This window comes from Hibiscus syriacus, unplaced genomic scaffold (assembly GCF_006381635.1).
Source record: "Hibiscus syriacus cultivar Baekdansim isolate YM2019G1 unplaced genomic scaffold, ASM638163v2 tig00111758_pilon, whole genome shotgun sequence".
In the NCBI taxonomy this organism is placed as follows: domain Eukaryota; kingdom Viridiplantae; phylum Streptophyta; class Magnoliopsida; order Malvales; family Malvaceae; genus Hibiscus; species Hibiscus syriacus.
The window spans coordinates 2,671,863-2,743,951 of record NW_024063170.1 but is presented as its reverse complement, the minus strand read 5'-3'; the positions used below and the strand labels follow the sequence as shown (position 1 = coordinate 2,743,951).

At 35.0% G+C, this 72,089-nt stretch overlaps 1 protein-coding gene, 2 long non-coding RNA genes, 1 other non-coding gene and 1 pseudogene across 4 annotated transcripts; 4 read left to right on the top strand and 1 right to left on the bottom strand.

Moving 5' to 3' along the window:
- The first annotated feature begins 28,994 nt into the window (after nucleotides 1-28,994).
- On the top strand, nucleotides 28,995-30,721 carry LOC120169283 (annotated as a pseudogene).
- Nucleotides 30,722-32,903: 2,182 nt separating this feature from the next.
- LOC120169284 lies at nucleotides 32,904-33,517 on the bottom strand. Its single transcript, XR_005520651.1, has 3 exons — nucleotides 33,419-33,517; nucleotides 33,141-33,190; nucleotides 32,904-33,060 (listed from the first exon to the last, which is right to left on the bottom strand). It is a non-coding gene; the product is annotated as an uncharacterized LOC120169284 (long non-coding RNA).
- A 16,106-nt stretch (nucleotides 33,518-49,623) lies between these two features.
- LOC120169273 lies at nucleotides 49,624-60,904 on the top strand. The gene is made up of 3 exons (XR_005520650.1): nucleotides 49,624-49,771; nucleotides 54,311-54,313; nucleotides 60,894-60,904. It is a non-coding gene; the product is annotated as an uncharacterized LOC120169273 (long non-coding RNA).
- On the top strand, nucleotides 50,083-50,232 carry LOC120169383. The gene has a single exon (XR_005520659.1). It is a non-coding gene; the product is annotated as a small nucleolar RNA snoR145 (small nucleolar RNA).
- Nucleotides 60,905-64,100: 3,196 nt separating the features above from the next.
- LOC120169308 (protein PHOX1-like) lies at nucleotides 64,101-66,599 on the top strand. The gene is made up of 2 exons (XM_039177488.1): nucleotides 64,101-66,224; nucleotides 66,344-66,599. Exons 1-2 carry the CDS (start codon nucleotides 64,172-64,174, stop codon nucleotides 66,490-66,492), a joined length of 2,202 nt encoding a protein of 733 aa, XP_039033419.1. The 5' UTR covers nucleotides 64,101-64,171; the 3' UTR covers nucleotides 66,493-66,599.
- The last annotated feature ends 5,490 nt before the right edge of the window (nucleotides 66,600-72,089 follow it).

Below are 72,089 nucleotides of genomic sequence, written 5' to 3'. Positions count from 1 at the left end.
TTATAGATTTGTCGTTTATTTAGATAATGTATTTATTTATTAAATTAATCCGTAAGCACCGATTCGAGTCGGTCTATTATTTGGGTTGATCGTGGAAAATAATATTATCATCATTATTTGTCGATGCATGTCTCTACTTGATGCTATATTTATTTTGATTAGTTGCTTGCTTGTTTGGTTGTTTGGAAATTTAATTTAAAGCATGTAATATCCCAAAAATTTGATTAGTGACTAAAATGTAATTTTTGAACTTTTTGTGCCCAAAGTAACAATATGGAAAAATTAAGGGACCAAAAGTAATTTTAAAAAAGTTATATATTTTGGTCCCATGGATAGTTCACCATAGAAGAAGGATTTTTGTGTTCAGATTTTTTTATTCAGAATTTGTAGAAAAAGCTATTAATCGGGAAAGTTTGATAAAATATTTGGATAATCGGATCGAATTGGAGATTTAGTAAAAATTGAAGGATGATAGAAAAATGTTAGAAATATTATTTCTATATTTTAGGATGGTGAAATTTGACATAAACCCTTGAAAATTTAATAAATTTTGTATGTTAAACCGAAATAGTTAATTATGGTGACAAGTTTATAATTTTTGAAAATTACGAGGGTAAAATGGAAAAGTATGAGATATTTGGTTCATATTTGACTTTGAAAAAGATGTAGGAAGATGATGTCATGGATGATGTCATAAGAATGGCATAGTTGAAATTATCTTATCTTTAAAGGGCAAAATAGTAATTTTGCATTAAAGGAATTTTATATTCATTAAATCATGAATAATGAGGAATTATCTAGAAATTCTTTCCCTTATATATATATATATATCCCGTGAGCTTTATGCAGAAGGTAAGTTTCTTTATCCATTTACTTTTGTTTGAATTATTAAGTAAATTTTTAATGAAGAAAAATGATTTAATTATGAACTTCATGTGTTTATTTATAACAAATAAACGTAGAGGAAGAAACAAAAATGTATAAATTGTGTTTATTTAAAAAGGAAATATTAATTGAAAGGAATTTGGAAAAAAAAAGGAAAGTTTTCTTTCACTCTTTTTTATTTCTATTCTATTTCTTTAATCATACATGGGTTTAAGCATTTGGATATTTTGTTCAACAACAGTCGTTCTGGCTGTGCATGTATAGTTGGCGTTTGTTTTGGACGGCATATTTCATTTTGTATTCATGCCTGTTTCAACACGTCAGATTTGGTGAAGGTTTTTAAGTTACTTGTGCATGCTATGTTTGATAAACATGTTTGTTTTGCTTAGGTTTGTTCTAATATTCGACTGCAAGCTGGTAATTTTAACAATATTACATTATATCACCGTGCCAACTGATTTTCTTTTCTAGTCCTATGTTTTGGTTTTCACAAGCCTTAATTGTAAACATATATTTTGATCTGAAAAACAATTGGCAACATGCGTCATATTATTGAAGTGCCAATTGTTTACATGTTTGAATCATTGGTTTGACTGTTAGATTAAATGATTAAAAGTTGGTATACCAATTTAGTATTAGTATGCTCGATTGATTCAATTTGGAAGATTTTATAAGTTTAGGGATAAATTGCAAGTTTGGAAAAGTTGAAAACCAAATCGTAATTAGGAAAAGGTTAGTGTATTAAATTCGAAAATAATGCTAGAATGGTTGAATATGGTAGTTGAACTGATTTATAGTGAAAAGTAATGGGTTAATTTGAAAGGTTCCAAAAGTATGCATGCTAGGAAAACTTAAAAATATTAGGCCCAAAGGAAAAAATGAGGAAAAAATTGAGAAAAAATTATATAAGTTTTAGAAATGATGTATAAGTGATTCTATAGGCTTAGAATGTGAAATTGGACTACTTGGCAATTTGGTAAAGTTTGGTGATTAAATCATAAATTATGAAGATAGGTAGGGACTTAAGTTAAAAATTTGTAATTATTAAGGTATTATGTTAAAAGGTTGGAAATTTTGGTTAAATTAATTGAAGTTAAATTTGTAAAATTGTTAAGATTGTTAACTAAATTATAAATTATATAAGTAGTGGGTTTTGAAATGGAAATTGATATAAGTTAATGAATAGAAATTGAACATGTCGTTGGAATATTTGAATTTGTTTTAGGATGCTTGAATTTAGGATTAAATGCTAAAAATAACTATTTTAAATAAAATAGAAAAGTTGAGAAGAAAATTTAAAAGAATTTAACTTACGATTAAAAATTATGATCATGTGAATTTATAATCGAATTTGGAATAATGTATAAGCTAAAGAAAATAAATTGTAAATATGGAGAAATTAAGGATTAAAATAGAAATTGAGTATTAGATGATGTGTAAAGTCTATATAATTTTTAGAGGGACTTGAATAGTTAAATTGAAATTTGGCTCAATGTCGGAAGTTGTATAAAATAGAGATCCATTTCGTAAGTTTTAGGAAAGTTGATGGTAAAATGATAATTAGGTAAAGTTAATGTATTAGATTTGATATAATGTGAAAATAATTGAAATGGACTTAAATTGTATACTAAGGAACTAATTTGTTTATAAACAAAATATTGAATTTATAATCGAAAGAAAATTTTTTTAGTAGTTAAATGTGAAATGTTAAAAAGTCAAGTGAATGATTGTAAAAATAATAATAATGATTATTTAATGGACTTAGAAGGATAATTTATTAGAATTAAAGTTAGTTTCGATTTGGTAAAAGAAATTAGTATCGCATATACGTTAATAATCACTACAGCAAAACTGTACATTTGCGGCGTTTTTTTTAACCTATAGCGGCGTTTTTAAGCGCCGCAAAAAATACCTACGGCTCTATGACAAACGCCGCAAAAAGCGCCGCTAAAGTTCGCGGCGTTTGGTAACAAAAAACGCTACAATAGGTAACGATATATAGCGGCGTTTGTCAACAAACGCCGCAATAGGTGTTGATATTTGGCGGTATTTTTCCAACAAACGCCGCAATAGGTGTTGAGATTTAGCGGCGTTTTTTCCACAAACGCCGCAATAGGTGTTGAGATTTAGCGGCGTTTTTTCCACAAACGCCGCAATAGGTCTTGATATTTAGCGGCGTTTTTCCCACAAACACCGCAAAATATCTGGTATATAGCGGCGTTTTTTAGAACAAACGCCGCAAAATGTCATATCTATAGCGGCGTTTTAAGATACAAACGCCGCTAATTACCTCTCTATAGCTAAAAGAAATTGATTTTGCAAATTAAAACTAATTTGTCAAATGTTGTTTTCTACTCTTTTATTACCAAAATTTAACCTGTAACATTTTCCAATAAACTTGACATCCATAACAACAAACTTAAAATCCATAACAAGAAAAATGAAATCCATAATAATAAATCAAAGTTTACATTAACGTAAAATATAATGTAGTTCAACATTATTAACTATAATAAACAATAATATCTAAGATATTTTGTTTCTAATCTTACACATTCTTTAAAACTCTTCGTCACAATGAGGCGCTTAAATTCAAAGAGATAAATCCAGTTTATATGGGAAAACAATGATGCAGAGCTAGTATCGTCCTGTCATTTCTTGCACAGATATTTTGCTTAATGAGGTCTTACTCCAATTGGCATGCCACTTGAAAAGGCCCCATCCATGGCAATGCAAACCCGATCTCTAGTTTCATATCCAAATAAATCATCAGTTTATATGAAAATCCATTATATCTTACGTTAAAAAAGTTAACAACACATTTCTGCATGGTCAGTCCCAGCAGTCAACAACTCTATGGCATGGGCAACCTTCATGATGATAAGCAAAATATAGAGATAGATCTTAATAATTGTCCAGAAACATCCAAGCTTGAATTTCATGATAACTTCTAACAGCTTATCGGACCAAACATATTTTAAATCAATAGCACCCAGAAAAAGGCTCCAAAACTGCATTCCTAACAAACAAAAAGATATAAAGATGGAAATATGACAGCTTACCAAGGACCAAATCCTTTCAAGCATTCTGCTAAAACAACCTGAGAACAGACAAAAGCACAATCTAACTTAAAGATAAGGAAGCAAAAAGAGAATTTAACGGAGATTGTAAATTAATATTTTATCCCCATTTGTCACCTCAGTATTTTCCCCAAGAATTTTAATTATAAGCCCTATCAACTTATGTGCAGAGGCCATTGGTTTCAATTGAATGCTTTTCTGTGCCAAACTGTACATGCTTTCTAACCCCTAACAGAAGAAAATAAATAAACGAGATATGTAATACAAGGAAAGTACATACCACTGTGAATGGCCTGATGTATAACAAGTGAGAAATATACAATTCTATCCAATGGCATGTTACAGAGCAGAGACTATTAGCATTACCCAACATTATTTGTAACATACTTCTCAAACCCTGATGAGTCTATTGGTGAGAACACTGAAACCAGAAAACCTTCAGAAAAGTGAATAGGTGAAAAGGTTGACAGATGGAAATGCAAAGAATATATGGAACTACTTAGTTGAAACAACCAAAAACAGAACTAGCATAATAACAACAATCGTTTCCAAGTTAAAACACATTTTAGTCAAATAACTGAACAAAGACTTGCACGAACCTCTTAATTATTAAAATGTTTCAATGAAACTATAGGTAAATAGAGCTACATCTTTTGGATGCAATGCATAATAATTAATCTCTTACCAACCTCGCGATTGCTGAGTTGATCTAATTGATAAGATCCATGCAAGCTCAACATTTTAACTTGCATGTGAAAATATAAAACTGCATCCAATCATAAAATTCCACTAAAAAAAAGAACCTAACATGCTTTCATAATTTTATTAAGCTAAAAACCACATTAGTCTGTCAGACACATACCACAATATCTAGCCAACCCACAGCAAGTGTTGATGACATAACTTCCCAGTATTTGGGATTATTCTCCACAACCTACATTCAATAAACTGATTAAATAACACCATCTTAGATGAATACAAAAGATTACAAATCAGTCAAACAACTCACAAGCATAAACTCTAGAACTGTGTTAGTACCATATAAAGAAGTTAACTTCATAAGGAAAATAGAAGGTTAATTATTTCAGGACCTGCAAGTTTACAAGTTCTTTTTGAAAATAACAAGCTTTGCGTGCACTGTTGGGTATGTTCCTAAGAAAAGGCTGTCGTATCACACTTTTTTCTAGTATTCAGAAGATGTGAAACAACTTCAGATGGTGTAATTAAGTCCCGATTTTGGAGCAACAAATTAACTGCTTGTTTACAATCTACAATCATCAACGGGACAACCTGCACCATACACATAGTATTTCTGGTATTAAAATTCATTGTTAATAAAGTAAATAAACGAAAATTTCTTTTTCAATTACCTTTTGCTCTTATTCCCCAACAATTTTATTAAATAGAAAGAGCGATTTTTTATCACTTTAATTTTGATTGAATTTTCCAATGCATCTAACATAGATAAATGTGTCAACCCAAGTAGTAAAATTTTGGAAGGAAAAAAAATCAGTTTCGGAATTTACAAGACTGGCCTCATATGAATAGGTATTGACATTAAACACAATCATAAGTACAACCTAAAAGTTCAAAGCAGAGCAACAATGTAGAGTAGTTACAGTAACCATTGCCGTGGCTTCTGTCAAGAATGGAGTCACACCATAAAGATAAATTGGTAAACTTGCAGGAACAGAACATATAATGCACTAATGATAGCACAAAAAGCCTCAAAATAGGGGGTGTACACCATGACAAGGAACTTAGCTTTTTCAGAACTGTAAAGGACGTATACCTGTCTTGAAGGTATTGTGCAACTAAATTCCTTTTCTCCATCGTCTTCACCAAGAATATAGGCTAGAACAACCAAAGAATCACCAAAAGGAGCAATTCCTGATATGTAACAGCTAGTCTGAAATGATGCCACAATATTTACTTGGTTCATGTTAGACATTGAAACATGCTTATAAGTTCCATTGGCGCCCTTGTTCAGATTTGATCTTATTGATGCAATTTTCACATAGGTTCCCCAGCCAATCACCAATAAGGCATCATCCTGAATAGGTTCAGACAACAAGCAACGGTATAAATGATCAAACAACCTATGCTTCATAAAGACTAGGGCCTAGGATTAGTAGGATAAGTGAACTCCAGAAAACGAATAACATCATATAACATTGCAGCTGTTTAGAGTTTAGACAATATAAGAAAGTTTGAAACAACTGCAGATATTTTCCATTTTAATCATTTGACTAACCTGCCACACTAAATGTGGGAGCAAGATTTCAGGATGAGGACTCCCTCTTGGTCTTTCTATAAATGTAATCGTTGATCATTTGCAGCATCATAAACTTTTACTCCCATATCATTAGCCCAAGCAATGAGACTCGTTCTCCATTTCACTGCATGGTTGGACCTTCACCTGAGTGCAAAACCTAAAAACACATTTAAATACACAACATTCAGAATTCATAAAAATATAGTTTCTCAAATATACTAAACAGTCGAGCGCCACAAACCTGATCCTTATAGCCAAGCCACTTTTTGGTATTAAGATATAAGTGGCCAGCTAAGCCACCAGTTACAAATCTCCTAGATGATTTTCTTGCATAATCAGGATCAAGTGCAATGGCCTTCATAGGACGATGATACTCAAATTTCAATTTCTAGTCAGTGAAAAGACTATGCAGTATAACAGAACCATCATCAGAGAACAAAATATTAGGTTTCAACATACAATATCAAGCGGTAAGCAGAGAACAGTAGCAGTGATGCCGGCTGCAGCACCAGCAATGAATCTCTCAGAATTTGTGGTCTCCTCATTTCCAGACAGTCTAAGCAATTGCTTCCTATACGTATCGTAAGCATAAAAATTCACAGCTTTGAATGGAGCCGTGCGAAGAACATTAATTAAGTTCCCTTTCCAAAATCCAAACAATCCTTGCGTCAAAGCAATCTTCTTAACAAGCTCAAATATATTGCTTTGTTCACCACGCACTATATATTCCAGCTTTAATCTCTCTAACGGAGCTGAAATTCCTTGTGTTCTGAAACAAGCCCATCGTTGCTGAAACTAACGGACAAAAAAATACATCTTTAACAACAACCGCCTCACGCTTTTGCCTACGAGCAACGCGAGCCATTTTCCTGGAAGAAGAAAAATCTCTAAAAGGGGAAACGAAGTCGAGAAAGGAAGAGGGAAAACAAGGGTCGACGAACAGACCACCAGCGACGATGTAGGTGGTGACGGATTCGAATGGCAACGGGGAGAATTTTTTTTCGATGAAATTAGGTTTAGAATGAGATTTGAAGGGGGAAATGCTCGCGCAGGATTTAAGTAACAATTGCGGCGTTTGTAATACAAATGCAACTAGAGTTATACTCTATTGGGGCGTTTTTTTAATAAACGCAAATAATGTCCATATATATTGCGGTGTTTGTGTCTAGAAACGCCGTAACAATTCAAATATATTACGGTTTGGTAAAAAAACGCCTCTATATAGTACACCTATTGCGGCGATTGTTATAAACGCCATTAATAAACAATTTTTGCGGCGTTTTTATTTAAAAACGCCAATAAAATACAAATATTTTACGGCGTTTGTTATAAGAACGCGACTATATAATACACCTATTGCGGCGTTTGTAAAAAAACGCCGCTATTATACTACTCATTAGCGGCATTTATATCTAAAAACGCCGCAGAATGTGTAATATATAGCGGCGTTTTTGGATACAAACATAAATACCTTTATTTATATAAGATTAACATATTTTAAATATTTCATTTCTTCTATACATAACCTAAAGTTACAACCATACATTTTAATTAAGACAGAAGTACTTATGCATAAAACTACTTAACAACAAAATACATTATAATTTAGAAAACATTAAAGTACTTATGCATAAACAGTCTTCACCATACATTATAATTTAGAAACATTAAAGTACTTATGCATAAACAGTCTTCAACATACATTATAATTTAGAACATTAAAGTACTTATGCATAAACAGTCTTCACCATATTGTTCAGTACAATTTAGTCTTCATTGCTCCTTCGTGGGGAAAGGACGTAGGAAAGCTGGTTTCCTTGTTTGACGACGCATCGTTAAGTTTTTCCTCCATGTAAATTCTATATGGAGAAACTCTTCATCCATTTCACCAAATAAATCTCCTACCTCCGGTTCACCAAGAAGACTCCTTGCGCGCTTCAGTGCTTCACTTGAAACAGATAACGACCCTCCACCTACAGTATAAAACTTGATTGGAGGTGCTTGGGAATTGAATCAAACATTAAAATATATTTAAACAGATGATATAAATGTTTACTTGGAGTAACAGTAGAGGCAACATCGTCTTCATTGAGGATCGATACTGCTTTTGCAATTGAAGATTCTTTCAATGCCACAAAGTTACCAAATTCGTTTCTAAACATAGGGTATTTATCCATTTCTCTATCATGATTCTCAATAAGCTTCGAAGATCCTACATGCGTACGATCTATGAAATTTGAGTGACCGTACAAAAAGGGAAATATAGCGGCATAAAGATTCATAGAATTTTACCTTCAAGTAGGAGATCGGCCATGGAAGGGTATGGAGCAATATGAGTTCCTGTCGAGTCATCATCGAGTTTCAACGGCGAAACCAGACCGATAGCCTCCCAGCGATAATTTGATCCATCGTCAGAGCAAAGACGCCACGTAGACATTCCGACGATAATTTCTCTTACTCAAGGCAAGACCTATTCTTTTTTCTCAAATATGTTAGTTGTTAGCTTTCTGGGTTTTCCCCATTTTCAGAATACCAACCAAAACAAAATTGAAAAAGATCATTAGTGATAAGAGGGATCAAACCGTGGAATTGTGTTATAATTCGTCGGTGAGAGGGCCGATTTGGTCGTCGGATAGACAAAAGACGACGACGCTTGGAATCGTGTGAGGGTCATTGTTGTACCAGAGAAGAAACTATGAGGGAAGAAGAGTTGAAATGATTTTAGGGTTTGGGTGGGAGAAAAGAGAGTACAATATATTTAACATTTTGCAGCGTTTTTAACAAACGCCACTATATCACATGTTTTTTATGGCGTTTATACAAAAAACGCCGCTAATTTACCACTCTATTACGGCGTTTTTGGTATAAACGCCGCTAAATGTTAAATATATTACGGTGTTTTAGCTAAAACGCCGCTACATGTCTACTATATTGCGGCATTTTTACTATAAACGCCGCTACATGTCTACTATATTGCGGCGTTTTTACTATAAATGCCGCTATTGTTTAACCTTTCTGTGGCGTTTGTCTAAAAACGACGCAAAAACTATTATTAGTTACGGCGTTTGTTGAAAAAAACGCCACTATATACCATCCTATGGCGGCGTTTTTAACAAAAACGTCGCTATATTTATACTCTATTGCAGCGTTTTCATAAAAAACGCCGCTAAAGTCTCAATTTGTGGCGTTTGGATTGAAAACGCTGCTATATGTAATACTTTTGTGGCATTTTGTCAACAAACGCGCTAAAAACGCCGCTACAGAACAGTTTTGATAGTGAATGTTTTTAGAATATTTATACGAACATGGGTTATTAAGTTAATTAAAGTATTAATATATGTTAAAATAATATATGAAGTTGATAATTATTCTATAAATGTTTTATATTAAAAATGATATAAGATATTATATTTGTTGTATGACACGACACAATTACTCATGAGACTCGTGTGCCTTAATGATATACGGAGTGGGGTAACTTAGTGTATTTTACGAGTACTACTAGTAGTAGTTTTGACTGTATATTGGGACCTCACTCATATGATTCATGTATCTTTGTGGTGCATGAGGTGGAGTGATAATTGAATATTGCACAGATCACTCATATGACTCGTGTACCTTTGTGGTGCATGAGGTGGAGTGATAATTGAATACTACACATATCACTTATATGACTCATGTGCCTTTGTGATGCATGAGGTGAAGTGATAATTGAATATTGCACAGATCACTCATATGACTCATGTGACGTTGTGTTGCATGAGGTGGAGTGATAATTAAAAACTACACAAATCACTCAAATGACTCATGTATCTTTATGGTGCATGAGGTAGAGTGATAATTAAATACTGTACAAATCACTCATATTACTCATGTACCTTTTTGGTGTATAAGGTGAAGTGATAATTAAATATTGTACAGATAACTCATATGACTCATGTATCTTTGTAGTGTATGAGGTGGAGTGATAATTGAATACGGCATAGACCACTAATATTACTCATGTATCTTTATGGTGCATAGAGTGGAATGATAATTGAATATTGTACTGATCACTCAATGAGACTTGTGTACCTTTGTGGTTCATAAGGTAGAGTGACTATACGTTACATGTTTATAAGGTATCACGGTGCAATTTTACGAGACACTTTTAAGTGAATACAAGTATACACTCAATGAGACTCGAGTATTATACATTCTCATGATTATGTATTGGGTTATAAAATGAAAATAAAGAAATAGTACAATAAATGGTATAGTATATGAAATAGTACAACATAAGATATAGAACAATATAAGAAAAATGAACAATATAGAAAAGAGAAACAATATAAGAAAAGAAACAGTAGAGGAAACAATAAACAATACCACTTTGATTACTATGTTTTGCAATGAAAGATCTACATAAAGTTCGATTTAACTTTGAATGGTTATAGACAAAAAGTTATATTATAAAATTAATTTGTATATGAAATGAGTTGGATAAATTTTAATTAAATGAACTTGCATTGTTATACGATGTTTTGTAATAATATATAAATTACATATTATCGTTATGTGATTTAATAGGTATAAGTTGAATAGGTTGAGTATGAAAGTAGATTTTATGATTAACAGTGGTTTATTTATATATGTTAAACTAGAATGAAGAAGATATAATGAATAAAATAAGGAATGTTTGTATAGTACCTTATCAAGAAGAAAGTGATAACTGTCATAGTAAGATAAATTTTATATTTCTCATAGTTATATAATGGATGCTTAATCCAAATTATGGATAATGTTATATTAAAAGATAAAATAAAAGAGACGAAACTATATAAGATGTTAATTGAACGAGTTTAATAATAATATATTATGTTATAAAGGTTAATTGATTAAAATTTTGAATTAGGCAGTTAAAATGGTGATATGAAATAGTACTAAACTACTTAGCGGCTGCACAAATCGGATATAAATTGAAAATTAAAATATATCATTACAAATTTATGAGATTAAATAGTATGATAATAAATATTAAATTAGGAGATTTTAAAAGAAACAAAATTTTACCGGTTTCAAACAGGAAATGTTATACAGAATATTTGTGACATTTTTAACTTGTATTCGGGTACTAATGCGGGTTAAGGGTGTTAGAAAGCATGTATGATTATGAAAATTGATTGTGTTATATGTAATTTGGAAAAAATAGCATGTGTTGCATGTTGATATATCATAATTAAAATGTATGTTGTGCACTCAGAAGGTGTAATTGTGTTGAATTATCGAAATCATAATATATGCTTCAGAATAATTGCTTATGTAATATGTTATATTCAGATAAAATCAAAAATAGGACATGCATGTCATTTTGAATGTCATATTGGGATGTGTTTGATAGGGGAAGTGTAGTGCATTCACTCGACATGGTGAATGTCACTTTCAGATTCTTGGCCTTTGTCTTTATGACGGACCCTACTTCAGATGATGTGATTTAAGTGTAGTTAGTTTGGTTCTGGGGAACCCACTCTTTGAATGGTGTGACAGGAGTATGAGTGCAAAAGCATTTAAATAACATTCATTATGATTATTATTGTTTGATTCGGGCTATAAATAATACTCATTGTGGCTATAAATAATACTCATTGATTCAAACTATGTTATGAACTGTGACTGTTTGCACTTTAGAGACACATTAAGCTTAATAGCTTACACCCCCGTAGTTTTGTTCTCTTTCAGATTTTCGAGTTAGGTGAACGGGTACTTGGAGATTTATGACATTATTCATATTTTATTATTTTTATAGTATGAAATTTTACTCGTACTTTATACTTCACATTTTATTAGTATTTTATTTAGGTAATATTTATTACATACAAATATTTTGGGACGTTGGACATAAATTTTATTTCGGACTTTGGACTTGAACTTTGGTTTTGATATATGTTTGTTTGACGTTTTAATTATTATTTGATTTATTTCAGTTATTGTTGGGATTTTTTTAAGCTCGAATTGAAAACCGAAAATTGCACAAGGGGATGAATTGGCAAAAATTTGTTTAGGGAGTAAAGAGAAAGAAAATATAGAAAAATATGCACAATGATTTATAGTGGTTCGACATCTCAACTAAGTCTACCTCCACTACCTTAGCTCTCACTAAGGATTTTTCAACAAATTCACTAATTTGTTCTTTCTTTTTCAAGGACAAAGAGATAACCTTTACAAGACACCTTAGCTTTTCAAAGGCTCAACTAGAACCAAAACCCCTTTACAAGAAAAAAATGTAAACAAAATAAAACCTCTAAAAAGGTAGGGTGTTTACAAGAATTTAGCTCACAAGAACAAAATATTTACAAGAGAATAGGAATAAAGAGTGAAAAGCTCTTCTCTTGCCTTTGATTACTTGGATTAGGGTTGTAACTGAGACGAAACTGATCACGAGCTACTCGAGATCAACTCAATTAAGGCTCGATAAATACTCAGATCGAATGGATTCGACTCGAGCTCTTACGAGCCGAAACGAGCTACTCGATATTCGACTCAAAAAGCTCGTGAGCAACTCGAAAATATAATATATTAAGATTTTATGTTTTTTAGAAAATAAATTATTAATAATATTAATATTTATGTATTGATTTTTTTTAAATACATTAAGATTTTTATGTATTTAAGGTTCATGTTCGAGTTTGAGTTTGAAGCTTCAATCGAGTTAAGTTTAAGATTTTTTTTTCATTTTGAGCCTTTTCGAGCTGATCACTAGCTTCAGTTCAGGATTTCGAGTTCGAGTCGAGCTTGAAAATTTTAAGCTCGCGAGTTTTTGAGTCGAGTTCTATTTCAGAGTTTTCGAGTCGAGCTCGACTCGGCTCGTTTACACCCCTAACTTGGATAGATGTTCTAACCCTTGTTCAAGTGTCTTGAACTTGTATTTATATGTTGGAATGAGTTTGTGGTCGTTTCTAGCCGTTAGGAGTGATTTGGAGTCGTTGGGGATGTTTTTCTCTGCAAAATAAAATTGCCTAGTACAGAGGGTATCGGTACTCCTATAGGGAGTATCGATACTACCTTCGTTATTTTTAAATAAAACTAGTTGTTACTAACCGTTGGGCCTGACAGTATCAATACTAAGACTATGGTATCAATATTACTATGTGAAGTAGTATCGGTACCCCTTTAGGTATCAGTACCATTTTGCATTATGGAATTTGAGCAATATTGGTAGTATCGATACTACCTAGTGAGTATTAATACTTCCTTTACCTTTGGTATTGATACCATATGAACAATATCGATAGTGTTCATGAGATATCGATATGTAAGAACAATATCGATATTTCTTATCCAGAAAAATATTTTGTTCTCAATTCCAAGTTAAATGGACTTTGAATTATTTTTGAAAATTTTGAATAAATTCAATTCAAGTCCAAAAATATTTTGCCACAAATTGTTATATCAAAATATAGTTCAAACATCACCCCCTTTTTGATATAATAAAATATTTGAAAAAAAACAATTGGCAAAACTCCTCCTTAATAAAATATTTAATGAAAATGATACCAATTGTTGGAAAAATATAAAAATGTTCAGCTCCCCCTTTTTTATTAAGAAATTAAATTTTCAAACCATACTTCTCCCTTTTTTGTTATATAAAAAATAATTTAACTTTAAAGTTCAAAAATAACATTGGAGAGTAAGTGGTAAATTTGACATTAAAACCGTTTGAAAAATAAAGGCTCTCCTAAAAAAACATTCCAAACAAAAATAAACTTTAAAAACATGACACTTAAACAAAATTGAATTTCATCCAAGAATAAAAAACATATTAGTAGTACATGAAATTCAATATATCTAAGTCTAAAATACTTTATGCAATACCAATTGTTGAAATTAAGTGCATATGCATAAAGCTTTCAAAAATGTTATGCATTTGAAAAAAAATTGATATCAATTGTTAGAGAGATATCATTTGCATTTTAAACCACATGCATAAACATTTAAATTTAGGTCAAAAATTAAAATTTGTAAAATTAAATCATTTGAAAAATTGATATCAATTGTTAGAGAGATATCATTTGTAGTTAAAATAATTTTGACCAAAAATCATTATAATGAAGTAAAAATTATGAAAAATCATTTAAGCTTTAAAGTGTTCATCATGACACATTTTTCAACATACATGAGATAGAAAACATGAAATCATTTAAAATCAAAACTCATGCAAGCCTAAACCTAAATGAGCAATCAAATAATCAAAAATAAAAGCATTAAGCTTAGAGGTTACCCATTCATTTTCAAGTGTGGCTAGAGCATTTGAATATCTTCACTTTCATCACCATTGCTCCCATACACCTACAAGAGACATTTAAATAGATTTTGGTATTCAAATTGCTTTGGATCCTTGAACATTAGTTTCAATATCCCTTGTTCCCTTAGGAACTCATATTTGTCTAATTTTAAAATATTTTATTTTCTTTATAGGACAAGCATGTTCCAAATGACCATGAAAACAACAATGTGAGCATTTTTCCATTTTTAAACATAATGAGTTATTTTTAGAAATTATTTTTTTTCTTTTGTTAAGCTCTCAAGCTTAACTTTCAAATCAAAATTTTCTTTTTCTAAATCATTTATTTTGACTTTTGAAAGCTCTAAATCATTTTTCAAAATTTCATTATGTTTTTCAAAATCAAATTTTTCTTTCAAAACTAAATCATTTTCAACCTTATGTTTTGAAATTAATTTCTTATATTTGGAATGCATGGTCTCAAATTCCAAATATAACTCATTATAAGCAACTTGTAACTCATCAAAAGAATAAGAATCTAATTCATTTGAGTTAGAAGTTACCATTGAATCTTCTTGGATGGCCAGGAGATATAGGTTGACTACTTCATCTTCATCATTGGAGTCATCTTTGTAACATCCCAAAATTAGGGCTAGTGACTAAATGAAAGTTTTGAAACTTTGAGGTTTAATTTCTAAAATTGAAAGTTTAGGGACTTAAATGAGAATTTCTTGGAACATGATTGAATAATAAAGTTTGGAAATGAAAAGGACATAATGGTCATTTGAAAATAAAATAATTAAAAATTGTATGAGGTGAGTATTATAAACACGTGGAAAGTGAAAGAAAGAGTAAGAGATATCCAGAGCCTTCTTCAGCTTTATTCTTCCTCTTCACTGTGGGTTCTTCTTGCATAAGATAACGATCGAGAACAAAGTCCGGACAAGATCAAGTAATATTTATCGAGGAAAAAGATAAGAGATCGGTATTGACTAGTGAGGCCAGGTGAGTGCATCTTATTTTGATATATGATTATATGGAAATTGGACTTGCGATAAGTCTATTTCCTATAATTATAGTGCATAAAGTCATGAATACAAGCATGTGAAAGACATGATTTTTATGTATGCATGATTATGTTGATATGTTCTTGCATGTGCTATATGATTTATGTAAATATACGATTATGTGATAATAGGAGAATATAATATAAGTTATATAATTATATGATCATAAGAGATAAGTCATGTGACAACATATATGTGATACATGAAAACATGAAAACATGATATAAGCAATATGTATATGTGATGAGTCATGTGAATATATGTCTATAAGAAGACATAAGAACAAGTTATAAGTCATATGATATGTGATATGTGAATTATATGGAAAATATTCTACGTGAAAGTGAACTACGTGTCTTTGTGAATATGTGAAATGATATAAAAGATAATGTCCGTGTTATGCGACATGAGAGCTAGAGGTATAGTTGGCATGTCAAGACTCGAGGGTTCTACGTGGTCGTCCGGGACATATATATAATCCTTTGAACATATATGTGGTACTTCGGTACACCTATTTGGTCCATTGGAATATGTATATAGTCCTTAAAGAGTGGTCCTTCGGGACATATGCGGTATATGTGGTCCTTCGGGACATCTATGTGGTCATTCGGGACATTTCTACGCGGTCCTTCGGAAAAATTCTATGTGCCCCTAGTGAGAATTTATACGAGCTGTGGTTACAGCATATGTCCACAACCTCAACGTACTCACATATATTTAGTTCTAACAAGTGTACATGGGCTATTAAAAGACATAAATTAATAAAGTGTATATGTTGTCATGTGTTTTGCTATGTGAAATGTATGATATGATATATATAAGTGTTAAATACAAGTTTAAATGATAAAAGAGATTAATGAGAATAATATATGATAATATTAAGAATGTATAAGATGATATATATGTGTGTGTATGTATTTGCCACATGAAATAGTATATGATTTTGTATGATATGATAGAATTAAATGTTATGCATGGTTAGGAATTTCAGTTACATTATATGTTTTATATGTCTCACTAAGTCAATGACTTAGCGTGTAAGTGTTTCACACGTAGGTTTCGATGAGACTGTGGAGAAAAGAGGAGCAAGACAGGTTAGATTCTTCTTTCCAAAGATCAGATCAGAAATGTATTTAAATAGTAGGTATTTTGTTATAAGAAATATAGTTGGCATGTAACTAAAAGAAAGTATTTGAATTGTATACGCTCTGATTCGTTTTGTATACTTTTAATTGAAATGGTATAAATTATGAAGTCTTATTTAAAATAAGTTAGAATTTTCTTTATTTTTGTACAAGCATATGATTTAAAATGTCAATGTGACACCTCGGACTTGTATTCGGGTCAGATACAGGTTGGGGGTGTCACAATCTTCATCACTCTAAGCTACCATAAATGCATTCTTTTTACTTGATCCATTTTTTCTTTAGGAGGGGACATTCATACTTGACATGCCCCGTTCTTTGACAATTGAAGCACACCGGGGGACTCTTCTTTTTGCTCGATTCATGCTTCACTTACTTAGAAGTCATGCATCTCTTAAATATTTTGAAGAGTTTGGCCATCTCTTCTTCTTCATCCACCTCTTCACTTGAATCTTGATTGCTCTCATTGGTGGATTTGAAGGCAATGCCTACCTCATTATTCTTCTTGTTTTACTTCTCTTCATCTTCTTTCTCTTCCTTCATCATCAACTCATGATTGAGAAGAGAGCCAATCAGCTCATCGAGAGTGAGAGACTTTAGATTCGTAGCCTCAATTATCGCTGTCTTCTTCGATTGCCAAGACTTTGGAAGAAAAAAGATCATCTTTCTCACAAGCTTTTCATTAGGGATACTTCTCCAAATTCCTTTAGACCGTTAACAATCAAGGAAAATCTATCCATCATAGCTTTGATATATTCATCCGGGTTTCATCTTGAAATTTTTTGTAGCTATGGTTAAGAAGGCTTACCTTGGTTTCCTCTCACTTCATCGGTTCCTTCATGAGTGACTTTGAGCTTATCCCATATCTCATTGGCATTGGAATAAGAGGAGACTCTTACATATTCATCTGAGCCTAATGTATAAAAGAGGATGTGCATACCCTTAGCATTGAGTTGGAACTTCTTCTTCTCTCTATCACTCCAATCATCTATCTCACCGAGTGGAGTGGAGTAACCGTTCATTATTGAATTCTAAGCTCTTATATCGTTAGCTTGAATAAAGAGCATCATCATATTATTCCAATAAGCGTAGCTTGCTCCATTGAAATACGGTGGCTTGTTGACCGGTTGAGAATCTTCAAGGTAGTAAGAGCCGGATGTAAAAGCCATTTTTTCAGTTACGTCAGGAATCGGTAGAGCTTCTTCTAGGATATTATCAAGGTGGTTAAACCTTCTAATGAGTCAAGCTCTGATACCAATTGTTGGATTTTTGAAACTCGAATTGATAACCGAAAATTGCATAAGGGGATGAATTGACAAAAAATTATTTAGGGAGTAAGGAGAAAGAAAAGATAGAAAAATAGGCATAGTGTTTTATAGTGGTTCGACTTCTCAACTAAGTCTAACTCCACTACCTTAGCTCCTCACTAAGGATTTTCCAACAAATTCACTAATTTGTTCTTTCTTTTTCAGGGCAAAGAGATAACATTTACAAGACTCCCTAGCTTTTCAAAGGCTCAGCTAGAACCAAAACCTCTTTACAAGGAAAAAGATGTAAACAAATAAAACCTCTAAAAAGGTAGGGTGTTTATAAGAATTTAGCTCACAAGAACAAAATATTTACAAGAGAATAGGAATAAAGAGCGAAAAACTCTTCTCTTATGTTTAATTACTTGGATAGGTGTTCTAACTCTTGTTCAAGTGTCTTGAACTTGTATTTATATGTTGGAATGAGTTTGTGGCCATTTCTAGCCGTTGGGAGTGATTTGGAACCGTTGGGATGTTTTTCTTTGCAAAATAAAAATGCCCAGTACAGAGAATACCAATACTCCTATAGGGAGTATCAGGTACTACCTTTGTTATTTTTAAATAAAACTAGTCGTTGGGTCTGACGGTATCGATACTAAGACTATGGTATCAATACTACTATGTGAAGTAGTATCGGTACCCCTTTGGATATCGGTACCATTTTTGCATTCTGGAATTTGAGCAATACTGGTAGTATTGATACTACCTAGTGAGTATTGATACTTTCCTTACCTTTGGTATCGATACCATATGAACAATATCGGTATGTTCATGAGGTATCGATATTGTAAGTGCAGTATCGATACTTCTTGTCTAGAAAAACATTTTGTGCTCAATTCCAAGTTAAATAGATTTTGAATTATTTTTGAAAACTTTGAATAAATTCAATTCAAGTCCAAAAACATTTTGCCATAAATTGTTAAAACATAGTTCAACCATTACTCAAAGCTTTTGAAATCAATAAATATGAAGAATAATTTTAATACATTTTAAATAACATTTGGGGAAATTTTGGAGATAAGTTAGTGGGTCTTCTGGATCCATCCTATTTCTTCTAGGTCTGGTAAAGGGGGTTACACACACCGCAACACACTACTAAAGCAATGTACCAAAACACACTAGCTATCTTTATTAAGTAAATATTAAAAGGGTAAATTACACATTTTATACTTAAATTATCACTTTTATTTCGTTTTAGTATCTAAATTTTATTTTTTAAAACCATTAATCACAATGCTTTTGTGGCATAACATGTTTTCTTTAATTTATTAATTGCCACGCCATCTTTTTCTTTATTCGTCGATTTTTTTAATTAATTTTATTTAACCAAATAGGTGATTACATGTGTCACAACCATGTCACCACCTATGGGGATAAAAAGTTAGAAATCAATCTTGCTCCTAGTATAAATTAAACTTAGATCTTTTACATGAGAAATAAATCACTCAACCAATGAGCCAAGCTAGTATTTTAGTTAAATTTCATCACATTTTGTTAGGCCTGTAAACGAACCGAACGTACACGAACGGAGGTATGTTCATATTCGTTCATTTAATAAATAAACAAACATAAACGAACAAAAAAATTTGTTCATGTTCGTTCATTAAGAAATATAGCTTGTTCATGTTCATTCATTTAAATAATAAACGAACATAAACGAACACGAACAAACGAACATAAACGAACACAATAAACGAACATAAACAAACAACACAAATACAAAAAAAAAAAACTTATTCGAACACAACAAACGAATGTAAAAAAAATTAAACAACAAGAATAACAACTTAAAATTCATTAATATAACCTGCAACTTTAGAGTTAATTTGTTCGAATACGACAAAAACATACATAAATCATAAATAAGCTATATGAACATAATAAAGTCTTAAAGTTAATTTGTTCAACAAAACAATCTTCTTGAAATCCAAACAACTTCAATAATCTTCGTAACATATTCAACTTGCCCTCTGTTCGAACATAAATGAACGAACATAAATGAATATAAATGAACGAACATAAACGAACATATAATTGAACGTTCATGAACGTAAATGAACGAACGAGCCCTTTGTTCATGTTAGTTCATTTAATTAAACGAACGCAAAATCTTGTTCATGTTTGTTCATTTAATAAATAAACGAACATAAACGAACTTCCCGCTTCACAGTTCATGAACGGTTCGCTGAACGTTCAGTTCATTCACATGCCTTTTGTATTTAACTTATATAACGGTATCACCACGAAATCAATATTTTGTTTATAAATACTTTCTTATTCATTAATTAAAAGACTAATTTTCCTTTATTTAAAAATAAAATAATAATAAAATAATTTATATATTTTTATAAAATCATATGAAATAATTATAAAAGTATATTTATGATATTATAAAATTATTTATTTAATATTAAAAATTAAAATATTTATTTATTTGAAATAATAGTATTTTTAAATTATCTATTTAATTTTAAATAATTCAAGTTTAAGGTAAATTATAAGTTTAGTATCTAATATTACTTTGGTTTCGTACAATATTATTTAATATTAAATAGATAATTTAAAAAATATTATTTCAAATAAATAATTAAAATTATTTCAAATAAATAAATAATATGATTTTAAAAATTAAATAAATATATTTAAAATAATTTCATAATATTAAAAATATATATAAATAAAATTTAATTATTATTTATTTCCAAATAAAGTGAAAAAAAATTAATTTAATAATGATATAAGGAAGTATTAAGTTTTTTTTGGTACATTAGGAGAAACATAAATTTAAAATCTCAACTCGCTCACTTCGTTCTTGTCAGTTGCCAACATCGTTTGGATTTCCGTTGGAGGAGAGTGCAAAATGGACGAATCTTCTTCTTGAATGAGCGTCAAATTCGCCAGGTTATCGGCGCATTTGTTTCCTTCCTCCATATGTGTTGAACTTCAATCACCCATCCTTCCTTTATAATATCTAAACAGTCAGTAACCAACTCAAATTCTAGAAAATCTTCCTTCCTATCTCCATTGAATAGGTCCACAATCCATTTAGCATCCATTTTTAGGACAGATTTCTTAAACCAAGAAAAACATCCTTAAAATAACGTAAAATTTTATAATCATTGGAAGATATTGATTTTGTGATGATGTTTAAAGTGTCACATATTCAAATTTTATAATTATCGGAAGATATTGATTTTTTAATGATGTTTAAAGTGTCACATATTCAAATTTTATAATTATCGGAAGAAATTGATTTTGTGATGATGCTATTATATAAGTTAAATACAAAATGACGTAAAATTAACTTAAATTACTAATTTAACTTAAAGGTTGAGTGCTATGCATTTCATGTAAGTAGCCTAGGCTCAATTCATGCTAAGAGCAATAATAATCTCTTTTATTTTATCCTCATAGTTGATGATATGTGTCACCATTTAATTGATTGAATAAAATTAATTAAAAAATATTGATGGAGAAATATATAGGTAATATATATATATATATATGTCATGCAACATCAATATTATCGTTAATAGTTTTGAAAAAAATAAAATTTTAGTTCTAAAGCGAAATAAAAATGATAATGTATGCACTAAATGTAGAATTTACTTTTTAATATTTATTTAATAAAACTAATTTAATCAATAGTGTATTTTAATACACTATTTTAATGATGTATTACGATATATGACGTGTATTGTAGACTCATCTTTTTATCGAGTGGGATATTTTAGATTTATTAATATCACTTCTCTTTTTACTTTTAACGTTTTCCCTTCCCCTTTCCTATATACATAAGATTAAAATCAGATTTAATGCAAATTCGTTTCTCATCTTTAAATCCCGATGGTTTCAAATCATTTTATTTATTACAAATTGTATTGCAACGATATTTAAATTCCCACCGAAGAACGTAAGCCATCGTCTTCCTTTTAACCTTTATGTGCCTCTGCTGGCTGACGACACGTCATTACCCCCTACAAAAGCAAACTAAATAATCTATCGGATTAGACTAATTTATTGGAGCATAAGAAATTAGTTGGAGAGTATTGTTATGCTGTTAGAGATTTGTTAGCAATTAGTTAGAGCAGTTATTTAGTGTTAATATATATATATATATATGTAATCTGTACACATTTGTACATATATGAAAATAAGAGGTATTTTTCAACATGGTATCAGCCTAATCTCGGTCCTCCATCTTTTATTTTTTTCATTTTTCTGCACCCTTTTGTTATTCCTTTTTCTTTCTACTCTTCCTCGATCAATTTCTTTTTTTCCCCAAATTCATTTCCTCTTCTTTTTCTCAAAATGCCTTCTGCCGAGGAGATCGATTTCACTCACCTGTTGTACCTTCATCCGTCCGATATGCCTGGGCTTCTTCTTGTCTCTCAGCCACTCGTCGGATTAGATAACTACAACATATGGAGTCGCTCGATGAAGATTGCATTGCTGGCAAAAAACAAGTTAGGGTTTATTGATGGTTCTTGTCAGCGTAGTGATTACATCGATGCTTTACAAGTGCAATGGGATCGGTGCAATGCAGTGGTTTTATCTTGGATTCTGAATGCCGTTAGCAAAGATTTATCAGCTGGGCTGGTGTTTTCTTCCAGTGCGGCCTCTGTTTGGAATGATTTACAAGAAAGGTTTGATAAGGTGGATGGTTCTCGCATATTTTTTTTGCATCGGGAGATTGCAACTTTGTGTCAAGGTGAATCCACTGTTTCTGGATTCTTTACTCGTTTGAAGATGCTGTGGGACGAGTACGAGTCCTTGATTCCCTTCACTGCCTGTGATTGTGCAGTTTCCCAGCAGAACTTGAAGCATCTCGTTCAGCAGAAGCTGTTTCAGTTCCTGATGGGTTTAAATGATTCCTATTCGGCAATTCGCAGTCATATTTTGTTAATGCAACCTCTGCCAACGGTGAATCAAGCCTATTCTATGCTGATTCAAGAGGAATCTCAAAGGTCTCATCTATCTGTGGTTGATGCGAATGATACAGTAGCTTTGTTTTCTAATTCCACTGCTTCTTATGAACGCAAGCATTTTTCTGGAACCTGTGACTACTGCAAAGTTAAAGGTCATAAGAAGGATCAATGTTTCGATTGATTGGTTTTCCTCCGAATTATAAGTTTACAAAAAAGAAAAGGGTTTCAAGTACTGAGGCAAATTCGAGTGTTTCTGTTGAATCCATGCCTCCTTCTAATCGCTCTATCCCTGTTCCTTCTACTCCAATATTCACCCAAGAACAATATAATTAAATTCTGCAGCTCTTGAACAAGTCTCCCTCTGCAGATTCGGCTGTCAATCTTGCAGGTATTCTTCCTAACAATCACTTGCATTCTAATGCTTCGCTTGAATGGATTATTGACACAGGGGCAACAGACCATATTTTATATGATTTTAAGAGCTTGGATTATCCCACTCCTTGTGCTTCTGCTACACGTTTCATAAATCTTCCTAATGGTAAACACGTCCCTGTTACTCACCTTGGTTCTTGTTTTCTTACTCCATACTATAAACTTGAAAATGTCCTGTTTGTTCCACAGTTTAAACACAATTTACTTTCAGTGTCTCGGCTCACTCATGATCTTGGTTGCTTCCTCACTTTTTATCCTGGTTTTTGTCTTCTACAGGATCTCTCCACTGGAAAGATGAAGGGGATTGGTAGGGAATCTAGAGGCCTATATTGTTTTGAGTCTTCTTTTGATTCTGGTTTGTCTTCTGCTTTGAATCAACTTTCTTTTACTGCTTCTTGTATGGCTTCTGCCAGATCAAATACTTGTATTTGGCATGCTAGATTAGAGCATGCTGCCTTTTCCAAGATGAATAAAATAGGTTTTTTGCAATCTGTTAAATTTCAGCAAGATTTACTTCACAAATGTTCTGTTTTTCCTTTAGCTAAACAACCTAGGTTGCCTTTCCCTATGAGTACTTCTAGGTCCTCTACTCCATTTCAGCTTATTCACATTGATTTGTGGGGTGCATATAGGGTTTCTACACATAGTGGTCATCGTTTCTTTTTAACTATTGTTGATGATCATTCTAGAATGACTTGGTTGTATCTGTTGAAGCATAAGAATGATGCTGTTTCATCCCTTAAACAATTATTTCTTTAGTTAAAACTCAATTCTCTTCTACAGTTAAAATAATTAGGAGTGACAATGGTTCTGAATTTTTTAACTCTGAGTGTTCTCCTTTTTTTCCTCTCTTGGACTTGTCCATCAAAGTTCTTGTGTTGGCACTCCTCAGCAGAATGGGGTTGTTGAAAGAAAACATAGACATATTCTAGAAGTTTCCCGTGCTTTACGTTTTCAATCTAATGTGCCCCTTAAGTTTTGGGGTGAGTGTGTACTTACTGCATGTTACATCATCAATAGACTTTTATCCTCTGTGATTCAATGGAAAACACCATTTGAAATGCTTTATCAAAACCCCCAAATCTATCTCATCTCAAAGTGTTTGGATGTTTATGTTATGCAACTAAGCCATACTATAGTGACAAGTTCTCTTCAAAAGCTATTCCTTCTGTCTTTTTTGGTTATTCTGCTACTCAAAAAGGTTACATTCTCTTTAATCTTGAATCAAAAACTTTTTTTGTTAACAGGGATGTTGTTTTTCATGAAGATGTTTTTCCTTTTAAGTTTGCATCTTCTGATCATTCTTTTTTCCCTCCTAATCATACCATTTCTGATTCTGATTTTTTACAACTTTCATTTCCTTCACAAGTTAGTCCAACTTCTTCTTCAGATTTAGTTCTACCACAACATTCTACAAAATCTTCTATTGCTCCTTTATCTCCTAGTTCAACAGATCTTCTTAATGCTTCACCAGATATAGTTCCAGACATTATTCCTCATGTTTCTATTCCTAGTACTGTTTCTACTAGGGTGTCTTCTAGAATTTCTAAACCTCCATCTTGGTTGAATGATTTTGTCCATACCTGCAAATCCACTTCTCTTCCAGGTCAGTATCCTATATCTAACCATGTTTCTTATTCTTAGTTACCACCTCATACACAAACCTTTATACTTTCTGTTTCTCATTCTCTTGAACCAAAAAAACTTTCAAGAAGCTCAAAATGACTCTCGATGGGTTAAAGCAATGCAGGAGGAAATCCATGCTCTTGAATTAAATAAAACTTGGTCTCTTGTTCCTTTGCCTCCAGGAAAAGTGTGCATTGGGTGTAAATGGGTGTTTAGAGTGAAATTCAAAGCCTCCGAAGAAGTTGAGAGATTCAAGGCAAGACTTGTGGCTAAGGGTTATAATCAGAGAGAAGGAGTTGACTTTGTAGGAAGCTTCTCCCCTGTTGCTAAACTTACAAATGTTCGCTTTGTCCTTGCTCTTGCTGCCATTTTTGATTGGCCCTTATGGCAGATGGATGTTCATAATGCTTTCCTGCAAGGGGACTTACATGAAGAAGTTTATATGGAATTGCCTCAAGGTTTTTGTAGCCAGGGGGAGAATATGGTATGTAGACTACAAAAGTCCCTTTATGGTTTAAAGCAAGCCTCAAGACAGTGGAATGCTAAACTTACAGAATCTCTACTTTTAGCAGGATATGATCAGAGTAGATATGATTATTCTTTGTTTACTAAGAAGCATGGGACTAATATTGTGGTTCTTTTAGTCTATGTTGATGATTTGATGATTACTGGTAATGATGTAAAGATGATTGCAGAATTGAAAGAGGTTTTGCATAGAAATTTCAAAATGAAAGACTTGGGTGAGTTGAAATACTTCCTTGGTCTAGAAGTTTTGAGATCAAAGGAAGGAATACTTCTAAACCAGAGGAAATATGCTCTTGAGCTTATTCAAGATACTGGAATTGGTGGTGCAAAACCTGCTGCAACACCTTTGGAGCAGAATACCAAACTCACTACAATGGACTATGATAGTTCATTTCAGCAACATCAGAATCAAGAAAAGGGTCAGCTGGCTAATAAAGGAGAATTTCAGAGGCTTATTGGAAGGTTGTTGTACTTAACACATACAAGACCAGACATAGCTTTTTCAGTTCAACATTTAAGTCAATTTATGCATCAACCTAAAAAGTGAGCACATGGAAGCAGCTCTTAGAGTGGTGAGATACATTAAGAAAAATCCTGGTTTAGGGATTATGCTGAAGGCTTCGAGCATTTGTCAGCTTATAGCAAGTTGTGACTCAGACTGGGCAACTTGTCCCATGACAAGAAAATCAGTAACAGGATTCTGTATTAAACTGGGAGAGTCATTGGTGTCATGGAAGTCAAAAAAACAGAGCACTATTGCAAGGTCATCAGCAGAAGCTGAATACAGGAGTATGGCTATGACAACTTCGGAGCTTGTTTGGCTGAAAGGGCTGTTAAAAGAGCTTGGAATCAACAATGATCAGCCAGCAAAAGTTTACAGTGACAGCAAGGCTGCATTGCAGATTGCAGCCAATCCAGTGTTTCATGAAAGAACAAAGAACATAGAGATAGATTGTCACTTTATAAGGGAAAAGATTCAAGAGGGACTGATTCAAACAGAGTTTGTTCCAACATCAGAACAGCAAGCAGATATTTTAACAAAGGCCCTTAGAGTTTCACAGCATGAATATCTTTTATCCAAGTTGGGAGTAAAAGATGTATTTTACAACCCAACTTGAGGGGGAGTGTTAAGCATAAGAAATTAGTTGGAGAGTATTGTTATGCTGTTAGAGATTTGTTAGCAATTAGTTAGGAGCAGTTACTTTAGTGTTAATAATATATATATATGTAATCTGTACACATTTGTACATATATGAAAATAAAAGGTATTTTTCAACAATTGGGATCTGTTATTTTTGCAACAGAGAAAAGTAGTAGTAACTGGGTAGGGGACCAACCTCTTTGATATAGCATAGCTGCTCTGTTTTTGTCATCAACGCGCCTTCACCTTCTTTTCCCTCCACTCCCTCCTCTTTCCTCTTTTCTTACTTTTTTTTAATAAATAATTTTAAGTTCTACTTGAATGGGCCCCACTGAACCTTTGGATCATCGACGGTTCGATTGATCTCGCTGGCGTCTGCCACTAGAAGAAACGAAGTCCGTAGTTTTTAATGATTTATTAACGTCGTTGAGAATTCCGATGGTCCCCATCGCTCCACGTGTACGTCGTCGATTCGTTTTCTCCATTGGCCGTGCGGGACCATTTTTGTGGTCCAACCACCGTTTCTGCCAGTCCCCGGGAAGACAAACGACGTCGTACGTGGTCCCCCACGACGCTGTTCTCTTCTCTTTCTCTTTGTCCTACGGACGACATCAGTCCGATGACAAAAACAAAAACTGCATTACGAATGACGAGTCACGCGATGTTGAGTGACGTGGAAAGCACGCTCTTAGGTCTGAGGATCCTACTAAGTGGTCCGAAACTGCACAATTACTCTTTCAGAACGAAAACTAAGCGTCTTCCTTTTTGCAGATACGATGATTATATGTACTTTGCTTTTGTATGCACTTTCACATGCATGCTACGCTACCTACGCAACTTTTGTTTTTCACTTTCAGTCCCCCATAAAAACGACTCTCTACTTTTGATCACTTCTTTTTATTAATTCTTTATTTGGTTTTCTAGACTAGTATGCATGTGTATTTTTAATTACATTTGGATTATTTTGTGAAAAATAATCTTTTAAGGTTGTGATTATTTTTTTTGATAATATAATTTTTAAATTTAAATATATAGTTTTTTAAAATATGAAAATTAAGTACGCTAGAAGTCTCAAATGATTTTTTTATCATTAAACTTTTAAAAACTATAAAATATTAATAATTAAGTCTATCAAATCATTATGACACGGTCATTACGATATTATAATACAAGTTCCCGACGTTTTCATAATTTTGATAATGACGTTTTCTCACGTGTATTTCTTTCAAATTTTATTATATGATGAGATATTTTTATTTACGTATTACAATTTCCTTTATAAGTTGGAATAGTTTTCAATCGGTTAAATCTACAAGATAATGTGTTGGAATTATTTATTTCACGAGATAACGTTCTCCCAAGATTAATTGCTGAAGTAGGGTGAATTGCACAGTGTTGGCCGTAGGTCGCCATGCCTTCCGGGCGACCTACGACGTGGTAGCTTCCGACGAGGGAATGATCGTGTGCATGGGACATGCACAACCCAACCCATAGGTCGCCATGCACTCCCAGCGACCTCCTAGGTCTCCATGCACTCCGGGCGACCAAGGAGGTCGCCATACCCGGCGACCAAGCTTTTAACCCTCTGCACGCCCTGCATGTCATAGCTGGGAGATTCCTGCCCGACGACCAAGCTCTAACCCTCTGCTCCCTCATGCATGCGTTGCATCCATAGAGCGGGACGTGCCGAAATATCACATGGTCATGCAAGGAGAGAAGGTCGTCGGGCGTGCATGGCGACCTCCTTGGTCGCCCGGAGTGCATGGCGACCTAGGAGGTCGCTGGGAGTGCTTGGCGACCTATGGGTTGGGTTGTGCATGGGACGTCTGAAGCTGCCACGTCGTAGGTCGCCATACAATTCGTTCTACTTCAACAATTAATCTTAAGAGAACGTTATCACGTGAAATAAATAATTCCAACACATTATCTCGTAGATTTAGCCATTTTCAATCATGTAATCACTTAACTCTGCACACGAGTTAAAATATTTATTTTTTAAAATGAAAAAGCATCTCATGGATTGTTTGAAAAAGAAGAAGGTTAATTACTGCTTAATTAAGGAGTATATAATAGTAATAAAATCGTCATCATATTTAATAATAAATTAAATAAAAATAATGGAAATGAAAATGGTCCCCCCTCCCCCGGTCTCTCTCTAACACTTAAACCTTCACCATTTTCGTTGTAAACACCCAAGATATCTTGACCTGAAAACCACTTTCACCTTCTGCTTCCCTTGAATTTCTCTCTCTTTGTTACTACAGCTCAAAGGTATCCCCTTTCTCTCTCTACACATTCAAAGAACTGCATAATCGCAGGTTTATATTTGTAAAAATTCAATCTTTTCAATCGCCCCCTTGCTTCTTTTTCCTGTCAGGAAACAATAATCATCTTGCCTATCTTTAGAATAAGCTTGGAGAAAAAGATAGAAGCAAAGGGCGTATACACATGGCGTTTCATCATAACCATCTTTCTGATCACCGAGACCTTCCTCTCCATCACTTTTCCGACCAACAGCAGCAACAACAGGCGAGTCAACTGCCGGAAACTAGCGGTCCCAATTGGTTAAAAACCGCCCTCCTCCGTTCCCAGCAGCTTCAGCCTCACTCTCAGTTTTCCTCCGACCCTAACTTTCTTAACCTTCATACTACTACTACTACAGCTGCTGCTTCTGACCCCACAACGGCTTCTCAAGCTCCTGACAAGTGGCTCTCCCGTACATCCTCTTCGCTTCTCCATCGCAACCAAAGTGACGTCATGTACGATGCTGGTGCCGACGTGGAAGCATCGAGAGGAGGCGGAGGGGAATTGATGATCTCAATGGAATCGGGTGATTTCAAGAACGACATCAACGATATCATAAACGACGAGAGCGAAGGTGTTGTATCGGAGACGGAGAGGAGAGGGGGCGGTGGAGACGGGGCAATGAATTGGCAGAATGCAAGGTACAAGGAGGAGATACTAGCTCACCCTTTGTGCGAGCAACTGTTGTCTGCACATGTGACGTGCCTAAGGATCGGCTCCCGAGGATCGACGCTCAGCTGGCTCAGTCGCAGCTTGTGGTGGCGAAGTACTCCACCCTCGGTGATGGTGCCCACGGCTTGGTCACCGATGACAAAGAGCTCGATCAGTTCTTGGTATGCTGCTACCACTACTACTACTACTACTACAAATGAGACTGGTTTTAATTGGTAACCTTTTCTTTTATTTGAATGTTGATTAGTTCAATGGAGTAGGATGATAGTTGATTACTTGATTGTTAGGAATAAAAAAGTTGGAATTTTTATGTTTACATTTCAATGGTAGCCAATTCTCACGTTTTAGACATTGATATCTCTTTCATGGCAATGCAGACACATTATGTTCTATTCTATGTTCTTTCAAAGAACAATTGCAGCAACATGCTCGAGTTCATGCAATGGAAGCAGTTATGGCTTGCTGGGAAATTGAGCAGTCCTTACAAAGCTTAACAGGTAAGTGATCTGCATTGATTTTCTCTAATATTGGAGGAGATTCAGGATGTAATCTCCGTTGGTGGGGACACATAAACAGGTGTTTCTCCGGGGGAAGGAACAGGTGCAACAATGTCGACATAAGAGAAGATTGTCGACATAAGAGAGGAAATTTTGCGAAAAGGAAGGGCCGGAAAACTGCCTGGCGACACGACACCGGTGTTAAAAGCATGGTGGCAGACACATTCAAAGTGGCCATACCCTACAGTAAGTAGTTCAAGGCTCAAGCTCACTATATGAGGTGATGAATTTGGGGTTTGGTGATCAGCTTTGTTGAAATGTTCAGGACGAAGATAAGGCGAGATTGGTTCAAGAAACTGGTTTACAGTTGAAACAGATAAACAATTGGTTCATCAATCAGAGGAAAAGGAACTGGAATACCAATCCCTCCACTTCCACCGTCTCCAAAACCAAACGGAAAAGGTGCGATGACTGGAATTTACTTAGACGACACTGAAATATGCATCTTCTTGTGCTAACTTTAGTTTCCAACCAAGTTATGCAGGTGAAAATAAGGAATGATTTTGGTTCAACAGGAGAAAAAGGGCTAAGCACAGTGTAGGAAGGGAATTTAATTCTGTTGCTTGGTTCTACCTTGCAGTGGTTCCATACCTTCCAACCAATGCAAATATTTATAGGGTAAATTACGCGTTTAGTACTTAATTTATCTGTTTTTGTATATTTTAATACTTAAACATCCAAAAAAAAATTCAAAACAAAAACTAACTTTTAGGTATAATTTTTTAAAAAATTAAAAGTTTAAATATTTAAACAAATAAAAACTTATACAACCTATATTATATGTTGCAAAATTCGAGTCCTTTTACGGATTTTGTATGGATGACGGCAATAATGGTAAATACTTGTTTTACTCGCATCTGTTTTAACTTTTAAAATTATTATTTTATTTCTTTACATTCTTTTCGTATTTTTATGATATATGGTAAATAAAGATATGCACAGATCCTTTATACTTTCACCGGTCTATAGAGGATTTTTTATCCTATAGTGGCGTTTAAAAGCGCCGCTAAAAATATTATCGACGTAAAAAAAAGGTCACAAAAAACTCTGCTAATACAAATGTCGTTACTGTTAGTGGCATTTTCTACTAATAAATGCTATTAAAAGTCAGATTATATAGAGGCGTTTGTATACTAAAATGTCGCTAAAGGTCAGGTTATATAGCGACATTTTAGTATACAAACGCCGCAACTGGTTCGCCATATAGCAACATTTTTTGGCACAAACGCCGCAATAAGTTTGATATTTATAAGCGTTTTTCTGCAACCGGTTCACTATTTAGCGGCATTTTTAGTCACAAACACCGCAATAGGTTTGTAATTTAACGATTTTTCCCTTAAAACGCCACCAAATACGCACTCTGTTAGTGGCATTTTGCTCCTAAAACACCGCTAATCGAAATTGATTTTCAACATATCTTCTTCCTGTTTTGTATTACCCAAATTTAACCTGTATCAATATCCAATAACCATCTTAAATTTAATTACGATTCGAATTAAATAATAATACATAAAAACATAAATAAATCAAAGTTTACAAACATTCAAGTTAAATATAATGTAGTTCAACATTTTTCAATAATAAAAACAAAGCATTAACCAAAGAAAACACCTAGGATGATGAATTCTTCGTTTGATTTTGTTGCATCATCTGCTTCATAGCTTCAATTTGATTTTGAAGTTCTTCATATTTTTTCTAAAATGTTGCTTCTCTCTCTGTTTCTCTAGCTGCCCTCGTTGTTCTCTCTGCTTATCTGCTCCATAGGAGAGCCATCTTTTTTGGTATGTGTCATTTCGAAGATCTTTATTCGTCCAACTCTATTGTCGGACATGATTTCCTACAATGTAGAATATAAATTGATAGTTACAAAAAAGTAATAAATAATAGAAAACAATGTTAATTACTATATGCTACCAACTTAAAATGACTATATGAATAATCATAATTAAAAAAAGAATACATGTTCATGAGCAACACGAGCAAAGCTCTTCGATCCAGTAGTGTGAGTAAACTTTTGTTGTTAATATATAATCATACATTATTTCATATTCTCAACACAAGAAGCAAAATGCTAGTATCTACTAATATAGTCAGCTTGATAACATATTTTCATGTTTGAAAGTCATCAGAAAATAGAAAATTACTAAACTGAAGATAAGCATAGATAAAGTATCAAATGGGAGCAAAAGGATTATTTTGACCAAAATGTTTGCAAATGAAGAATTGTTATTATAAGAAGCAAAACTTCTATAAATTAAGCATTTTAGGTATACCCCAAGTCACAAAGTGCTAAAGCAACTGCACAGAAGTTGGGGATTCCACTCCTCGTTACCTGATAAAATGAATGTCAAAATTGCAATGTTAATACTAATATATGACAGAATAGACTGCATCAAAATTTGATTTTAAACTTAAAAACTCAAGAAAGGTCTAGTTACATCATATGTATCTACAAGAGCAAGAAAGTTGCGGCGATGAATTTTGAATGCTCCACTGATGTTCTAAAGAGGACACAAATAATAATAATTCTCTAATGAAACAACATTGCATGGAAAACCAGTGAAATCAACTGCATAAAAACAATATGAATATGAAAGATCAAACGGTGTTGAACTCTAAAGCCAAAACAATAGCAGCTAAAAGGCCAAACATAGTGCAACAAACAGTGGTCCAAACATAGTCGATCAAAGTCACATTACTTGTTTGTGACGGTGCCAACAAACACGCGGATGTACATATTCAACATCGCCTAATATCTGAACAGCAATAACTATCTTCACTGTAATCTGTGGCTTATCCTCCTCATCTGGACCTTCAGATATCTTCCAAACAAATACCCTTCCCTCTAGACTCACACTACAGAAAAACGTATTAACATGAAGCAAAAAGCGAAATAAAAAAAAGGGTGAAATTACCAATTAAAGAAAGATAAATACCTAGCCAAAAGATGAACATCCTCAGCAAAGAAAGTCATGTATGTGATCCTCTGAGATAAAAGAAAAATATCATGTGGACAAATAAATAATCATAACCATCCAAAAGCAGTACTTATGCATCCAAAGCTTGCCATTCCAGAACTCAAAGTGCACATTTATTCTATGAACTATTCTATTACCACGAAGCTTTGAACTATTCTATTACAACATTCATTTCAATCCAATATAGAACTAAAAACTATAAAAAATGAAGAATTAATAGAGTTAAAGAGATAAACATGCATGTGCCCACGAAACAAAGACCTCAATGCAATGTTTAAATTAAGACTCCTAATACTGCCTCCTTTCAAACCATAACAAATATAAGACTTATTAACAGCAATCTGCCTTCTCAACACCAGCTGAGGATCATACCCATACTTCGTAATCGGAGTGACCTCAAGCTGAGGCTGAACCTCGTCGGACAGCCTCATATCGACATCGTAGGCCACATGAGCGTCCGATAACCGCCTTCCCCTAGGCAATTTACAACTCTGCACCCTCAAAGGCCCCACATTGGGACTCTCAGACCCCAAAATCCGAGCGTGAAGAGGTGGCTATAGCTTGGGGGGCTGCTTCTGAGGTGGGAAACCAAGGTTTTGAGGGGACGAGTTGATCAGGGCGAGAATTTGCTTGCTGGCATTGTAAGGGCTGAGAGGAGGGGAAGGGAAAGAAAGAGATTTTGCATCTTGGTAATTCGAACGCGTTGGGGACGAATGGGGCATGCAGAATTGATGATACTGTGGGTGAAAGAAAGGATGACAAGGTGTGGGATACGATGATGGGGAAGGATTTTGCGGTTGAGGGTTTGAATTCGATGGGTTCGAAACTATGGGTTTGAATAAGCTCTGCACATCAAATTGGATGGCTTGATTTGGGTTCCCTGTTGAAGCCATCACACATGGAAGATAAAAAAAACAGAATAAATCAAAGGATCTTTGGAGAGGTTATATGAATTTTTTACAAGAAAATAAGATCTGGGTATTTGTTTCCTGTGGCAGAAATGAAAGATCAAAGAATTTCTTTTGAGATAAACAGGAGCCGAAAACTTGGAGGGAAAAAATTAAAAAATGAAAAAGGGTTAAAAAGGGCGCGAGACTTAGAAACCGCAAACTTGCAAATGCCACTAAAATACGAGTCTATAACGACATTTGTATAAAAACGACACTAAAGTATGACTCTATACAAACGTCACTAAAGTATGAGTTTATAGCGACGTTTGTTCAAAAAACGCCACTATAAACCCATTTTGCTGTGGTGCTGGGATCGTGATGAGTGTGGCGGTGAAGGTCACGACGGTGTCGAACAACTCCAATGAACAACATATTTGTTGGGTCTTTGGAAACGGTGAGGAGCAGAAAATGTAAGGGAAAATAAAAGATGAGATCGAGCTGAAGGGTTAGGGAAATAAAACTTCTAAAATTTGTGATGTTTTTAAACCCAAATGCCACAAACATAACAAACTATTGCGGTGTTTGTAAAAAAAGCCGCTAAAGTACTACTCTTTTGCGACGTTTCTTGAAAAACGCCACTATAGATGACCCTATTGCGGCGTTTATATAAAAATGTCGTTAAAGTACTTTTCTATTACGGCGTTTGTTGAAAAAACGCCGTTAAAATTATCATTTTGTGGCGTTTGGAATGTAAACGACACTATATGTTTAAAGTTAATGACATTTACTCTCAAAACGCCGTTGTAGAATAATTTTGTTGTAGTGTTCACATATCATTATTTGTTTCCTAAAATCTAATAAAATATATATTTTGGTGAATTACATCATATGTCATTATATTATGATTAATTTTATAATTAGGTCATCATAATTTAAAAAGTCAAAATCATTATATTTACCAATTATAATGATTATATATTTTTCGTTGAATGTGCAAAATACATTGACCTTTTAGTTATATTTTAATCACTTAATTTTGAATAAATTTATATTTTAATTTCTTAACTATGATAAATTTACATTTAATAACTCAAATGTAAGTAAAAAGGGCGTTTGTTGAAAAAATTCGTTAAAATTATCATTTTGTGGCGTTTGGAATGTAAACGACGCTATATGTTTAAAGTTAATGACATTTACTCTCAAAACGTCGTTGTAGAATAATTTTGTTGTAGTGTTCACATATCATTATTTGTTTCCTAAAATCTAATAAAATATATATTTTGGTGAATTACATCATATGTCATTATATTATGACTAATTTTATAATTAGGTCATCATAATTTAAAAAGTCAAAATCATTATATTTACCAATTATAATGATTATATATTTTTCATTGAATGTGCAAAATACATTGACCTTTTAGTTATATTTTAATCACTTAATTTTGAATAAATTTATATTTTAATTTCTTAACTATGATAAATTTACATTTAATAACTCAAATGTAAGTAAAAAGGGCGATTTTCCCGATATATCACCGGTGATCGGTAATATTATCGATCTAACACCGGTCAGATTATATTTTCCGATCTAACACCCTTAGAAGTAAAGTGCGCCCCCTGTACCGCGCTATACGATGATTTGGCGCCACGTGGGGTATAGCGCGCCCTCTGCACCGCGCTATACGGTGAGCTGGCGCCACGTGGGTATAGCGCGGCCCCCTGCACCACGCTATACCTGTATATCTGACACGTGGGGTATAGCGCGGTGCAGGGGGCGCGCTATACCCCTAACTACCGACCCCTCCTCCCTATAAATACCCCCATTCTCAATCAATTTTATCACACCAAATTCTCTCAAATTCTCTAAATTTCTCTCAAATACTCTCTTTTTAAAGTATATTTTATAATATTTTTACTTTATTTAATATTTTACTAATATAATTCTTTTGTAGATATATAATGGAAGGTAGTCTACTTCGCTCGGATGAAAATCATATATCTCTACACTTTGCTGATACGGTAACATTTTAAATTTTTAATTTAATTTAAATTATTAGTATTATTTAGTTATTTATTTAATGCATGATTATTATATTAATAATTAAATATATCGACACTTTACCGATACGGTAACATTTTAACGTTTTAATTTAATTTAAATTATTATTAATAATTAGTTGATTCATTTAATGCATGATTATTAGATTAAGAATTAATTTTTGTAATTATTTATTTTTAGGAGAAGGACCGTGTATTAGATCCTTTTATTAGGAATCTTAAGTTAGTGATACCCAGTCGTGTCTTGCCGTATTTAGTAGAGGTTGGATTTGGTTACATAGGTAGATATCAGGGTCACTGTAAGATAGAGCCAGACTTGATTTCTGCCTTAGTAGAGCGGTGGAGGCCGGAGACCCACACATTCTATCTTCCGTGCAGAGAGTGCACGATCACGCTTGAGGATGTTTCTATGCACATGGGGCTTCCGGTGGATGGAGATGTGATATCGGGGATAGCTTCCGGTTTTTGGACTAGTTTGTGTCGGGATAGTCTAGGACGTGTCCCGAAAAATTTTATCGGAGGTAGGATACTGTTAAATTGGTTAGATGCCAATTTTCGGGAGTTGAGCGCAGACGCCTCTGAGGAAGAGGTTAAGATGTATGCACGAGCAAGCATACTGCAGCTGATAGGAGGGTTGCTGATGCTGGACAAATCGTATAACCTAGTTCACTGCATGTGGTTGCGACATCTTAGCGACTTTCGTCTCGCCGGATCATTCAGTTGGGGCTCGGCAGTTTTGGCTTTGCTGTACAGGGAGATGTGTGGAGCCACTGACTACATGCGTAATGCTATCGACGGATGTCTCCTGCTGCTACAGTCTTGGGCATGGTATCGATTGCCCTTTTTATGTCCCGTTGTGAAGAACCCATTTGTATTTCCACTACTTCTGAGGTAATTATAAAACGGATTTTGTATATTAATAATTTTATACAGCGTATAACAAATTTTTTTCCTTGAATAAGTGGTCTACTGATAGGAAAAATCATCAGGAGCTACCTGATGATTTAGAAAAGATCAGGGTGCTAATCGATCAGAAGACTGACACACAGGTATGAATTTTAATGTTAAAAAATTGATTTTAGATTATAGTTATATAATTAGATTATTATTTTGATAAAAATTATATATTATTTGTTTTAGTTTGAATGGGTGCCATATTCTACTGATGATGTGAGGGCGGTGATCCCACCTGAGTTGAGGGGTCCATTAGATGTTTGGATGGTGATGGTCCCTCTGATCTGTTATGCGACCGTCGAGTGGCACTCCACTGATCGCGTTCTCCGGCAGTTTGGTTGTTTTCAACCAATTCCGGAAGCACCTCGCAATATGGATGAGTTGCATAGCTTAGATAGACGCGGCAAGACAGATACAGATTGGCTGGTGAGGTATCATGAGTGGGTCGTGTTGTGGGAGGATCGACATCGGCGCCTTCCACGTAGAAAGCCCATTTTTACTGACTTCTTGATGTATGCTGAGGATTATTATGAGTGGTTCAACAGTAACGGGAAACCGTTTCTACTTCCCGAGGATGCACGAGGGCAGACCTTTCCACGACGTCGACAGAGATGTTCACCGACACAGCACCATCGTCCCCCGACTCGTGGATGGAGAGCAGGTGCTTCCGGTTCATTCTTAGCTGCACCAGCAGGACCTTCCTAGCAGCCACTGCAGCCATATATGATGCCGCCATCGCCTTTCCATTACCAGATGCCGTCGCCGCCGCCTTCACCCGGTTTTATGACCCCGTCACCGCCACCGTCACAGATGAGCCCTCCTGGAGGCTATTATGGGTCTATGTTTGTAGACCCGACTTGGGGTTCATATACTGGATATTTGGCGGGTTCAGCCTCATCACCCATGGCGGCAGCACAGACACCGCCTCCTGTACAGTTTTCACACTCAGCGATGTCTGGGTTTTATGACTTTTCCAGTTTTCGAAGGCCGGTGGGATAGTCAGTCATACACCTCTAGGGTCCTTATTCTACGGAGGTGCTTCATCGTCATCAGCTCCTCATGTACCTGCGCAAGATGATGACGACGACGACGGTGATGACAGCGAGGAGTCAGAACCAGTGATACGAAGAAATCCTCCTCGAGACCGACAGCCACTGCCCTGCGGAACACATTCGCGTCGCATGCATCGATAGATTTTGTTTTTTATTATATTTGTATTTACTTTATTTTGTTAAATTGTAATTTTTGTATTATTTCTCATTTAATACTTACTTTTTTTTGTTTTTAATGTAGTTTTTTTATACCATTTATATTTATTGTAATTTGGTTATCATTTACCATTTAATACTTATTGTTATTAGTTTGTTAAAATTTAATGATTGTGTTTGTTTTTTTAATCTTCATCGGTGATTATCAAATGACATTAACTTGAAGTAAATGCAAATTAAAGTAGAAGAATTATTATTGATAATAAAACATCATTTCCTCATCAATTGTTACTTGATGACAACAGAAGTGGACATGTTTTTCTAGTGTGTCCTGGGTTTCTACAATGCCCACATCTTCTGTCTTGTCTAGATCTTTCTCTAATATCCATATCGCAATGAATTCGATTGGATTTTGGACGACCACGCTCCCTCAATAAACTCGGATTTGGTACAATCGGAAGCCAATCTTGAACCTCATCAGGGTCTTTGTCATTACCTATGGGGGGAAACTCAAATTCATATACCTTAAAAACTTCAAATAGTAGGTATACGGGATCCACAAAATGGTTATAGTCTTGACGTGTATGTGAGCAAGCTGCTATCACATGAGAGCATGGATACTTCAGAGCTTGAAAAAACCCGCAGTCGCACGTTCTGTCCCTTAGATTTACTCTTAACGACACAGCTTCAATCCCTTGAAGAGGTCGCGGTAACTCTGTGACATGAAACATTTCATGCCTTCTAGAGAAGCTTGTTACAAACATTCCATTTGATGCAGTAATTTTTTTAGATCTGCAACTAATCTAGGTGATAGACATGACCGCCTTGCATCCAGGTTTGAGCTTGTCCCCCGAGTTTCGCAAAAAGCGCCCCCAAACGAAAATATGTAGTCTTTACCAAAGCCGCTACAGGTAACTGACGTGCACCCTTTAAGGTTGAATTGATTGCCTCTGCCAAGTTGGTCGTCATGTGTCCATATCGATATCCACCATCATATGCGTTCGTCCACATTTCTTTATCGATGAGGCTGATGTAATCATATCCTTCCTCATTCTTCGCCCGTAACTCTTGAAACATTGATTCAAACGTTCGAGGAAGTAGTTCGTAACCTGATCAAAAAATATATAACTTACTAACTTGCTATCTTTGTAAAATTAAAACGATCGAAAGATAACAAACTTGCTAAGTTTCACTTACCCATGCGCACAATTAATTGACGCTCATCATTATTCTTGTACCTTCAATGGTAGTTCGAGGCAATGTGTCGAAGACAATACCTATGTTGGACAAAGGTTGGTTGCCACATTGGACCCAAAGACTCCATTGCTGTTTTGATCCCAGCTCCGCGATCTGAAATGAAACAGATGTTTTCCCTCGTGATAACATGTGCACGTAAATTTCGGAGGAAAAAAGCCCAAGAAGATGTATCTTCTCATTCGACAAGAGAAAAAGCAACTGGAAGAATGTTGCGATTGCCATCTTGGACAACTGCCAATAATAAAACTTGCTTGTATTTTCCATACAAGAAAGTCCCGTCGATCTGGACCACGGGCTTACAGAATTTGACAGCATTAACACACTATGGGTAACTCCAAAAAACCCAGTAGAATTGGCATCAATCGCGAAGAACTCGATCATTATGGTATGCATAGGAGGTTTCGAAGTCCACAATTGTCCCAGGATTCAACGTTCGCACCAGCCTAAACCAACTTGGAAGTTCATTGTAAGATGCATCCCATTCGCCATGAAGTTTGACAATGGCATTTTGTTTTGCCAACCAAGCTTTTTTATAGGAGACAGTGTGCCCATACTGCGATTGTATAGCTGAAATCAACACTGCAACAGCTATATGAGAGCTTGCTTTGACCATGGGCATGATGGCTTGGCATATCACTTCAGAGTCCAAGTTGGGATGATCTTGACCCCTCCAGCACAACATGTGTGAGGACGTTGTATACTGTTAGTTCCCATGTTGTTTTTCCTCTCCTCTTCGATACGCGAACCATCCAATTGCATCCGTTTTCGCGCTGGGCACAGTAGCATACATATTTTTCGGTCGTGGAGCGGTCTACTCTGGATTGAACAGAATTACAAATATTATAATTTTTGATAGCTATCATCGCTTCTTCTTTGTGTGAAAACTCCATGCCTAAAGATAACTCACCATTATTTATTGATGAGTAATACCCATAGTCACCAAGATGAGGCATATCCATAAATTCTGGCCCGTACATTGCACCATAATCAGCTTCATACATGTGTGCAGGAGGGTCAGTTTGTGCCACATTTCCTGGAACTTCATCATCATCGGAGTTGAATTGCGGTGATTCTGGGTCAATGAACAGTCCAGTCTCAGCACCATCCGCACCAGGCTCACGAAGCGGTTCTTCTGGTGGAGATGATGGTTCCTCTATGCTCTCCACATTTAGGTAAAAGAACCTACTACTTGCACGCCTTCCCCTTGAACTGGAAGGCATATCGACATTGAGATCGAAAAAGCTCGTAGTCGAATGCCTCCCCCTAAAGCTTGAAGCCATCGCGTCAAATGGAAACTGCACAGATGGTTGCGTCGATGGCATCTCCATATTAAGGTCAAAGGGATTTGCAGATGAATGCCTTCCCCTTGAACTGGAAGCGATGTTGCATACAGATTGTTCGTCGACCTACCTTGGTACATATCGTAAGGAGTTACGGGTGAATGTCTCCCCATTATGGCATTAAAATCATTACACATTACTGTCGTCGGGCAGTCAACTTGATCAACTTATTCAGTCAGCCCATACTGGGAGCTTAATGATTGACCCCGAACAACACGCACTTGAACAAAATGTGCATACATCTCAATAGTGGCGTCTGAATAATTACTTTGAGCTTCAACCATCATTTCAACATCATCATGTTCGAAAGTTCGAACGCTGTATAAGTTAATGGCAACAATGATATTGGAAATCTATACTGCAACGACGTCACTCTTCTACTACTTCCAACATGAATCTTCCTCGAAATCTTCGTTCTAAGCTCCTCAAGAGTTATGTTTCTCTTGAATGATATTTTAACATGCTCATTTGATACGAAAACAACGCCGGTTTCATCTTCTCGAATTTCACCATCATAATAAACAATAGCTGAAAGTTGCGCCATTATTTGAGTTTAAAAGTGCGGCACTATTATATCTGGAAAAAAATAAACAAACCTGATTTAATAAATTATATGAACGAACATATAACACAATAAAATTTTACACATCAACGTAATAAATTAAATAATATAATTTAATATTATTACCTGCACCACAAACTATTTCGACGTATGCTCCGCTTTCAATTTTACAAATATAAAAATTAATTGAAAATAATTAGTATAATATTTTTTTAAATAATCATAATAAACAATAAATAAAAAAAATTATAACAAAGTTACCTTATAACGAAAAATCGCACGAATTTCTAAATAAAATATGAGAAGATTGCCAGAATTATGACTCGTGACGGAATTGTTGTATTAATTTATAAGTTGAGAGGAGAGATGTGAGAAATTAACCGGCGGAGAATGGTATTTATAGCGAGGAAAGTTATACAAAACGCGGTACCTGCCCCGCGCTATATAAAATTATTAGGAGTAAAGGTATAGCGCGGTACCTGATCCGTGCTATACCCCTACGTGGCGTATAGCGCGCTGCAGGGGCCGTGCTATACCCACGTGGCGCCTGCTCACCGTATAGCGCGGTGCAGGGGGCGCGCTATACCCCATGTGGCGCCAAATCATCGTATAGCGCAGTGCAGGGGGCGTGCTTTACTGCTAAGGGTGTTAGATCGGGAAATATAATCTGACCAGTGTTAGATCGGTAATATTACCGGTCACCGGTGATATATCGGGAAAATCGCCAGTAAAAAGTAAGTGTTTATTACACATTTAATGATAAAATAATACGATGAGTACAATTAATAAATAAAACAAATAAGCTGTGATTTTTTGAAATAGATTAACTCAATTGTAAACTTAGCCATATGAGAATAAGGCTTAATACACTTTTATGTGTCTAACTTATATTTCAATTTGACTTTTGGTGTCTAAAGAATTTTTCGTTAAAAGTAAGTACCTAACGTTGTAACGGTACACTTTTAGGTGCTTTGACCGTAACTGCCGTTAAATCCGACCATTAAGTGACACGTGTTGAGTTTATAAAATTTTAAATTTCTATTTAAATTGAAAGCTTAAAGTTATTAAAAATTTTAAAAATCCCAAAATTTAATAAAATTACAAAAAACCATGAATCCCTAAAATATCTAATTCCAAGTCGATCGGTCAAACTTTGTCCGCCAAAACTCCAGCGGATGAAACCCCTTATTTTTACCCTCAACATTGCTATCAAAATCCCTAAATCGTAATATCCAAATCCTTAAATTAAAACCTTAAATCCATAAACCAAAATCTTAAATTCTTAAAAATCAAAATTCAAATGCAAGATTCATATGTGAGGTTAGCTTCAACTGTGATGGAGGGGAGGCACGAGATTTGAGTTTTTTTAAATATTAAAAAAAAAAAAATATTGAAAAATAAAAAACATAACAGTAAATAACTAAAATTATAACGGAGAAAACGTTAGATATTTTTTTAACAAAAAAATCTTTAGACACAAAAAACCAATTTAAAATATAGTATAAGCACTTAAAAGTTATCAAACCTAGAACTAGGGATGTTAAAAAATACTCGGCCCGTCAACCCGTTAACTCGAACTAAAAAATTGGATAGCTCTCTTAAAAAAATTATATGATTGGGTCGGGTACCCGACTTGTGATTTTTCAAGGTAGTTGGGCTAGGTCTGGGCCAATTTTTGTTTTATAATTGGGTATCCGACCCGACCCGGTAATATATATATAGTTTAAATTAAATTTTTTATTTTAAGTTACTTAATATTTTTACCTTAAAAATAAATTTAAATCCCTATTTTTTTTCTTAGATTTGTATTATATACTATTAAGTTAAAATTTTACAATTTTTTAATTAATTTGTCAATGCGAGACTCAAAAAAAACACGATCAATATTAATAATTTTAATTTTTTATTTTGGAAATAAACTTTAATATATATATATATATATATATATATCCAAATATTTATCTTTAAAACTAACTTCAAATCACTAATTTTTGTGTATGGATTGTGTATAATGAACTTTTAAATTTTTATGTATTTTCTAGGTGATTTTAAAATAAATTAAACTGAAAAAAGATAAATCAGATACTCGTGACCCAAAAATACGGATACCCGGAATTTATAGGTACTAAAAAAATAATTTGATTGGGTCCGGTACCCGACTTGTGATTTTTCCTGGTATTTGGCTAGGTCTAGGTCAAATTTTTTTATAACTGCGTACCCGACCCGACCCGATAATGTTGGGAAATAACCGAGTACGAGTAATTTGCCTATAACCAGATTAGTGAGAATACGAAATAAAAGTAGAAAAAATAATACCCAAAAATTGATAACGGAGTTCAGCCAATTGTGCTTACGTCTCTGGATTGCTGCAGATCTTTTACTAAGAGAGAAAATTACAGGTGTTTACAAAACACTCACTACTCACAAGAAAACTCTCTAGTAATGGGAGAAAGAAATGATTTTTGGGATGATTTTGAAGCTAAATGAGCTAGGGTATTTATAGCTGAAACTTAAGGACTAATCTTGTAAATACCCTAAAATATACAGTAAATAAAAATGCAATTATGCCAATTATATTTTAATTAAAAATTAGCGGCACCGAATTATTGAAAACGTGCGTCCCCCTTTGTTGAAAATGTGCATAGGCGGTGCCCCCCCTCTCCTATCTTTATTGAAAATGTGTTGCCTGCGCCCCTATTTCTATGCACATCATTTTTGAATTTTCTCCAACAATCTCCCACTTGAAGACTGATTTTAATCCGTCTTCACACCTCGATCAATGCAACAACTTTTCTAGTCTTGTTACTCTAGCATGCCAACTGAAGTTGAACACAACTTCAGTTTTTCCGTGGTCACCGTCTTTGTCAACATGTCTGCGGATTTTGAGCTCACTAATCTTTTCAAGTTTCAAAAATCCCATCTTCCAGAAGAGAACGGATAAAATGAATATCAATGTATGTGCTTTGTCCTAGAATAAAAGGACGGATTCTTTGCTAGATGGATAGCACTTTGACTGTCGCAATACAAGACATTGTTTTCTTGTTTCTTGCCTAACTCTTCCAAGAAAATTTGGAGACAAACCATCTCCTTGCTAGCTTCCGTAACAGCGACATATTCTGCTTCAGTGTGGAGAGAGCAACTCTTCTGTAGTGAGAAACCCAACTCACCGCGGTTCTCCTAGAGTATAGACATACCATGTAGTGCTCTTCTGATGTCAACATTTCCGCTAAGTCAGCATCTACATAGCTGTCAGTATCGTACTCTACCTTTGAAACAAAGTGCTTTGTTTGTGGTACCCCGCAGATATCTGAGAATCCATTTGACTGCTTCCCAGTGTATTTTGCCTGGATTATTCATGTACCTGCTAACAGCTCCCACTGCATGAGCAATATATGGTTTGGTAAAAACCATGGCATACATCAGACTTCTAATTGCTGAGGCATACGGTACCTTCACCATGTGTGCACATTCTTCCTCCGTCTTTGGTGAATGTTCTTTGGAGAGTCTAAAATGAACACCTAAAGGTGTACTTACTGGTTTAGCATCTTGCATGTTGAACCTAGAGAGTACTTTGTTGATGTACTCAGCTTGTGATAACATCAAAGTCCCCAACTTTGTGTCTCTCTTAATCCTCATCCCAAGAATCTGCTTTGCTGCACCCAGATCTTTTATTGCAAACTGCTTCGACAATTTTTGCTTCAAGTTTATAATCTCTTGCATGTCTGAGCCTGCAACGAGCATGTCATCAACGTACAACAATAAAATAATAAAGCTGTTGTCGAACCTCTTGATGTAGAAACAATGATCTGCTTGGCATCTGGTAAAACCACTGCTACTCATAAAGCTATCGAACTTCTTGTACAACTGTATAGGAGCTTGTTTTAAACCATACAAGCTCTTCTTCAACCTGCATACCAGGTTTTTGTTTTCTGCCTCTATGAAGCCTTCTGGCTGCCTCATATAGATTTCTTCCTCCAAATCACCATGAAGGAAAACTGTCTTTACATCTAACTGCTCAAGATGTAAATTCTCTACAGCTATAATTTTCAACACCAGTCTGATTGTAGACAGTTTTACAACTGGAGAGAAAATTTCGTTGTAGTCAATACCTTCCTTTTGCTGAAAACCTTTGACAAGCAATCTTGCTTTATAGCGTTTTCTCCCATCGTGCTCTTCTTTGATCCTGTAGATCCACTTGTTATGGAGCGCTTTCTTGCCTGGTGGTAATTCAGCTAATTCCCACGTCTGATTTGACATAAGCAAGTCCATATCATCTTTCATGGAAGACTCCCACTTGACTGAATCCTCCACTTGCATTGCTTCATCATAGCACTCTGGTTCACCATTGTCAGTCAGCAACAAGTAGTGCAAAGAAGAAGAATACCGTTGGGTTGGTTTAGGAATCTGGAGGAGCGTCTTAGTTCCGGTGTGCCTGGTTCTTCTTGAACTGCTTCAGGACTGATCTGAACATCATTTCCAGAAATCTCCTCGAACTCAGCAAATTCCTTTGTTTCAGCTTTAGTATTTGAACTGCTTGATTCTACAGTTGACCTGTCTTTGTACATCACATTCTCATTGAAAATGACATCTCTGCTTCTGATGATCTTCCTATTTTCATAGTCCCAAAACCGGTAGCCGAACCATCACACATAACCAACAAAGACACATTTGTTGGACTTGGCATCAAGTTTACTTGTTTCAGCAGAGTTTATGTGTACATAAGAAATACAACCAAACACTCTTAAGTGTGAAAGGTTTATTTCTTTCTTGCTCCAAACTTCCTCTGGTATTCTGCCATCCAAAGGAACTGAGGGCCCACAGTTGATCAGGTAAGCTGCAGTGTTGATAGCTTCAGCCCATAGAAATTTGGGCAACCTGACATGTATCCTCATACTTCTGGAACATTCATTCAAAGTTCTGTTCATGCGCTCTGCTACGCCATTCTGTTACGGTGTCATGGGAACTGTTGTCTCCATCTTGATCCCATTGTTTGCGCAAAATTCTCTGAATCTATGATTTTATTACTCTCCTCCATTATCAGACCTCAACCGCTTGACTTTCAGACCAGTCTCATTTTCCACCATGGCCTTCCATTTTCTGAAGGTATCAAAGACTTCTGATTTCTTCTTCAGAAAATAAACCCACACCTTCCTTGTAGAATCATCGATGAAGGTGACATAATATAATGAGCCTGCAAGAGATGGAACTGGAGATGGTCCCCATACATCAGTATGAACTAACTCTAACTTTTCAGCCTTGGGTGTCTTACTATTCTTTGCAAAGCTGACTTTCTTTTGTTTGCCAAAGATACAATCCTCGCATAGTCCGACAACTACAATCTTTAAATCTGACAGCTTTCCTTTTGACAAAAGTGTCTTCATCCCTTTCTCGCTCATATGGCCAAGCCTTTGGTGCCATAGGTTTGATTTTCCATCAGCATCTGCTACTGCAATGATATTCTTTAAATTTGAGGTTATATAGAGAGTACCAGTTTTCTTACCACGAGCAATGATGAGTGCTCCTTTGGTAATCTTCCATTCACAGTATGAAAAGGTTGTGCTAAATCCTTCACCATCAAGCTATCCTACAGAAATCAAATTTCTTTTGAGGCCAGGAATATGTCTCACTCCTTTCAGCGTACAGGTGGTCTGGTTTGGCAACTTTAATCGGATGTCTCCTTTTCCGATGATCTTCAAGGTTTCATCATCGGCTAGATGAACCTTCCCAAAATCACCACTGACATAGTTCTCCATGATTTCTCGGCATGGGGTGGAGTGGAAAGATGCTCCTGAATCCAAGATCCATGATTCAATCAGACTGTTGACGCTTAGAATCATGGCATCACTTGTCTCCTCTATCACGTTGGTAGATTCCTGTGCGCCGGTATTTTTCTTCGGTGCTCGGCAATCTCTTTTAAAGTGACCCTTCTTGCCGCAGTATAACAGGTAAAATTTCTTCCCATTCTTGATTTTCCCGTTCTGGATTTGGATCTGCCACGATTTGAATTTCTTTATGAAGTTCTCCCTCTGGACTCCGTGTGCAAGGCTGAGGAGGTTGATGCTTCACCCGATTCTCTTCGTCGAATTTCTTCGCTCAGTACCAGATCCCGAACATCGTCGAATTTCAATTTACTATTTCCCGACGAGCTGCTAACTGCTGTAACAGTAGCATTTCAACTGTCTGGTAGAGATGATAAGAGAATTAAAGCTCGAACTTCATCATCGAATTCAATTTCTACGGAACTCAACTGGGTTGTGATTGTGTTGAGTTCATTTAGGTGTTGAGCCACCGATGCCCCTTCCGCCATCCACAAATTGAACAATCGTCTCATCAAATGAACTTTGTTTGAGGCTGATGGCTTCTCATACATACTGGAGAGAGCCACCATAAGACCGCCGTGGTCTTTTCCTTTGCTATGTTGAAAGCAACATTGCGGGATAACGTCAGTCGGATAACTCCGAGGGCTTGTCTATCGAGAAGAGTTCAGTCTTCATTCTTCATGCCCTCTGGTTGCTTTCCTGAGAGGGGTTGATATAGATTTTTTTAGTACAGAAAATCTTCAATCTGCATCTTCCAAAAGACAAAGTCCGCACCATCGAACTTTTCAATTTTCACCTTCCCTTCGTCTGCAGCCATCGCTCCTCGCTCCCACTCGAATCTGGATTCGTTTGGATCGTTTCTGACAATTCTTGCGAACTACCGTGTATTAGAACACCTCCTTCGACAAATTCTTATTATCGACAAAATTTTACTATTCACGAAATTTACTATTTATATGAATAGTAATTAATAGTGACCTCGCAAAAAAATTGACAAAACTTACAACCAAAAGCTCTGATACCAGTTGTTGGGAAATAACCGAGTACGAGTAATTTCCCTATAACCAGATTAGTGAGAATGCGAAATAAAAGCAGGAAAAATAATACCCGAAAATTGATAACGGAGTTCAACCAATTGTGCTTACGTCTCCGGACTGCTGCAGATATTTTATTAAGAGAGAAAATTACAGGTGTTTACAAAACACTCACTACTCACAAGAAAACTCTCTAGTAATGAGAGAAAGAAATGATTTTTGGGATGATTTTGAAGCTAAATGAGCTAGGGTATTTATAGCTGAAACTTAGGGACTAATCTTATAAATACCCTAAAATATGCAGTGACTAAAAATGTAATTATGCCAATTACATTTTAATTAAAAATTGGGGGCACTGAATTGTTGAAAACGTGCGTCCCCCTTTGTTAAAAATGTGCATAGGCGGTGCCCCCCTCTCCTATCTTTGTTGAAAATGTGTTACCTGCGCCCCCATTTCTACGCCCATCATTTTTGACTTTTCTCCAACATATAATATATATATGGTTTAAATTATATTTTTTATTTTAAGTTACTTAATATTTTTACCTTAAAAATAAATTTAAATCCCTAATTTTTTTTCTTAGATTTGTATTATGTACTTTTAAGTTTAAAATTTTACAATTTTTTTATTGATTTGTCAATGTGAGATTCAAAAAAATCACGATTGATATTAATAATTTCAATTTTTTCTTTTGGAAATAAACTTTAATATATATATATATCCAAATATTTATCCTTAAAACTAACTTCAAATCACTAATTTTTGTGTATGAATTGTGTATAATGAACTTTTAAATTTTTATGTATTTTCTAGGTGATTTAAAAAAAATTAAATTAAAAAAAAGATAAATTAGATACATGTGACCCGAAAATACATATACTCAAAATTTATAGGTACCTGACTTCCAGGTACCCAAACTTAACAGGTCAAATCACGGGCCAACATATATACTACCCGGTACTTCGAGTGTCTGGTTTTGAACACCCCTACTTAGAACAATTGTAATGTAATTTACTCTCCCTTCAAAAAAAAAAAATAATGTAATTTACTCTGTATTTTAAATGAACTAAATTGCCCCCAAACTTAACAGGTCAATCACGGGCCAACATATATACTACCCGGTACTTCGAGTGTCTGGTTTTGAACACCCCTACTTAGAACAATTGTAATGTAATTTACTCTCCCTTCAAAAAAAAAAAATAATGTAATTTACTCTTGTATTTTAAATGAACTAAATTGCCTATTGGGCCTGGACTGAATATCAATGAATGTCCAGATCCAGCTCGTTCTTTATAATGAGTCTCACGCAGTCTCCTTTGTTTCGTTTTTCTCCTGTTTTTTTCTTCTCCTTTTGATTCTTTAAAAGTTGGGATATATGCTATGAAGATAACGCCTGGAAAGGAAATTCGATTGCGCGATTTGTTTCATAACTAATCCGCGAAATGAATCCTTGATATATTCTGGTTCGTATTCACTGAGCATCGCTTCCCTCTTCCCCTTTGCTTTCGATTTATGATTTGTAGCCTGCACTGATTTGATTTCCATCAATAATTATTCTGTGTGGAGAAACGAAGGACCTATGGACGGAGTGCCAAAACGATGCACTTTAATCCAAGTTTGCCTTCGAGAATCAATGTTGAGATTGGACGACCCGGGCCGACGATCTCTTTCGGTCCGGTGTGTTAGTTGATTCTGGTTTTCTGCTCGTTAAAACAAAATGGTTATTGGTTTTTTGTATGTTCCCCTTTATTTTTGCTTTCTAGTTTGGTTGAAGTGGCGAAGGTCCCAGCAGGAAGGGTGTGAAACTCTTTGAATCGAAACCTTTCTAACAAATTAACAAATGCCTTCGCAAATCCATTTTGCGGAATCGTAGGATGCCCAATACTCCATCTTTGGAGCGTCTTGAACCTTCGGCTACATTTTCCTCAGCCTCAATATTGATTAAAATAGAGCGTCAAATACACTTGATCTCAACTATTCGGTTTGATTTACAGGTAATTCTGTCGTAAGGTCAACGAGTGATAGAAAATGAACGAATCAAAAATATTAGGAGGAAATATTTTTTATTGTCAACTGAAAAATAAATTTATAACATTTTTAATTATGTCAATTCTATATTATTTCTTAATCTCAATTTGGTATTTTAATAACTTTACCTTAAACTTGGTTTAGAAACGTTTTTTATTTTGAATTTTACTCATTGAATCAGAGTTCTCTGTGTTGAAATTATTAAAATGGTTTTCAAGTTTGGTAATCAACTTTGAAAAAATAGTTTTCAAAGTTTGGTAAATGTTTCTTTGAAAATGGTTTTCAAAGTTTGGTAAATGTTTCTTTGAAAAATAGTTTTTCAAAGTTTGGTAGATGTTTGTTGAAAAATGATAATGGGATAATCACAATTAATCCCTAGGCTTTAGGGTATTTACAAGATTAAGTCCTTAAGTTTCAACTAAATACCCTAGCTCATTTAGCTTCAAAACCATCCCAAAAATCATTTCTTTCTCCCAATACTAGAGAACTTTCTTGTGAGTAGTGAGTGTTTTGTAAACACCTGTAATTTTTCTCTCTTAGTAAAAGATCTGCAGCAGTCCGGAGACGTAAGCACAATTGGCTGAACTCTGTTATCAATTTCAGGTATTATTTTTCTGCTTTTATTTCGTATTCTCACTAATCTGACTATAGGGAAATTACTTTTACTTGGTTAATTTTCCAACAATTGGTATCAGAGCTTTTTGGTTGTGAATTTTGTCAATTTTTGTGAGGTTACTATTCACATGAATAGTGAATTTCGTGAATAGTAAAATTTTGTCGGCGATACAAATTTATCGACGGAGGTGTTCTAATACAACGGTGGTTCGCAAAAATTGTCAGAAATGATCCAAACGAAACCATATTCGAGTGGGAGCGATGGCTGCAGATGAAGGGAAGGTGAAAATTGAAAAGTTCGATGGTACGGACTTTGGCTTTTGGAAGATGCAGATTGAAGATTTTCTGTACCAGAAAAATCTATATCAACCTCTCTCAGGAAAACAACCAGAGGGCATGAAGAATGAAGACTGGGCTCTTCTCGATAGACAAGCCCTCGGAGTTATCCGACTGACGTTATCCCGCAATGTTGCTTTCAACATAGCAAAGGAAAAGACCACGGCGGGTCTTATGACGGCTCTCTCCAGTATGTATGAGAAGCCATCGGCCTCAAACAAAGTTCATTTGATGAGGCGATTATTTAATTTGCGGATGTCGGAAGGGGCATCGGTGGCACAACACCTAAATGAACTCAACACAATCACAACCAAGTTGAGTTCAGTGGAAATTGAATTTGATGATGAAGTTTGAGCTTTAATTCTCTTATCATCTTTACCAGACAGTTGGAATGCTACTGTTACAGCAGTCAGCAGTTCATCGGGAAACAACAAATTAAAATTCGACGATGTTCGAGATCTGGTACTGAGCGAAGAAATTCAACGGAGAGAATCGGGTGAAGAATCAACCTCCTCAGCCTTGCACACGGAGTCCAGAGGGAGAACTTCAGAAAGAAATTCAAATCGTGGCAGATCGAAATCCAGAAGTGGAAAATCAAGAACAGGAAATAAAGATTTTACCTGTTATAATTGCGGCAAGAAGGGCCACTTCAAAAAGAGATTGCCGAGCACCGAAGAACAATACCGGCGCATAGGAATCTGCCAACATGACGGAGGAGACAGGTGATGCTATGATTTTAAGCGTCAACAGTCCGATTAAATCATGGATTTTGGATTCAGGGGCATCTTTCCACTCTCCACGCCATGCCAAGAATCAGGAGAACTATGTCAGTGGTGATTTTGGGAAGGTTCATCTTGATGAGATGAAACCTTGAAGATCGTCGAAATGGAAACCCGACTAAAGCTGCCAAACCAGACCACCTGGAAGCTGACAGGAGTGAGACATATTCCTGGTCTCAAAAGAAATTTGATTTCTGTAGGACAGCTTGATGGATAAGGATACAGTACAACCTTTTCAGGCTGTGAATGGAAGATTACCAAAGGAGCACTCGTCATTGCTCGTGGTAAGAAGACTGATACTCTCTATGTAATCTCAAATTTAGAGAATATCATTGCAGTAGCGATGTTGATGGAAAATCAAACCTATGGCACCAAAGGCTTGGCCATATGCGAGAAAGGAATGAAGATACTTCTGTCAAAAGGGAAGCTGCCGGATCTAAAGAATGTAGATGTCGGACTATGCGAGGATTGCATCTTTGGCAAACAAAAGAAAGTCAGTTTTGCAAAGATTGGCAAGACACCCAAGGCAGAAAGGTTAGAATTGGTTCATACTGATGTATGGGGACCATCCCCAGTTCCAACTCTTGCAGGCTCACTATATTATGTCACCTTCATCGATGATTCAACAAGGAAGGTGTGGGTTTATTTTCTGAAAAAGAAATCAGAAGTCTTCGATACCTTCAGAAAATGGAAGGCCATGGTGGAAAATGAGACTGGTTTAAAAGTCAAGCGGTTGAGGTCTGACAATAGAGGAGAGTACAGAGATAGTATATTCAGAGATTTCTGCGCAAACAATGGGATCAAGATGGAGACAAAATTTCTCATAACACCGCAGCAGAATGGCGTAGCAGAGTGCATGAATAGAACTATGAATGTACATGCCAGAAGCATGAGGATACATGCCGGATTGCCCAAATTTCTATGGGCTGAAGCTATCAACACTGCAGCTTACCTGATCAACCGTGGGCCCTCAGTTCCTTTGGATGGCGGAATACCAGAGGAAGCTTGGAGCAAGAAAGAAATAACCTTTCACACTTAAGAGTGTTTGGTTGTATTTCTTATGTACACATAAACTCTGCTGAAAGAAGTAAACTTGATGCCAAGTCCAACAAATGCATATTTGTTGGTTACGGTGGTGATGAGTTTGGTTACCTATTTTGGGACTACGAAAATTGGAAGATCATTAGAAGCAGAGGCGTCATTTTCAATGAAAATGTGATGTACAAAGACAGGTCAACCGCATAATCAAGTAATACCGAAGTTGAAACAAAGAAATTTACTGAGTTCGAGGAGATTTCTGGAAATGATGTTCAGATCAGTCCTGAAGCAGTTCAAGAGGAAGAACCAGGCACACCAGAACTGAGACGCTCCTCCAGAATTCCTAAACCAACCCAACGGTATTCTCCTTCTTGGCACTACTTGTTGCTGACTGACAATGGTGAACCAGAGTGCTATGATGAAGCAATGCAAGTGGAGGATTCAGTCAAGTGGGAGTCTTCCATGAAAGATGAGATGGATCGCTTATGTCAAATCAGACATGGGAATTAGATGAATTACCACCAGGCAAGAAAGCGCTCCATAACAAGTGGATTTACAGGATCAAAGAAGAGCACGATGGGAGCAAACGCTATAAAGCAAGATTGGTTGTCAAAGGTTTTCAACAAAAAGAAGGTATTGATTACAATGAAATTTTCTCTCCAGTCGTGAAGCTATCTACAATCAGACTGGTGTTGAAAATTGTAGCTGCAGAGAATTTACATCTGAGCAGTTAGATGTAAAGACAGCTTTCATTCATGGTGATTTGGAGGAAGAAATCTATATGAGGCAGCCAGAAGGCTTCATAGGTAGGCAAGAAAAACCTGGTATGCAGGTTGAAGAAGAGCTTGTATTGTTTAAAATAAGCTCCTAGACAGTGGTACAAGAAGTTCGATAGTTTCATGAGTAGCAGTGGTTTTACCAGATGCCAAGCAGATCATTGTTGCTACATCAAGAGGTTCGACAATAGCTTCATTATTTTATTGTTGTACGTTGATGACATGCTCGTTACAGGCTCAGACATGCAAGAGATTATAAACTTGAAGAAAAAATTGTCAAAGCAGTTTGCTATGAAGGATCTGGGCGCTGCAAAGCAGATTCTTGGGATAAGGATCAAGAGAGACACAAAGTCGGGGACTTTGATATTATCACATGCTGAGTACATCAACAAAGTACTCTCCAGGTTCAACATGCAAGATGCTAAACCAGTAAGTACACCTTTAGGTGTTCATTTCAGACTCTCCAAAGAACAGTCACCAAAGACGGAGGAAGAACGTGCACACATGGTGAAGGTGCCGTATGCCTCAGCAATTGGAAGTCTGATGTATGCCATGGTTTGTACCAGACCAGATATTGCTCAAGCAGTGGGAGCTGTTAGCAGGCATATGAATAATCCGGGCAAGGTACACTGGGAAGCAGTCAAATGGATCCTCAGATATCTGCGGGGTGCCATAAACAAAACACTTTGTTTCAAAGGTGGAGATACGATACTGACAGGCTATGTAGATGCTGACTTAGCCAGAAATGTTGACATCAGAAGGAGCACTACAGGGCATGTCTATACTCTAGGAGGAACCGCAGTGAGTTGGGTTTCTCAACTACAGAAGATAGTTGCTCTCTCCACAACTGAAGCATAATATGTCGCTGTTACGGAAGCCAGCAAGGAGATGGTTTGGCTCTAAAGTTTCTTGGAAGAGTTAGGCAAGAAACAAGAAAACAATGTCTTGTATTGCGACAGTCAAAGTGCTATACATCTAGCAAAGAATCCATCTTTTCATTCCAGGACAAAGCACATACAATTGCGATATCATTTTATCCGGTCTCTTCTAGAAGATGGGATTTTGAAACTTGAAAAGATCAGTGGAGCTCAAAATCCGGCAGACATGTTGACAAAGACGGTGACTACAGACAAACTGAAGTTGTGTTCAACTTCAGTTGGCATGCTAGAGTAACAAGACTAGAAAAGCTGTTGCATTGATCGAGGTGTGAAGACAGATTAAAATCAGTCTTCAAGTGGGAGATTGTTGAAATTATTAAAATGGTTTTCAAGTTTGGTAACCAACTTTGAAAAAATGGTTTTCAAAGTTTGGTAAATGTTTCTTTGAAAATGGTTTTCAAAGTTTGGTAAATGTTTCTTTGAAAAATAGTTTTTCAAAGTTTGGTAGATGTTTGTTGAAAAATGATAATGGGATAATCATAATAATCCCTAGGCTTTAGGGTATTTACAATATTAAGTTCTTAAGTTTCAACTATAAATACCCTAGCTCATTTAGCTTCAAAACCATCCCAAAAATCATTTCTTTCTCCCAATACTAGAGAGCTTTCTTGTGAGTAGTGAGTGTTTTGTAAACACCTGTAATTTTTCTCTCTTAGTAAAAGATCTGCAGCAGTCCGGAGACGTAAGCACAATTGGCTGAACTCCGTTATCAATTTCGGGTATTATTTTTCCGCTTTTATTTCGTATTCTCACTAATCTGACTATAGGGAAATTACTTGTACTTGGTTTATTTCCCAACACTCTGCCATGGAGGAAGTTTACTTAGTTCAATGTTTTATAATAAATATGAAATTGCTCTAATATATATTGGGTTTAATATGAAAATTTGTTCTTAAAATATATCTAAAATTGACTTTTGATGCCTAAAGAATTTTTAATAAGTGTTTGATATATTTTCTGTTACCCTTTTAGTGTCTACTATTAAAAGTATAACAAATAAACATTAGATACATATTTTAAACGAAAAATTCTTTAGGCATAAAAGTCAATTTTGGGTATAGTTTAGGCATTTATTTTTGTATTAAGCCTATGTATTGAATGTCAGATATGATTCATAGGGCTATAAACGAGTCAAGTCGAGCTCGAGTATCGTTGAGCTTGACTCGACTTGACTCGAAAACTCAAAAATGGAGCTCGACTCGGCTCGAAAACTTGCGAGCCTAAAATATTAAACTTAACTAGATTGAAGCTCAAACATTCAAACTCAAAACTAAACCTTAAATAAACGAAAACCTTATATTGTATTTTTAAAAAAAATCAACACATAAATGTTAATATTCTTAATAATTTATTTTTAAACAAGCTCGACTCGAACTCGAAACCATGAATTGAAGCTCGTAGAAGCTCAAAATGAAAAAAAATCTTAAATCTAATTCGATTGAAGCTCAAACAATCAAACTCGAACCCGAACCTTAAATAAATGAAAACCTTATATTGTATTTTTAAAAAAAAAAATCAACACATAAATGTTAATATTCTTAATAATTTATTTTTTAAAAAAAAAAATCTTAATATATTGTATTTTCAAGTTGCTCGTGAGGTTTTCGAGTCAAGTATCAAGTAGCTCGTTTCAGCTCATTAAGAACTTGAGTTGAGTCCATTCGAATCGAGGGTTTATCGAGCTTTGACCGAGTCGATCTCGAGTACCTCAAGATTTGTCTCGTCACACTTACAACCTTAGATATGAAATCATTTAAATTCATTGAATGGTTCTAATAGTTAAGGGAGTGTTGTTCACTTTAGAGATATTGTGTTTAAATAATTCCGTCTGTTAAGTGTATGTCTTGTCAATTATTAATAAAAATTTTAAACAAATTTTATTTTATAATCACTCTAGATTATTTTAAAAATATCAAACTACTTAGTGAATAGTTTATATTTATATATAGATAGAACATTTTCCCTTTACATCAAAATTGCATAAATGATTTAATACATTGAGTATTTTTGCTTTACAACAAATTTAAATAAATGAATTAACACAATAAATATTTTGTTAAACAATGAATTAATTCAATGAATAATTTGTTAATAAACAAATATTTGATCAATTAATTAAACTGTTCATTTTTGTTTTCTACATTCATTTAAATCATAGTTCTAGATCCAATATGAGTACTCTTCTCCTTCTCTTAAAGTCCCTCTCCCCTCCTCTCTAGGATGAATTAGGATTAAATTTAATTTTTTTAAGAAAATAACTTTTAAATTTAAGGAAAAAAGATACTTGAGACCCTTGTACTTTTCTAAAAAAACCAATGTGGTCCTCGATTTTTTTACACTTAATGCAACCTAAAACTTAGAAAAATAACCCAATATGATATTTTGACTAACGATTTCTATGGTTGAATGTTATGATGCTGACGTAATTGTCTATAGTGTTGACGTGACATTCCACGGTGGTTAGTGATGTGGCTGATGATGTAACAGATAAACCAAATTTTTTTTTAAGTTCGATAGTCAAATTGATTTTTTTTAAGTTCAAGAGCTTATTTGATTTTTTAAATATAAATATTTAAAATATAAAATATAAAAATATTAAAAAATTAAATATAAAACACCATTAATTATTATTATTATTTATTGAATAAAAAATTTATATTTAGTTTTAAAATATTATTATTTAATTTAATTTACTATTTTATTTTCTATTGAAATTACAAAGCCAACTTTGTCATTTTTGGTGGTGTTCGATACCGACAACTATCTCTTTTGGCTATGCGATTGTTCCAACTTTCTCCAAGACAGAAACATTTGTTGGCCTGATAATCCTATTTTACCCTTTTTTAATGTTATTTATTTATTTTAGGGCTAATTACCCCATTCATACATGAACTATATCATATTCTTAGTTTCATACATAATGTTTAAAAATTCTCGATTTTATACATGATGTTTTTTGCCTTTAATAGATTCACTCACTTTCATTACGGAAATTGATGTGGAACCCTACGACCACTAATAAAATGACATGTGTCACTTAAAAACATGTTTTTATTTTTTTAGGTAAATTACATCATTCTTCGTTCAGCTATCTTCTCACTCTTATTTTAGTCACTAAAGTAATTTTTTTAATTTAATTATTAAACTATAGAATTACTCTTATTTTAATAACTGAAATTTATTTTATTAATATTTTTATAACATGGCATCATTTAATATCATTTTATTAATATTTTTTATGATGTGGCATCCATTAGTATTATTTTATTAATATTGTTATTACATAAAATTAAAATAAAAAATAAATAAATTAAAATTCTCCAAATGGGTTTAGCAAGTTAAGCTTCTTCACATCATTTTCCTCCAACCCTAAATCTAATAATCATAAGGAATTGGTACATTTCAAAGTTAATATTCTTCACAATACACCGGCTTAGGTACAAATATTCTCAAATAAAATTTTCATACATGATCTGTTTCATTCCTGACCTGCCTAATTTGCACTGGCCTTTTCCCCATTGCCAAGTAGATGGCAGCATACTCGGCTTCAGAATCAACAATCGTCCGTCATAATTGAGCACTGCAATGATTTTCCTGGTCTACCTTTCTTCTATATACATCCGAACACTCTCTTTCGAGCTCGAGCAGCATTTTATCACGGTCAGCATCTCTCTCCCTGACTTCATCCCAGATAATCTAATTCTTTTCAGGGAATCATGAAAGGGTAAATACTATATTACTGTCCTCGCTTTCAGAATCAATACAGGGATGTTTGTATACTCTTTCCAAGGAAAAAAGGGAAGACTTGAAGGTTTCTATTTTGTGGAATATGCATCAATACCTGAAGTTCGTACAGAAGGGTTCCACTTGAATAAATGGATCATTTTTTGTAGTATACATGTTGAAGAATTCCTGCCAAAGTCAATATCTTCAGAAATCAGAAGATACCCAAAGTTCAACCCACAATTTTGATCGCTTCGTCGTCTACTTCAAAAGGCCTAAAAACAGAAACGGAAAATGTTGGTTTCCCATGCTTGACCTAAGCTAATGAACTGAAAAATGGATTACGGGAAGAAACCTAACCATAAATTCGATTAACGAGAAAAGGGTTTGGGTTTCTATGGAAAAGGAAAGCAAGCATTGGGAGAACTCGACCAAAGGTTTTTGAAGAAGAATAGAGGGGTAGGAAGGTTCAAAGTTGAAGGCAAAAGTAACGAAAGTGATTTTAATTAAATAATTTATTTAACTCCGACAAAACCTTCAAATTTAATGGTAATGCCCACAAAAAATCAACATTTATTCGTTTTTTAATTTTGAATTATAAAATAAATTTGAGTTATTAATAGACGCCATGTCATAAAAATTAATAAAATAAATTTGAGTTATTAAAATAAGAGTAATTTTATAGTTTAATAATTAAATTAAAAAAATTAAACTTTAGTAACTAAAATAAGAATGAGAAGATAGTTGAGTGATGAATGGTGTAATTTACCTAAAAAACATATTTTTAAAGTGCCACTTGTCGTTGTCGTAGAGTTCCACGTCACTTTCCGTGACGGGAGTGGGTGAATCTGTTAACGGCAAAAATATCATGTATAAAATTAAGACTTTTTAAACATTATATATGAAACTGGAAATCATGTATAGTTCATATATAAATGAGATAATTAACCCTTTATTTTATTCCCTTCATCAAATAAGAGGCGTGATCACTTAAATTAGTATAAAGTTAAAGTAATTTTATATAATTTTCGTAATTTTCGTAGATTAATATTTTGATAATTTGATGGTCATATTTTATATTATATTCATTTAAATTGTACATGAATAAATGACATAGTTTTAGACCAATATGATAAAGATCATATTAATTCATAGTTTTACATATATATGACAATTTGACAGTTGAATTATTAAATATTAGTTGTACAAAAATGTTATGAAAATATATATTATGTTGTCCTTCTCATAGTTATGAATTCTCATTATCCTTATTTTCATTTGATACATGAATAACCATTTTGATTGACTCTTTTGTTGTAATTTCAATGGAAAATAAAATAGTAAATTAAATTAAATAATAATATTTTAAAATTAAATATAACTTATTTTTATTTAATAAATAATACTAATAATTAATGATATTTTTTCATATTTTATATTTTAAATTTAAAATATTTGTGTTTTTTTAAAAATCAAATAAGTCCTTAAACTTGTAAAAAATTAATTTGGCCCTCAAATTTTAAAAAAAATCAATTTAGCTCATTTGTCATGTCGTAAGCCACATTACCAACTACTGTGAATTGTCTTGACAGCACGGTGGACTACAATGTCAATACTGTGAAATGTCACGTCAGTATCGTAATGGTCAACGACAAAAATCGTTAGTCAAATGATTATATTAAGTTTTTTTTCTAGTTCGATTCACATTAAGTACAAAAAATATTCGAGGGTCACATTTATTTTTTCTAAAAAGTACAGGGCTCAAGTACAATTTCGTTCTCATTGTTCTCCTGCTTCCGTTGCTAATTACTTTCGTCATATCTGTTTCGTTACTTCTGTCATGGTTCTCTCCATTGCTCGTCATCAACACTGTTTTTATGTTGGACTGACTGCTTCTTCGCTCGCTGGCGTTGATCACGAAGTCATCACCGATTATTTCCTCTTCCTCAGTCAACGATCTGATCCAAATCATCTCTTTCGCCACAATTTTGGTTGCATGTTTTTCGTTCTGATAGATAATGTTGTCGTTGTCGCAAATGTTCATTTTCGACGATTCTGGTGACGTTTTCTCGTTGGTGATTGACCTTCTCAACCGCTGTTCTTAATTGCTTCATCTGCTATAGTGCATGTGTTTTGTCGTTGTCGTCATCATCGCTACTGGGAATATTGTCGATTCAACTACTATCCCTGTTCCTGGTATGAAAGAAATTGATTCATAAGTTGTAGTCATTCCGGGAACCTTAGTTGTGCTTTACATTGGATCCAAATTTTCATTTATTTTGGTGATTCGTGTCCTGTTTGGACTTCTATTAGTAGTTGCTGGCGTTGATAGAGTGTTCTGATTTCTTTAAGTTTGCTAGTGTTGATAATCTGCGATAGTTACAGTTCGGTGTGCATGCTTCCAATATGTTCGATCAAATGTTTTAATGATGTTGCTGGTGTCGGATTTGTTTCACCTTGTTGTTATGGAATAGATTGTTTTTTAGAATTTCTTTTCTGAAGGTTTATTCACATCAAAAGTTTGCAGTGAGTTCAATTATTTGCTTCCATTCGTACAAGTTCCTTTAGGTGTTGCAATGTTGTGGATGTGCTGCATTGCTAGTTTATTCTTTGTTAAGGGATTGGTGCTGGAAACTAGTGGAGAATGGGTTGTAAGTTGATGTTGAATGATGGACACTCTTACTACAATGTTGCTTCACTCAGTTATTGACAATTTGATTTCTTCATCCACTGGTATTATTCTCCAAAGTGTGTCATGGAACTTGAAAGCTTAACAACCAAGTTACCATAGAAGGAAATTTATGGGAGGGTTTAGGAGCCTAACAACCTTGCTCTCTTTAACCAGAAAAAATAAGATGTTTTCTTGCCTAAGAGAGGTTTCAGATTACACTTGGGAGCCTGTAGCTTAACCACCTTGTTCCCAACAAAAAGATCGTCCGAATTAGAGAAGAAGAATGACAGTAAAGACGAAAGAAGAAAAAATAACATGTGACGTTTGCAACATGTGTTTTAGTGTGAAAGAAGAATAAAAATTGGTATTCTTAGCTTGCAATTTCCAACTCAACATGCTTGCAAGGTACAACATTGTTTGATCAGCTCTTCAGTCACAAGTTGAATTTTTCAAGAAAATTCAAGAAGAATGAAGAAAGTAGGGCGAATGTTAGAAATATACTATAATAAAATGTAATTAGTTGGTATTGAGTTAGTCAAAACTAACTGAGTTTGTTAAAAGTTGGTTAGTCTGTTGGATCAAAGTTGTTAAGCTTGTTTGAGTGTTGCTATATAAGTACTGTATGTAATGGGTTAGAGTACCTTTCATTAATACGTTTTCAGTATATTTCCCTTCTTTAGGTGAGGTCAATTCTTTGTTTCCATTCGCACAAGTTCCTTTAGGTGTTGCAATGTTGTGGATGTGCTGCATTGCTAGTTTATTCTTTGTTAAGGGATTGGTGCTGGAAACTAGTGGAGAATGGGTTGTAAGTTGATGTTGAATGATGGACACTCTTACTACAATGTTGCTTCACTCAGTTATTGACAATTTGATTTCTTCATCCACTAGTATTTCTTCTCCAAAGTGTGTCATGAAACTTGAAAGCTTAACAACCAAGTTACCATAGAAGGAAATTTATGGGGAGGGTTTAAGAGCCTAACAACCTTGCTCTCTTTATCTAGAAAAAATAAGATGTTTTCTTGCCTAAGAGAGGTTTCAGATTACACTCGAGAACCTGTAGCTTAACCACCTTGTTCCCAACAAAAAGATCGTCCGAATAAGAGAAAGAAAGACAGTAAAGACGAAATAAGAAAAATAACATGAGACGTTTGCAACATGTGCTGTAGTGTAAAAGAAGAGAAAATTGGTATTCTTAGCTTGCAATTTCCAGCTCAACATGCTTGCAAGGTGCGACATTGTTTGATCAGCTCTTTAGTCACAAGTTGAATTTTTCAAGAAAATTCAAGAAGAATGAAGAAAGTAGGGTGAATGTTAGAAATATAATATAATAAAATGTAATTAGTTGGTATTGAATTAGTCAAAACTAATTGAGTTTGTTAAAAGTTGGTTGGTCTGTTGGATCATAGTTGTTAAGCTTGTTTGAGTGGTGCTATATAAGTACTGTTTGTAACTGTTTGTAATGGGTTGGAGTACCTTTCATTAATACGCTTTCAGTATATTTCCCTTCTTTAAGTCTCTCTTCTTATACTCCGGTCTTCGGTCGTTCTTCATATCTTGCCTCCGATGTCTCCTTTCTCACATGTATTGCTTCCATTAACCATGAATAACATCAGTCATAAGTACATCGGAGATAGCTGAAGGAAAGTCATAATATAAAAACAAAGAAGCGGATAAAGATGAATCAAACTTTGCTAATTCATGGGTAGCCGAATTTGCTGTTCTGCGAATACCAAGGACCTTGACGTGTGGATGCTACCGAAGCAGGTTACGAGCCTCAGTTAAGTGAAATCCAACGATGGACATATCCAGCTGTGTGAGGGTTAACTGACGAACAACGTTTAATGTATCACTGTCAATTGTAACCAAAGGAGCCTGTAGATCTAAAGTCATTTTTATCCCATAGCGCAGAGTTTCAGTCTCAGCCACACTGATATCGCATGGCCCGTAGTATGGAGAGGCTTGACAGGAGACCACCAAGCCATTATAGTCTCGAGCCAACATGTCAATCGCCGATCTGTTGGAACTCATCAGGCAAGCAGCATCGACATTTATCTTGATAGATGAATGGGAAGGCTTACAACATTTTTTCTGATGCCAGCCGATCGAGACCCGTTAATCCACTCGCGTTATCAAACGCTCTCAACAAAGGCCGACTGGAAGGCACTACATGCCACACAGATAGTATGAGATTCTCATGCATGAAAGTGTCGTGTCGGTTCCAGATATGATAGAGCAACACCAATATGAAGCGAAACTCATCCCTAGTCAAGATCGTGAGGAGTGATTCTAACCATGGACCAATCGATTCCCAGGATGCGAATATCATATAGGCTCGAAAACCTGCAGCATGGAAAATTGAACTAATGGCACTGCAATCACGCAAGGCATGTTTCAACAAAATGGCTGCAGAAGGGACAATGACCCGTATTTTTTAACCAAATAAAGGATACTAATTAGATGTTAAAATATAAGAATTTATATAAAAAATAACTAAAACGATATTTCGCATGAAAATAAAAAGTAAATAAAAATAAAGATTATGCTAATACATGAATGGAAACGTAATTAGACCATAGAAACCGTCCGTTTTAAGGTAAGAGACCCACACGCTCCTGTGTCGTGAGTTGGAGACTGGTCGGCTTTGGTTGTAAAGTAGTATATATGAAATATTAATCACAAAGACCACACTTAACATCTTCCATCCAAATTCCAAAGTAATTGACCCAATTGGGCCGTTCACTAAACGCGCTCGCTTGGAAAGTGACTTTTTCCATTCCCCCGCAAAACGTTGACGAAAAACAAACCCCTATCTGAAATCTAAATAAACGTTCCCCTCTATTTGTTCGCTTTGAAATTAGCGTTAAGTTCCTTCAAATTATTATTATTATTATTATTTGATTGGATTGGATTGGATTGGATTTTTTTCTTTGTTAATTTCGGGAAATTCTTAATCCAAAAAATGGGGAAGCCGACGGGGAAGAGGAAGCTTCAAGAAGCCGCCCAGAAAGTGGTGGAATCCAACAAGCAAAACAAGTACGTCGGCAGCGGCAGTGGCGGCGGCGAAAACAAGACGTCGAAGGCTTTCGACGAAGGCACGACGATATTCATCAACCTGTCCCAAGAGCTGAAAGAAGAAGGTAACCTTCTCTTCCAAAAACGCGACCACGAAGGTGCGATGTTAAAATACGAAAAAGCCCTTAACCTCCTTCCTAAGAACCACCTCGACGTCGCCTATCTGCGCGGCAACATGGCTGCTTGTTACATGCAAATGGGTATCGGCGAGTACCCACGCGCCATTGATGAATGTAATTTGGCTCTGGAGGTTTCTCCTAGATATTCCAGGGCCTTGTTGAAAAGGGCTAGGTGTTATGAAGCTTTGAATAAATTGGATTTAGCTTATAGGGATGTTTATAATGTTTTAACGATGGAACCCAAAAACTTATCTGCTTTGGATATTATGGAGAGTGTTAAAAAGGCTATGGAGGAGCAGGGTATTACTGTTAATGAAAATGAACTCGGTTTATTTGATAATGAACCGGCACAGTCAATGTGGTTTCTGGATGTGGTGAAGAAGGAGGTGAAGAAGAAGAAGAAGAACAAAGGAAAACATGTTGAGAAAAGTGAAAAGAATGAGGTTAAGGTTGAAGAAGAGAAAAAGGCTGACGAAAAGGTCATTGTGGAGGAGAAGAAGGTTAGTGTTGAGAACGTTAATGATAAGGAGATTGTTGTGAAGACAGTTGAGGAAGAGAAGAAGCCTGTTGTGGAAGCGCAAGCGCCTATGAAGCCTGTGAAAATGGTGCTCGGAGACGATATTCGGTGGGCGCAAATACCGGTCAACTGTACTATTAAGTTGGTGAGGGATATTGCTCAGGCTAGGTTTCCAGGATTGAAGCGTATCCTTGTGAAATACAAGGATCCAGAGGGAGATTTGGTTACAATCACCTCTACTGAGGAACTTGGGTTGGCTGAATCATCTACCAGTGTTGGCGGTGGATCGCTTCGCTTCTATATTGTTGAAACTAGTCCCGACAGGGAACAGGATTATGAAGAAACAAGTAAAGAGGAGGTGGTCAAGAGCGAAGAGAAGTTGAGTAATGTTGTTGATGATATTGGTGATGCAGGCTGTGGTGTAGGAGCTATTAAGGGAACATGTGTTGAGGATTGGATTGTCCAGTTTGCACGTCTGTTCAAGAACTATGTCGGATTTGATTCTGATTCTTACTTGGATCTTCATGAACTTGGGATGAGGTTGTACGCGGAAGCAATGGAGGAGACTGTGACAAGTGAAGATGCACAGGAGATTTTCGAAATAGCTGCGGATAAGTTCCAAGAGATGGCAGCTCTGGCATTGTTCAATTGGGGAAATGTTCATATGTCAAGGGCAAGGAAGCATGTCTATACAGAAGATGGTTCAAAGGAATCCAAATTAGCACATATTTCAAGCGGATACGAGTGGGTGCAAAAAGAGTATGGATTGGCAGCAAAGAAGTATGAGGAAGCATTAAAGATCAAACCAGATTTTTACGAAGCTTTTCTTGCTTTGGGACAACAGCAGTTCGAGCAAGCAAAACTCTGTTGGTACCACGCAGTTGGGAGTAAGCTCGATTTAGAAGCCGGGGTTTCCCAGGAGGTCCTGCAACTTTATAACGAGGCAGAGGACAACATGGAGAAAGGTATGCAGATGTGGGAGGAAATGAAAGAGAAACGATTGAATGGACTCTCCAAATTCGATAAGTATAAGACCCATCTGCAGAAAATGGGTTTAGATGGACTATTTCAAGATGTCTCTCCTGAAGAAGCTACCGAGCAAGCTGCAAATATGATTTCACAAATATACCTTTTGTGGGGAATTTTGCTTTACGAGCGTTCTGCTGTCGAATACAAGCTTGAGCTGCCAACTTGGGAAGAATGTTTGGCAGTTTCGGTTGAGAAATTTGAACTTGCTGGAGCTTCTCCTACAGATATAGCTGTTATGTTAAAGAACCACTGCTCTAATGTGTCTGCATCGGAAGGTATACACCAAAGGAGTCATCTCTAAACTCCCCTCGTCGCACTTGTTTTCTTGTCACTTGAGTTGCTGCCTGGAAAACTGCTTGTCAAGAAAAAAATTATCCCCTAAATTTCATTGCAGGTGTAGGGTTCAAAATCGATGAGATTGTACAGGCATGGAATGATATGTATGATGTGAAAAGGTGGCAGGTTGGTGTTCCATCATTCCGCCTGGAGCCATTGTTCCGCCGCCGCGCTCCAAAGCTTCAGTCTGTCTTGGAGCAAGTTTGAGTTTTCTTTTGATTCCGTATTCTTTTGGAGCATTTGACAAGTGCAAGTGCTTCAGTTTATGTTTGATTCATTTTTCGAGATCGGTTTTCTGTGTGCTACTAGGATAGGTAAACTTCTTAATCTTCATCATTTCCAAAATAGGAATTGTTTTACCATCGTCACTCTGATGAAAATTAGTATGGGTTTTGGATTCTAATATATCATTCCTTTGTGACAATGCCCGTCCAGTTCAGTTGATAGAGTACAAGACTTTAATCTTGTGGTTGTGGGATCGAGTCCTACGGAAGGTATTTCATAATTCGAAGGTCTTCCACGGAAAGTTGCTCTCAACCTGACGTTGGAGGTAAATTACTATCATATCTCCCCTTGTCCATTACATATGAAAAAAAAATCAGCTAATTTTGAATCTATGTATGAGTGGCGATTGATCTTTTATGTAATTGCAGGTCATTTTATTGCTTGTTCTTCATATACACAATTGTCATCATTTGTTGTGAATTTTGCTTCTTTTTTTTATTATTATCTTAAATGAGTTTTTTTATCCTATTATTAATTTTAAGGTCGATGTTAAACTTGCCATCATTTGGGTGCTTTTGAATCTTTTCAGGAGTTAAATTATCCATATCCGTCCAAAATTTGAAAGAGATTGAACAACATTAAGTTTTTGTATAAAAAAATAAAAAATAATTTTGATAAAATAAAATATATAACATTATTAATTATTATAAAATTTACATAATAAGACATATTGAAACAAATTTGAATTAATCATTTTGTCGTAACCGTCTTTCGGTTGGGCTCTGAATTGAGCTTCGACTTGAAATAATTAGGTTGAGAGTCGTCACAGACCACTTTAAAACGAATTTAGGTGGGTCGGACACCATATTACCTAATCTGCGTTTTTACCAGAAATGTGTCGGGTTCAGGAGTCGGTTACGGTCAAGGAAGGATTAGCACCCTTGAACCACCCTTTCGGTACCAATTAATTTACCGGTTGTCTTAAATTAAGAAAATTGTAATTTAAAATTAAAAGGTAAAAATACGATCACAATTACTTACCTTAGATAGTTTTAAAGGTGTGATCTTAAGAAGATCAAAAAATGTTAGATAAAAAGGTAAAATAATAAATAAATTAAATTAAAATGAAGAAAAACAAATTAAATAAAAATAAGATAAAGAAAGTAAAGATAAAATAGTAAATAAAATAAATATAAAAAATAAAGGAAAAATATAAATAAAACAAATAAATAAAATAATAATAAAAGTAAAAATAATATATATATATAATAAATAAATAAAATAAAAAATAGTATATATATATATATATAAATTAATAAAACTGATAATAAAAAATAATATATATAATTTTAAAAAAATAAAATTATATATTAAAGTAAAAAAGAGAATGCATAAAATGTAAAAAAAATATTACATGAAAAAAAGAAAAGAAAAATAACAAAATAATTAAATAAAATAAGTAAGAAAGGAAATGTGCGTATAAATAAAGTTAATAAATAAATAATAATTTAAAACGTAATGTAAGAGACCGAATCAAAAGTAAAAAAGATGTTGCATTTTATTTCCTTTTCGAATCGTTTACAATAGTTTTGCCTTTGTATTTTCCGTGCTTTCCTCTGTATTTTGTATGTAAATCGTGTGTTACAAATGGGGATGATTACATGTATTTATAGTGAAAAAACTAACTATTTTTAGAATCATATTAACAATAGAATTCTAATGCAACTAGACTCATTGCTCGGTTGTTGCACATTTGTTGGTGTGGTTGTTGCTTTAAAAGATATGGTGGTGGAAGAGTCCTCCTAGGAGAGAAACTCTTGCTTGTTCTATCTTTTAAGAAAATAGTTGTCTACAGCTGTCCCTCTTTGTCCCTCTTTGTCTTTTTTCGTGGAACGAAAAATAGGATAAAGATAAAAAGACACAAATTTTCGTTCAGTGGAGTTGAAGAATAGCGCCTTGTCGAATTGAATTGCGGATAGCTCCCCCGTCGCGAAGTCGAGTCCATCTTGAAATGATTTGAATCAGAATGTGGCTTCTCGTTGTAGTCCACTTTGGTCTTCTTCTCGGTTTAAAGACCTTGGCTAAAAATTCGACTGGAAAGTAATCTTGACTCCACAATGTGGTTGATATGCCCTCGAGCTGAATGAAACCGAACTCGAAAAGTCTTCGCTGACAGATAGCTTTTCTCGACTTAAGCCATTCTGACGGAAAAAAGGCTTCTTGCTACTAAGGCACGACTAACTCAGACCTTCTTCTCGGCTTGAAAAACCTCGATTGCAGTCGGACAATAGTGTGATTGAGGTATCATCGAGCTGAATGAAATCGAACTCGACAATTTTATTGACAGATAGCCCTTCTTGCCTTGAGTTATGCTGTAAATGATGTGCCTTAGAGCTGAGCATAGTCGAACTCCGAATTCTTTTGGTGACATAACCCTTCTAGCCTTGAGTTATGTTGTAAATGATGTGCCCTCGAAGCTGAGTGTAATTGAACTCGAGGGTTTGGTGTTTCAAGAGAAACATTTTCAAAGGTTTTTTGTGTGTGTTTCAAGAGAAATAATTTCGAGGTTTTTTTGTGTTTCAAGAGAAACTGTCTCAAGAGGGACAAAATTTGTTTCAAAAGAAACTGCCTCAAGAGAGACAAAACTTAGTTCTAAAAGAAATTTTCTCAAGGAAGACGAAATTTGTTTCAAGAAAAAGATATTTAAAGATTTTGTTTCAAGTGAAACTGTCTCAAGAGAAACAAAATTTGTTTCAAGAGAGACAAGATTTTGTTTCAAGGGAAACTGTCTCAAAAATCGTTTTAAGGGGAACTGATTTAAATATTTTGTGTTCAAGGGAACATTTCAAGGTTTATTGTTTCAAGAGAACTATATCAAGGGAGACAAAATTTTGTTTCAAGGGAAACTATCTCAAGAGAGACAAAATTAATTTCAAAGGAAATGTTTTCAATGTTTATGTTTCAAGAGAAACTATTTCAAGAGAAATTGTCTCAAGGCATACAAAATTTTGTTTCAAGGGAAACTACCCCAAGCGAGATAAAATTTATTTCCAAGGAAATGTTTTCAATGTTTATGTTTCAAGGGAGACAAAAATTTGTTTCAAGGGAAACTATCTCAATCGAGATAAAATTCATTTCAAGTGAAATATTTTCAATGTTTATGTTTCAAGAGAAACTGTCTCAAGGGAGACAAAATTTAGTTCCAAAAGAAAATGTCTCAAGGGAGACAAAATTAGTTTCAATGAAAACAAATTCAAATATTTTATTTCAAGGGAAACTTGGAAACTGTCTCAAGAGAGACAATGGTGAGCACGATTCCCTTCGTCGTGAAGTTGAAACCGTGGATGTCCCCTTCGTTGTGAAGTTGAGCCTTGGAATTGGATATCATTCGTCGTGAAGTTGAAATCCAAGTAAGTTGTATTGATCTGAGTCCAATATCCTCCACAGTGAAGTTAAAATTGGCTCTAGAACTAAGAAAATTTTTGTTGACAGCCAGCTGCCCCTTCGCTGTGAAGTTGAGCTTGTGCTGTTTCGAGTCCAATATCCTTCGCTGTGAAGTTGAAATTGGCTCCGAAATTGGGAAATTGTTTGTTGACAACCACCCGTCCCTTCGTTGTGAAGTTGAACTTGTGTTGTCTCGAGTCCAATATCCTTCGCTGTAAAGTTGAAATTGGCTCTAAAATTGGGAAATTGTTTGTTGACAACCAGCCGTCCCTTCATTGTGGAGTTGAACTTGTGTTGTCTCGAGTGGCACGATATCCTCCGTCGTGGAGTTGAAATCGCAGGTGGCCCTTTCGTCATGAAGTTGAGCCTTAACTTGGATATCCTTCATTGTGAAGTTGAAATCCAAGTATTGTATGTTGCGGGTGGACACGATTCCCTTCGCCGTGAAGTCAAAACCGTGGATGACCCCTTCATTGTGAAGTTTGGCTTCGAGCTAGATATCTTTCGTCGTGAAGTTGAAATATACTCTCGAGCGAATTGTGTCACTTTGAGTTCAAAATCCTTCCCCGTGAAGTTGAAATTGACTGACTGAAACTAGAAAGTTGTTTTGTTGTCAGACAGCCGCCCTTCACTGTGAGGTAGAGCAACCACCATGTGCTTTTGAATCAAGCATCTTGAAGTTGAAACTTGACTCTAAAAGCTGCAAAAACTTATGTATACAAAAATGATAAATGCGATGCTCTTAAGTATGTCTAAGATGCATGTAACATGAATTAGCTATGTTTTATCCTCTGGATGGAGTCTCGTGCTTTGTGTACTTGTTCCTGCATATGGAGGAAATGCCTTCAAAAGGTCTGATAATTTTCATCAGGATGTTGAATTCCCAAATATGCCCCATATTCGATGTTGAATCTCAAAAAATGCCCCAACATTTGATGTTAAATCTAAAAAAATGCCCCAACATTTGATGTTGAATCTTCAAAGATGCGCTCATTGTTCCTGATTTCTTGATTCAACATTGATTCTAAGCATGAGTTTTGTGTTTGAGAGCCACATGTCATTTACCAAGATCCGCTCTAGAGATATTGTCTTGTTTTGAAAAAAAAATTCTTTCTTTTTTATTTTCAAAGTTATGAAAATATCAAAAAAGAGTTTCGAAAAATGTTTAACCAAAAGTTTTCAAAATATTGCCCTTTCACGATTTTACAATTGAGACAAATCATAAAACTAGAGTTCATTGGATATCAAAGAATTAATTCTCTTTTAAGCTTTGATAGCTGCAAATCTTTGACAAATATCAAAATCGAAAAGTTGATTTAGAGGTGGGTTTGTTTCATCGATTTGGTCAGGGCTCGCCCCTCTTTCTTGGTTTGATATTTTAATCAGATGCGACCAAAATGACACAACTACCATAATCAATGGCTAGACCTTTCAAAACACTTCTGTTTCAGTTCTCTGAAATCTTTCGTTTGTTCAAGTTTTGTAAGCTCCTATAATAAAGGTAGTACAAAAATATTGGTCTAAAAATGAAATTCTTGAGTGCTCGTGTGTATTTGACTTAACAAGTGTTCCTTAACTCCCTTAGTCCATTTTCACCGAAACTTCTTATTTAGATTTAATTTGCCATTTTCTGGCCAGTCGAATCCATAAAGCCGGGGCGTTCAACCAATTGCTTTAGAGGGACAACTTAGTATTATAATCACTTTTACCAAGTTTAACTGAAGGGTTCATCTCATCACAAAGTCTTTGGCCTGACAAAAACAGTGGAGCAAACACCGAATTGCCAAGTGTCCGAGCAATGTCATAGTTTGAATTTAATCTATTCATAAAGCCAGTGCTTTCGAGTTTCCTCTATAACCAATTGCCTTAGTGGAATAGCTCAGCTTTAGAGGGACAAATCACTGAAGGGTTCGTCTCATCACAATCTTTGCCTGACAAAAGCAGTGGAGCAAACACCGAATTGCCAAGTGTCCGAGCAATGTCATGGTTTGAATGTAATCTATTCATAAAGCCAGGGCTTTCGAGTTTCCTCTATAACTAATCACCTTAGTGGAATAGCTCAGCTTTACGGATTTAATTTCTTAAGATTGTCAAGAAGAACCTGTTATAGTCTAGGTGTTTTTGAAAGTCAAGGG

What these genes read in the sequence shown, in the direction of transcription:
- LOC120169308 (XM_039177488.1), top strand. Translation starts at nt 64,172, where the DNA reads ATGGGGAAGCCGACGGGGAAGAGGAAGCTTCAAGAAGCCGCCCAGAAA. An exon ending in TAATGTGTCTGCATCGGAAG is followed by an intron (nt 66,225 to 66,343) that starts GTATACACCAAA and finishes ATTTCATTGCAG; the next exon opens with GTGTAGGGTTCAAAATCGAT.